The 65,626-nt window shown below is 40.7% G+C and overlaps 3 protein-coding genes across 3 annotated transcripts; all 3 read right to left on the bottom strand.

Moving 5' to 3' along the window:
* Window positions 1–23,542: 23,542 nt before the first annotated feature.
* LOC106915390 (nucleoporin NUP42-like) lies at window positions 23,543–28,445 on the bottom strand. The gene is made up of 7 exons (XM_014982965.2): window positions 28,213–28,445; window positions 25,680–25,983; window positions 25,511–25,599; window positions 25,353–25,429; window positions 25,166–25,252; window positions 24,931–25,033; window positions 23,543–24,494 (listed from the first exon to the last, which is right to left on the bottom strand). Exons 1-7 carry the CDS (start codon window positions 28,361–28,363, stop codon window positions 24,025–24,027), a joined length of 1,281 nt encoding a protein of 426 aa, XP_014838451.2. The 5' UTR covers window positions 28,364–28,445; the 3' UTR covers window positions 23,543–24,024.
* A 562-nt stretch (window positions 28,446–29,007) lies between these two features.
* Window positions 29,008–36,715, bottom strand: LOC106915392 (gasdermin-E-like). The gene is made up of 10 exons (XM_014982968.2): window positions 36,073–36,715; window positions 34,612–34,851; window positions 33,919–34,111; window positions 33,640–33,817; window positions 33,374–33,494; window positions 32,335–32,472; window positions 31,976–32,097; window positions 31,611–31,761; window positions 31,441–31,511; window positions 29,008–30,427 (listed from the first exon to the last, which is right to left on the bottom strand). Exons 2-10 carry the CDS (start codon window positions 34,820–34,822, stop codon window positions 30,194–30,196), a joined length of 1,419 nt encoding a protein of 472 aa, XP_014838454.1. The 5' UTR covers window positions 34,823–34,851; window positions 36,073–36,715; the 3' UTR covers window positions 29,008–30,193.
* Window positions 36,716–37,538: 823 nt separating this feature from the next.
* LOC106915391 (oxysterol-binding protein-related protein 3-like) lies at window positions 37,539–60,714 on the bottom strand. Its single transcript, XM_014982967.2, has 22 exons — window positions 60,569–60,714; window positions 51,263–51,425; window positions 50,360–50,476; window positions 49,196–49,249; window positions 48,760–48,873; window positions 48,464–48,616; window positions 48,283–48,373; window positions 48,023–48,126; window positions 46,286–46,372; window positions 46,015–46,174; window positions 45,740–45,864; window positions 45,514–45,645; window positions 44,472–44,559; window positions 43,735–43,970; window positions 42,252–42,389; window positions 41,131–41,194; window positions 40,689–40,767; window positions 40,392–40,536; window positions 39,379–39,523; window positions 39,169–39,295; window positions 38,803–38,925; window positions 37,539–38,625 (listed from the first exon to the last, which is right to left on the bottom strand). The coding sequence occupies exons 2-22, from the start codon at window positions 51,344–51,346 to the stop codon at window positions 38,529–38,531; spliced, it is 2,463 nt and encodes an 820-aa protein (XP_014838453.2). The 5' UTR covers window positions 51,347–51,425; window positions 60,569–60,714; the 3' UTR covers window positions 37,539–38,528.
* Between the last annotated feature and the right edge of the window lie 4,912 nt (window positions 60,715–65,626).

The raw sequence follows: 65,626 nt of genomic DNA on the forward strand, positions 1-65,626 counted from the left end.
ACAATATAGCTTGTTCATAAAGGACTATGAGCTTTATATAAGTGTGTCTCGATACACGAATGTACTAAAACCTGAAGTGGAAGCTATTATGAAAGATAATCTTGATGCTATAGTCAGAGAATAAAGAGCCTGAGTGTCAGGTGAGTAATTGATTCCAATGTTGCATAAGATACCTGAAGTAACATTTTATGTGGTACAAACGAGTGTGACTAATGCAAGTTGGCAGGATTTGGATGTAGCTCTTGAGTCTCTTCAGTATTGTAAAGTTCTGTCATAGATCCACTGCTTAGAGTGGATTCTTTTTGGAAATCATAAACACTGAACATTTTGTCATATCGCTGCACACAACAGATAGAAAAACAAGTTACATTCAGTTTAAAGCACTATAGGCACAACATACGTCTAGCTAGCAAGAGAGTGACTAGCATGCCACTCACATGCAGAGAAAACTTTAAAAACATTACCACTTTGAAAAATAGATACATAAAAAGGTATAGGACACGACCTAACCATGTCCTTGAAGACTTTTAGCTGGAGTGAGCTTGAGTCAGAACATCTGACTAACGTATAAATGCAACTGCCTCAGTTCGCTGCTATTGGGACTACTGACTAAAATTAGGATTTTAGTCAGCAGAGCAATAAAGAGAAACATCCGTTGAAAGTTCATTTTATTCAGAATATTTACCATGTTTTAAAACAGGAAAAGAAAAATGACCTTAAAAGGATTTCTGTTTGGTTTTTCTACAAGCATATATATATATATAAACTAACAGCAGGACACAAGCAGCATCAGTTAATCTGCGTATCAATATGTTGCTACAATATTAGCTGTCGTAATTAAGACGAATAATTCGTCCTTTTCTGTTTATGCTATTCATCTGTTTTACATTTTGGCACAAATACCATGACGCCGTAACAGAAACTGATCTGAAGGTTCTTGCAGCCTTGACATGGACATATTTGCAACCTGGCCAGTTCACAGCAAAGCAGTGCATGTCTGAAAGGAGCGTTGGACCCGCTAACGTTTGGAGACAAGCAGCAGAGAACGCAGACAGACGCACACTGCTCTGTTCAGGTTGCTGGCCACTGCACTCGCAGCAGAAACACAACACGCTAGGAAGGAGCGCAAGAGGAACAGCTTTTTTTTTCTTTTCTTTTTTATTAACACGTTGGAAGAAAAAAAAAACACACACACACAGCATGTTACACCACAGGATACCCTCCCCCTACTGGCCCAGCTTCTCCAACTGTGTGACATGTTATCCCTCCGTACAGCAGGAACAAATGGTCTTGTTTCCACCACACCCGCGCAAAACCGACAAGCACGTTTGTCGCAGCTTCACAGGATCTGTAATTACACGCTATAGGGGACATATTAGAGCGTAGAGCCACGGTCGCAATGCATGCTCACTGCCACCAATGCAAACCCACTGCAGAGATCAGAGCACAGCGGTGCACACAGTAGACCTGCAGTCTCTTACAAAGCCACAGAAAGCTTGTTGAGTCAGATATGTACTCTTATTACAACAGTGAACCAACAAATATACTTCATAGTGCATTAGGCCTCTATTGGGGTGTTCCTAAAGCACCAGTTTTACTACAATAAAGAAAATAAACTACGGTGATATATCCAGCTTTATCCAGAGGATTAACCTCTGTAGAGGTAGATTCATATCTAAATCTACCTTAATTCCAATATGATAAATAGAGAAATCAAGCAAAGCCCAATTTCAAAAGATGACAAAGAGGAGCGCATTGGAAATTTTGCCTTTAAAACCCAAAGTGTGACCTTCAGACCCCCTAGTTTATATAAATAGTCCACCAGCAAACTGACCTTGCTGGTTAAGTTGCTGTGTGCTTCTGCTCCACTGTGACAACCCCACGATGGCCACCATCTTGGCGCCCAGGCTGGAGCGCCGCTTCTTGTTGCCAGTCAACGACGCCGAGTCCGGACCCCCGTTGCTGGGGCTCTTCTCCAGGCTGTACATGGTCCCCGAGATGCTCGAGGAGCGCACCACGTTCCGTGCCGCCGCGCTCAGCCCGCCTAGGCCGCTTATCCCGCCCGGGCTGGGCACCTCCACGGAGCTGCTGAGCATCATGATCCCCGTTGAACCGGAGAGTCCGACGGGAGGGGAAAGGGATCCGGGGAAGGGGACCGGAGAGCTGGAACAGGGGCTAAAGAAAGAGAGCAACAACAACAACAAGGTGAGGGTGGGAGTTTAGCCGTGACACAGAAGGTGGACAGAGTGTGAGTCTTTGTGGTATTCAGAAGTTTGGGAGACTAAGAACACAAAGGTCAGTAGGAGAGGACAGTACAGATGGATGCAGGCTGTTTTCTTGCTAAACACCAAGCCGCTCCTACAAACACACAAACACACAAACACACACAGACTCTAAATGTCAAGGCTGGCCTGCTGTGAAGGGGTGACCCTGTCAGATGGTATTCGTCTAGTTGTTGTTTTTTTTCTTCCTTTTTTAAATCTTATTTTTCAGACTCTAAACATTCACATGGTAAACTTGAGTCATCACTGCAGCAGATGGACACTGTGACCATGTGCAAACAGATGTGTGAAACTTTTAACTAGTTGAAACAGCATGCGATCTAAGTTTTCGAGACACTCGTCTTATGACTTATTTTGGCAGAAAAACAAGCCTGCCAAAACTCCCACAGTGTCGCAGGGATTAGGCTAAACTGACAGCCATTGGGCAAATTAAATATGTAGACGCTGTGAGCCTTTTAAATATTATGTCTTTGTCGTTGCTGCTCTTCTTCCACATGACAAACTGTAAATAATAATAACAATTGTATGATTTTCAGTTTGACACGCCTGTCAATAACTCAAAAATCTTTCTTTTTTTTTTTTAGCTAATCTTTGAAAGCACCATACCTAAGCATTCCCAGGTCACATTAACAATAACACTCTTCGGTGTGGAGGTTGGTAAGGAGGGAAGACGACTGTTTTCCAGTGACAATGCCCAAAAGCTGTAGGGAGCTACTTAAATGAAGCTGTGTTTTCCAATTTCTTAGCAATTTTTGAGCCTTCAACTTGTATCTGTCTGGATTTGAAAATGACGGGAGCCATTTGAAAATATTGCTTACAGTTAATACTGCATAATATGTACATTGTTAAATGACTAAAAAATGCCATATAACATATTTTCACTAGGGTCAATAATAACAATCACTATTGGCAGGATAGGCTTTACAAAACTCAGATCAGTGCATCTGTACAACGTCTTGCCCTTGTTTTGTTTTTTTGTTGTTTTTTTTTTTTTTACCATGACCCTAATAGTCTAATCGCTCTATTAAATTCAATCATGGTTCACTTGTGAGTTCCCCAAAAGGAAATTAAAACATCTTCGGTGATAAAAAGCCCTTTATCTCTGAGCAATGCCGCTAAACCTTCTTGATTTATCTTGCCTTCAAACTCATCTGTTATCTGTTTTCTTCTCTCTCCCACAGTATCGCAGGGATTAGGCTAAACTGACAGCCATTGGGCAAATTAAATATGTAGACGCTGTGAGCCTTTTAATATTATGTCTTTGTCGTCGCTGCTCTTCTTCCACACGACAATTTATTGTCGCTCCTCAAGCCCAGATTTGTCTCCCCTTTGTTATTTTAAACAGCAAGTAGCAGCAGCTGCAGTTTCATCGCCCTATTAATAGAAGCCCTGCAAAATTTATCTACCTCAACACACTGACACACTTAAATATGTAAGAGCATGTAGCTATAGCAAAAGAACGGAGAGACTTTGCTTGGGCACAAGCAAATACCTGCAGGTGAATGCTAATGCTAGCATTCTAACATGATGACATGGGCACGAAACGAAGATGTCTGCAAAACTATCCTTAAAAATATATATATATAATTTAATGATTAGTTTTATGTTTTCTTTACAATTTTTTGATGGTCTTGCTATAAAGCGACTTGACCTCCCCCCATATCTTCTGCTTCTTGTCAGATTAAAAAACACTCAGTGGCGTGAAACCTTATCACATATTACACCCAGTAGAAAACCGCTGTTTTATTCTCAAGTGTTTAATTGTTAGATATTTTCCTAATCAACTAAAGTTAACTCACAATAGATGGCAATTGCTAAGGTGGGGGGGAAAAAATGCAGCATGTACAGCAGTTAGCTAGAAAGAACTGTATTTTTTTTTTTTCTAAGAATGTGCCATAGTTCTTACAAAAAGCATCATCCGTACCTCGAGGTTTTGTTTCGGTTCATAACTGTGTACTCTCTTTAGTGTTTGGCGGATAAAAAAATGGGAACATTTTCTTATTCTGGCTGATTTTCATAAATGTTTCAAGCCATGAGCAACAAATTCTAACAATTTTCTTTTTAAATACTTCACTATTTATGCCCTTCCTTTCAGATCCTTAACCTGATTACAATGTTTTTTAAGAAAACTACAAGATAAAACAACGCTTGTTGAATTTATATTGAAATCCCTGGTAAATATGTGCAAAAATCCTTAAAATAAGTTGATATTTGACTCTTCAAGCAAAAGGAAAAAAAACCTCACATTTTGAAATCTGCTATGGTAAGCTTTGGAGTTTTATTTTTATGTATTTTCTTCTGTATGTTAAAATATAAGCTTGTGCCTTATTTGCCACTGTTCCAACCTTTTCATCTGTCCTCTGGCTGTACATTTGGAAAAGTCTAGGTGTGCAGCTGCTCTCTTTTGTCAAGTCAACTGATCAATATATTTAAAAAAAAAACACATAAATGTCTTTTGGAGCATATTATTGCTTAACCCTGGATATTTTCCCCCAACTGAACAAATCCTCTTAAAAAAAAACACTTGGGATTCGTTCACATTTTCCAACTTCATTTTTTTTATCGCAGGTCAAAATAATTAGTGCTGATTCCCCAATGATCACAATCAACGTGAGCCAATTTAATTCAGCACCTTTAAATGCGATGGCCTTTCAGGAGGCTCACTAAAAGCAATAACTGTAAACCCTCACGGTGGCGCTGAAAGAAAAGTCTGCGGCCCGCGCCAACATCTGCAGGATTCATTATCCCAGTGCTTTGAGTGTCAGAACACGACTTCGTGGTAATCTATCAAATTTCTGTGGCCAAAAAAAAAAAAAACGCACATGTGATATTCTCATTTCCAGACTTTTTGGACGTCTGAAAGACATTCGTTTTTTTGTTTTTTGTTTTTTGCTCACCCAGTCGGTGATGGAGAGGTGCGTGCAGAAATACAACAAACTTCAAAAGAAATAAAAAATAAAGAAGAGAGAGAGAGAGAGAGACTTACAAGGCATCAGCACAAAATGAAAATCATAAATAATGCAAATTGTGTATACAGTGTGGTGATTTTACTTTTAAATCTCTGGCAGAGAGACCCAAAATGCAAATGTGGTGCATTTCAAGTGTCTCCCTAAATCACCTCCTCTGCTCTGCTGACCAACAGCGTTGCCATTACTGTTCACAGAATACCTGAAATGGGCGCATCAGAGGAGTAATCATCTTCTTTAGAAAAGGCTCAAGAAGCATTGTGAGATTCTTTTTTTTTTTTGTGAAACTCATAATCAGGAGGAAGAATGTGAGTCTTTTAAAGTGTAAATTTAGGTAAGTATACAAGCCCTAAGTCTCTCCCTTCTTCCTCCTTCTAGCCAACGTGGGCTGTTCTTTGGCTCCCTGGGTAGCGGGGTTGGGGGCTGGGGGGGCAACTCTGCTTTTGAACACACAGTGAGCAAAGCAAGGGGAGAAAAATAAACAGATGAGAGGGATAGAGAGGGCTGCAAACAGGATACATGGAATAATTTTGGTTTCGGAGAAGAGCAGGAGGACGGGACGGGGAGGAGAGAGAAAAAAAAACGAGTGAAGGGAGAAGAATAACAGGGGGAGAGAAACGTGGTAGGAGGACATGCATGATAATAAATGGTCGGGGAGAGAGACACTGCAGGAAGCAGTGGCCAGATCTGTGGGAAACAGAGCTGGAGGCAAGAGCAGGAGACTAAGAACGATATGACATGCTGACTATACGGCTCTGGCTGACAAATTCTAGCGTATATTTATCTATGCAACAGCTCTAGAAAAAAAAAAAGCAACAGAGAACTGCAACAAACCCCACTGAAAACTTAATGGTTATTCCACCAAATATTGATTTCTGAACTCTTCCTGAGTTAAAACATTAGAATTGTCATTTCTAAATGAGTGTGAACTTGTTTTCTTTGTGTTATTTGAGGTCTGACAGCTCTGCATCTTTTTCTTTATTTTGACTATTTCTTATTTTCTGCCAATAAATGCAGAATTTCAGATGCATGTTGTCAGTAGTTTATAGAATAAAAGAACAATGTTCATTTTACTCAAACATAAACCTATGAAAAGTAAAATCAGATAAATTATGTATTATTTTCCAGTGGTCTCTTAATTTTTACATATAAGTATATATCAATTTTTAATATGTAAATTTTTTGATAATTTGTTCAGATAGGTTTTCTGGAGAGTAATTTTACTTACATAAATCAAACATTAATTTCAAATTTGTATCCAGGTTTTCTTTGTTATTAAAATTAGTTTGACAATCTGAAATATTTATGTTGGACAAAAAAGTTAAATCATAAGATCTTTACTTTCTGGTTTGGCTACTCTTTAAAAATTGCAATCATGTGCCGATAAAGAGTTTCTGCAGATCTGTTCTTTTGACTCTACAAGCACAGCTTTCATATTTAAATTGCCTTTCGAGTCCCGTTTTTTTCTTTTCTCTACATACAGAGTTGAGTGCTACATTAACTCCACACCTCATGAATTAAGCAACAAAAAGCTTCCTTCTAAAGTGGGGCAAGCAGTTGCTGCATCAGTTTAAAAGGAAACTTTTTTTTCATCAATTCATTCCATATTTATGCAGAAACACATTACAAGAGAAAAGAAAAAAAAAATCTCTGCTCTCGCCGTCATCAACACAGTGGCCCCGTCGACACATGCCAACATGCACCTGTCTTTATACTGGACCTTAAGGCGGACCATAAGGCAGACCTTAAGGCGGACCTTAAGGCGGACCCGCCACCCATCCGTCTTCATTCCTGCGCCAGACAGGCCACCCTCATCAAACGTCTCTGCTTTTAAGCTTCTCATCCAAGAGCTCATCTATTTCTCCCTCTGTCAGCAAACAGCCCAACTCCCACCGGTGCTTCTCTCGACACGGTGTGCGTCCGCTATCCACTATTCATGTGCCTAGCCTTTACCCTTACTTGAAAATATAAAAATGACACTATTTTTACAGCTTATATTATGTTTCCTCCATCCAAAATATCAGTTCCTATATTCAGGTTGAAGTGTTCTCAAAGTTAAATTCCTCCACGGTGCTTTTCAACTGCAAAGCAAAGCTAAAAATCTGAAGTGTTTCGTCCATCTGTAAGTGAGCCCCCTCCCCTTTACTGTAACACCCCTAAATGGAATCCAGTGCCACCTAATTAGTACATCAGAGTCCATCTTTGTGTAACTGAATTTCAGGATGCGGACAGCTTTTCTGTGAAGGCCTGAGAAGAAAGGTGTCAAACTCAGGCCATGTCAAGACCGTGAACGCTCTTAAAGGGCCGGTTTATGGATTGATAAAACTGCCTGTTGATTAACTTTTAAAATAAAAATAAACAGTGTTCTCTGGGTTTGATGAATACTTCTTAAAGTTAAATAAAATTGAACGTCTTTTGTTGTTTATGTAGTTCGGCATTATCCAGATAAAACCTGCTTTTATTTGACTGATAAAATATTTAAGCAAACAACTTTTATCTTTAAAGTTCTATTTGTGTGGCCCTCTAAGCTCTAGAGGGACACATAAAATGTTACGACAGGCTAGATTTGGCCCTCAGGCTTTAAGTCTGACACGCGTCTTAGAGATTTGTTAAAGAACGGCAGAAAGCAAAGTACAAATCGGTCAAAACGACGGCATCCACCAGAGCTGACAGAACGGGCAGGGAGAGCTTTGACCAGAGCAGGAGCCGTGAGAGACATGGGGCACGGTGGTGGCATCATCATGCTGTGGGCATGAATTTCATTAGTGGTCTCGGAGAACAGGGTCACGGTCAAAAGGAACATGGGTGAGCTAAATAAAGATTAGTCACTGTGATACGGTGCAAGAGACAAAACAAAAAGGAGAGGCTCAAGAACGAACCAAAACATGCAGTCAGAGTTATGAGTGGGGAAAATGAACTTGGTACTTTTATCATATTTTTTGTCAATGTCACAATAGCAAAACAAAATATCACGACAAAAATTCAATTTATTGCTTCGTTTTTGGGTAACTGCATGTCTGTGATTGGCTTTTACAGGCCTTTTTGCTTTCTTAAAGAAATGCGATTTATATCACTAAAGCTCAACACAGTAACTGCATTTAATGCTATTTTCAAATTTACTGATATTTATTGACATTCAATCAGCAAGGGAAAAAATTGTCAATTCACAATTTACAACAATGCTGTCAGGTTTTTTGTTTAACATTATTAACTGAAATGAATCGAGGCACGTCAAGCCACAGGTGGAGCTGCAGCGGGATGGTTTTAGAATAAAACATGTATTAGAATGTCCCAGTCAAAGTCTAAAGCTCATTCAAAATAAGAATGATGAAGAAACACACCCCAGAAGAGTTGGAGCTTTAATTGCAACACAAGGTAGTTCTACAAAGTGTTTCCTTAGAAAGGCTGATACAAATGAATACCACCTTTTTTTTCTTTTTTTTTTTTAGATTTTCATTTGTGAAGAAAAAAAAAAGTCAACTTTCTATCATTTTCCATAAGTTCGTGTTGGTCCATCACATCAGACTCCAACAACAAAACCCACCGACGTTGTAAAGGGAGGATGTGTTGAAAAGCATGAGAGGTGCGGACAGTTTAGCAGAGCAGCGTATCCTGAACATCTGAAATCAGCACCGCTCGAAACTGAAACCGACCTCCCACAACACTGTAAAAAAAAAAAAAAAGAACTACATGAATGAACGATGGTGTGAATCAACCACACATGCGAACACAAGTACCACAGCCTTGTAATTACAAGAGGCTGACTGATCCATTAAATATCACTCTGAGATCGCTCTGTTTCACAAACCGCTGGACGTTTAATTAACCTGCGACGCCGTAATTGATATAATTGTGAAGGAGGCACTGTAGTTCTAACCGTCTTTGTCATTTCAGAGTCTTCTTATGTGCATTGAGTTTCTTTGGGGGGGAGGTTCAAGCTGTTTTTCTCTGTGACGGCACAGAAAAGGGTAAAGTGTACCAAATCAAATGAGGTATGTCACTAAAGGAAGCTCAACAGGTCATCTGATATCAATTAAAAGTCATCGACCGCCTCAGTTCCAGTCGATCCAAAAGCCTTGTGCTATTGATGTTTGTAAGGGAGGTGTTAACCACAAACAGCTCGCGTGTGACTCAGAATTTAATAAAAGATCTCTCGGCTGAATGAATCTCTTAATTACTGGTGTTGGATCAGAGCTACACACTCAATGCAATAACTGGTATTAAGCTTTAACGTCAGGAATATGTACATGTGACCTCCTGTTTAAGATGCACAGACAGAAAATCCTCTAAAAATCACATCAACAGGGCACGCAGGAGGTGTAATGCACTTCCTGTTAAGGCTACCATGGAAACGTCCCCCGGCTGTGCCATTCGGTCCGGCGCCTGCTGCCTTGGTGCTTGGCCTGGTGATGTGTGTGTGTGTGTGCGCGCGCGCGTGTGTGTGTGTGTGTGTGTGTGTGCGTGTGTGTGTGTGTGTGTGTGTGTGTGTGGCTGGTGTATCTCTCTGATCATAAGGGCTCTATAAGGCGAGAAGGCAGAAGGATGGGTTTACAGTTACACACACACGCAAACACACACTCAGAGTCAGAGTGCCAGGTTGCGGGAAAACCAGGAGCCAAGTGGATCCTGCACAAAATCCCACACTGAGAAACCCGGAGTGGTGCAAATACACATATGCTGTAATGAATAATAATAGGTGCCAGAGCGGCAGGAGACGGAGCCAAGATATCGGATGACAGAGGGCGTTGATGCCTTGGCCGATGGACCCAAATTAACATCCAAGTCTCCTCCAAAATATTTATCTAAGAAACACAGAGTGGAAGAAAAGTCCAACTGGATGATGTCCGCTAGCATCCAGTCACTACAAACCCGAAACCAAAGCGGACCTGGGAAATGAACACACAAAAGAGTCGATAAGAAGCATGCACCCCCTAGGGGCCCTGTCAAGTTTTTTGCTTTTTTTTTTTTTTTTTTTTAATCCAATAAAATCTTTAATAAGGTAAGTCGCTGAGTCGCTCCCTCAGCATCGCCTCATGACAGCGCGCATAAATATGATCCGTCACACTTTGTTTTCCCATAAACAGCCCGAATCACATCAAATCGCCCGTGACAAGGAAGCGAATGTTCAGATTTTCCCCAATTAGAGTCGCGCTCACAGGTCAGATTGACCCGTCTGAGGCTGTTCAGAATTCTAATGGAATCGTTGGACGACAGTAAACAAACGCAATGCGCTGCGCGATTTCTAATTTCAGGACAGACGTGCAGATTCAAAAATCACGGTTTAAGAACAATGTGCTCCCCGTCATACGACGTCCTAATGTGAGAGATGTGTTTTGCTTAATCGCTTAGAAAAAGTGCTGGGAGTTTGCAGGGGTGAAAAGGTAAAAAAAAAACAAAAAAAAAAAAACGCTGGTGCTGTATGACAGCCATAAAAAAAATGTCTCTATTAATTCAATCGCGACAGCCCTCACCTGAGGCAGCTGGCTGCCGAGCGTCTTCTGCGCTTCGGCACCCAGAGACGCCGCTCAGCACAGCTCTGTTTCCGTGCGTTGACAAAGATGTTTACAAGTCATTTTCAGATGAAGTCTTAAGTCTCTAATGAGCGAAATGAACATTTTCGCATCTACATTGACATTTATTCTCTAGTATTTTTAACCAATTGACTTAAAAATTCAAGATGCAAAAAAACAACAACTATTTAACCAGTAATATTTACTCAATAAGAAATGTGTACAAATGCACTCATATTTAAATGTTTTAACCAATGAGTAGTGTTTATTTACATAATAAGAAATATAGAAAGGTATTTTTAAATAAACAAAGTACTTTGTACGACGTTTTTCATTTTCTCAACACAAGAATTTGGAAAATAGTCAGTAAAGCATGATGTGGCGAGTAAATAAGATTATTTTTTCTAACTTAGCTTCTATTCTGAAGAACTGGACATCCCTTTGTAATAAAGCAGCTAGCTTAACGACAAAAGGAGAGATCAGAAGGAAGGCGGCAATATTTTGTTTGCCGCCTTCCTGTGAACAACCCGATCACAGCTAATAAAGCGTTCGACTGGAGAGACATCCGTGTAGTCATAATTCTGAGTCAATCTGAAGTCTTTCATTTTGTGAATTATGAGTGATCCAAGTCAAAGTCAAATCGGCATTTTTGTACACTGATGCGTCTGGAAAAAAAACTACCAAAGGCTGAAGTCCAACAGGAAAATGTCTTTGTGCACATCATTAAGGTGGTTTGTGTTTTAGCAGTGGACAAATGCCCACACACTACATGTCAATCAAACATGTAGTATCTGGAAATACTCACAGCCTTTTGGAAATGTGTCATTTACTGGCAATGCTAATCGAGCTAATTGCTGCTAAAAGATAAAATGCTCCAATTGTGCATTTCTATCTGAAGAAAATCCAGACCAGTGTTAATTATTGTAGTACTTTCAATTCAAACTACTATTTCTCTTGTATTTATTTATGTATCCTTTTGCAATGTGAAACTTTGACGCTTTGTGGCTACATAATATGCTTCATAAAAGCGCCCGTGTTTATCCCAGCATTGATAGCTGCGTTGCTTTCCGGAAAAATGTTTCCTTTGTAGCAGTGACAAGCCTGAAATCACTACACCGTATTCCTAGAAACGTTCATCCGCTTCTCCCAAGTTCCTCCCATTTTTCAGGCTAATCCGACCAACGCTGAGCAGGCAATGTCATGTTTTCATTGCAGCAGTAAGTCAGCTATGCCCCGTTACCAGGAACTGAGCCAGCGGCCTTTTGGAGACGTGAGACCGCTCATAAAATACAACCCAAGTCTCAGACGCTCATGAGGTCCCTTTCTCCACATCACTCACGATGATATTTTCTTTATCTCACGACGACTAACTAAACAAACTCCCTTTAATTGCTGTATTTACTCATAATGCGGCTCGTTGGCGGATGTTCCCCGCTGCTTGATGAATGCCTTCTCGGCTTCAACCTGCAATCTGCACAGCACTGTGGAGCGTTTTCTTTTTCATCTTCTGCCATGAAAAGTAGGATAGCAAAGTTCCTCCGTCAGCAGCGAAGGGGCGGGGCGGTGATGGTGGTGGTGGAGAGCCGGCAGAAAATAGACAAAAAGTCGGAGCGACTCGGCTGGAAGGAAAGTGGGTTAAGAGGGGCATGATGGATGAGACTGGGAGCTTTCCTGACTCATGGCCTGCTTTCTTTGGTGACTAATGTGGTCAGTGACATCCCTCTCTCTGTAGCCCCCTACCTCTCACTCCACCATAACTCCACCCCTACTGGGACACTGGTGGCCGGCTCGTGTAATCCTGGATCTAAACAGGATCTCACCCCACTTACAACGTCAGTGCTCCCGTTCGAGCAAAATTCTTCAGAACCCTGCAGGAATTCGGGAGAAAAAGACGCATGTTTATCTCTTCTCTCAAAAGACTTCTGTTGGAGGTTTTCTACCGCACTCTGCACTCCTTTTAAAGCGTGACCTATTTTTTTTTTCATGCCACTTCTTTTACTTACAGATCTGACTAATACCGTCTTTCGACTAATAAAGTCCAGTGTTACTGAATCCTACAGTCGATTCGCAGCTCTTTTAAGAGTCAGACCTGTCTGTTTTAGTTTTCATCAACAATTATTTGTATAGATGCTGTTAAGACTTAACCAAAGTAAAAGTGACTCCTCAAATACATTGAATTTTGAATTACAAATCAATTTAAGGGAGTGCTTCTGGCGCCTGCAGGCTCTTTGAGTAGAGAGCCCTGCTTTACACGAAAACTAGTTTTTAATTTAACCAGGATTACACTAAGCAGCGAGGAGAAAAGAAAAGAGAACTTTTGTTTGTTGTTTTCTTAGCTTCATTCTTGGTTCCTTCACTACTTTCTTCTCCACTTCTTCCTGACATCCTTTTAGTCATTTCTCCATTCAGCTGTTTCTGTATTGTATCTTTTCCTTATTTTCTTCCTCCCATTTTTCCTCCCTTTCTTTCTTTATATCTGTTTTTTTTTTTTTTTTTGCAGGATCAATATTTAAAGACTTATCTGCTACAAATCCATTGTGAATTTTGTATTTCTTTAAAAGCGGGATAAAAGGAGAGAGAAGTTTGGAAACGCAAGTCTGGAAAAGCAAATGAACGATGTACAGGAATCCTGGTTGGCAATACATGATCTTTGAATTGTTGATATGCTTTGAAACGAATCCCCCCCCAACGCTTCGCTGATGATCTAGAAGTCAGAACAAATTGCGAGTCTTGTGTCCTCCTCGCCCCATTCTTACCTCCCGTGTCACCGTGCGCACGACACCAATCATCCGGGGGAACCAACCAAAGCATGTAAAATTTGACCAGCAGGGAATCAGACATATCCAAAACGGAAACAGTCGGTCAGCAGTCTCAGCCAATTAGGCTCAAAAGGGGCCCAGCTCCATAACTGGACGAGGCGTGGGCCACTATGAAATTCTCACGATACGATAACCTTGGGTGAAAATACCACAGCTTCACAGAAACATGCGAAACATTTCAACAAATATGACTAACACGAATGTATTGCTTTGATTTTAAAAAAAGAAAAAACATATTTATGCTCTATAGATTTGTTATGCTTAATAATTATTTTCGATTTGAAGCAATCTATTTTTAACTGCATCAAAAGGCAAACAAACACTTTTTTCCCCCCTCTGACATTTAATGCAAAGTAAACCTTTCTTGTGGAAACTTGCTGTTTGAGAAATCAGCACTGAATCCTTATGCAATTAAAGCTGAAGTGTTTAGTTTTATCCGTGAAAGATATGAGGAGGATAAACGGATCTCTAAAGCCAATCAGGCGATGCTCAGATCTATTTATTTGGCGTAGCTGCCACTCACTTTCATCTTCATTTTTTGGAAGCTGCTGTATGTCTCATCTTAGGCGTTACACTCCACTCGGAGTCTCTTGTTAATGTTTTTTCTTTCTAAATGATTTTTCCCAAATTATTTGTCGCAAATGTCCCTGAGAAGTAATTATCTTTGCACATGGCCGCATTAGCAGGAAATCTGGCGTGCAATTATCTCAGAGTAGCCAAAGCCCTGGCAGCACTGGTCTCATCACAGCTGAGGGGAAATTGATAACAAGTCGAGGAGTGTGTTCACGGGAACATGGTTTGTCATTACTGTATATTTAGATGGCCAGGTTATGATAAAACGCACTTTAGTCCTACAGTATTCAGTGACAGCAAGACAATAGGAAACTTGAAACATGCAGAATTATTTAATTCAATTTGACACTTAGTGCCAGATTCTCCTGTCAATGCTTACTGTGTAAAGATTTTATTTTTAAATAGACAATATGAGTTATGGTACAAAAACAAAAAAGAAAAAAAAAAGAAAAAAAGAGAAAGAGTCTTTACTTGAACGGCACAAATCGGTAATATTAAGTTAGAAACTGAAAAGTCAATCTTCACCTGAGAAGTGAGTGGAAACTAACAGGCACCGGGTCGTATACTCACAACACCCTTCAATGTGGATGTTGTTACTGCGTGAAGAAAACTCAAAGTGAGCATCAAGTGCAAGACTTTCCGCAGGTAATAGGAAGGTTAAAAAGGGGAAAGCAAATCTGTTATTTTACTTTCTTCCATTGATGTTTTTTGTTCTCTTTTTTTAAGATTTCACACCCAGTTCTCACAAAGACTAATCGATTTGAAAATGGCTGCCTCTTGGCAATATAAGGTAAGGATCTACAGTCTCTGGAGAATAAACAAGGATATGGCTATTTTAGCAACGCTCCTTCCTACATATTTAAAAAATCAGTTTAATTTATTTTATAGGAATTGCTACGGATGGTAATAAATAGTTGTTTCATGTTTTTTTTTTTATTATTATTATTATTGAAGCTGCTTCAGGCCATGTTTCCTAAGAGTATTCAGGGTGCTGGATGGTTCACTGTGAGGCTACTATTGCCTATATTTAAATTGCGATCACTACCGTATTTTCTAACAGATTTCACAGTCCCGCTCATTCATGTTAAAACGGTTTTAGTCCCAGCATGCGAAGCAAGCTAACGGCGAGTCATTGAAAACCCCAGTCCAGTCCGGTGTTCTGTCAGATAGCCATACGCTGTCAGAATATCATACATGCAGTCAGTACGCATGCCCACGCATGCACATTAAGAAGTCAGACCGTCAGCACAGTCGTCAGTTCAGCATACGCAACAAGTTATGACGAAAATAAGTCATTAAATTGTCTATAATATCACATAATATGATAACTAGATAAATATACATGCGTTGTCGTGGTTTCAAAGTGTATTTAAAGCAGGTCTGGCTGCAGCTGCAGTCAACTACAACACACGCCTGTGTAAGACTTAACCGCTAAGTCAGGATGCCATACAGCTGTTAATAACAAAGTGTATGATGATCTACGTCATGATTCTATGTTGATGATTAAATAAAATCATATGGTAATGACAGCGTATACATGTATGAGCTAAGCGTATGACTATCTGACAACGTATGCTGATCTGACAGAACACCGGCCTCACTCTGCGACGATACACACATCCCCCTTGGCCAGCGAATTATGCCTTACAGATGGTCGTCCAACGGCGCACACGTGCGGCACGCTGTGCAACAACACGCGCATTGAGATGCAAGCAGGTACACGAGCAGAGGCGCTCTCATTATTATGATAAGTGTCCGCTCAGCCCCTCGGTTTGTTTTCATTTGATTTTCATTTCAAAGAGCACAAGGACCAGCAATGGGCAGAAACGGATCTGAAGGGCGGTCAGATGTGCCACTGCATTTATCAGTAATGTGACTGAATGAGAGTGTGCTAACCTTTCCAACTACATTTTCGTTTTTGTTTTTTTTAAGAGTTCATTTGTATGCGTGTTTTGATGGAGGATGAGAGAGTGCACAGCCGTCAGCCTGGCCTTTTGAGGAGCTAGATTATCTGATAGCACGCAACGCAACTCTGCCTCAAAACGGCACGCACGTTCAACAGTTCACTCCGGTAAATCTAAACTCCACTTGCGCAGGAACGCGTGTGAAATTTTGCCGCCTGTTTCAGCTCGGCGCCTGCATTATGGGGTATAAAAAAAAAGAAAAGACAAGAAAAAAAGGTCCAGCCTCAATTATGTCTCGCTGGATTACTCAGCAGATCAAGAGTGAGTCAGGCGAGATTTCAGAACTCAGACACATGAGTAATTTATTCATATTCTACTTGAAACGTGCCAAGAGTGCGGCGCTCTTTTCATGCAAGTCAAAGCACTTGTCATTTACTTGCTTTACACGCTTTGGAAAGAAACAATCACACATGGCATCAATGTCTAAGAGGCCTTATATTTATTTCCTCCTGACTTGAAGCTCATTAGCTTCGATCTCTTGATTCCTCCCCAGATCAGTACAACGTTATTGCGCTAACGTTCATGAGTGTCTTGAGAAGGTATCGCTACGTCATACACATTTTTAGAAAGATTTTTAGAAATAAAAATATGAAAACTTGTGCCGTGCATTTCCATTTTCCCTCCCAACTTTGCTCAGACACCCCTAAATAAAGTCCAATCCAACGGCAGTCTTCATAAATCACCTCATTACTAATAGAAACATTAGTGCAATTGACTTTGAACTTGCTTCAGCAGTATTGAGGTCTTATTGTCTGTAGGTTACAAAAATAACGAAAATCCAAAATGTTGAAATTGGGCTCAAATTTTTTAGATCAACGTTTTCAATCCTCTCATAGTGTCTGGACCTAGTTAAAAACACCTTAACTGCTCTATATGCTAATTTTATTACTTTTTCTTATCAATTTGGATTTATTTATTTGTTTGTTTTTATTATTGGAGGCCTGCAACAAAATTTCGCTCATACATTTTAAAAGTCCAGTTGAATGATAATAATAAAGTCCATGTCCAATACAGATTCTTTAAAGCTTGGTTTATGAACTCTGGTGATATTATTTTCAGTTTAAGAAGCACAACTCTAATCCAAACTGAATTTAAAGTTATCGAGAAGTGGTGAGTGAAATGACCATTATTTCAGATGAACGACACAGAATATAAGGCTGATATAAATAATAAATATAGACTTTTGTCTTTTTGAAAATGGAAGAAGAGTGTGTAGCAACCCAGTTAGGTAGTGAACAAGCAGCATCTTGACAGCAGTCAGGTCAGGGAGGACGTTGTGGAGCATTTTTATGAAATAATATCCCCAAATTTAAACATCTCCTATAAGGCATGCAATATTTGCGAAGCTAATATATTTCATGTGCTATGCAACATGTTAAAGCTGAGGAAGAGAGCAGCCTGGGCGCCAGGATGTTGAAAAAGAAGGAGAGCGTCAATAAAATGCGAGTTCACTGCAATCAATCCCATCACTGCAACACTCAACAATGTTAACGCAATGTCGTGTTTTGCTTCTGCTACGCAGCCAGAGCTAGACATGCTAGGCATGGAGGGAATTAATCAGAGAAGCAGCCAAAAACACCATGATAGTTTTGGAGGAGCTGCAGAAAACCACAGCTCAGGTGAGAGAGAGAAAAAAAAAAACTGTCAACAGGACGAGAATTAATCAGATAAGACAAAAGCTAGTTAGACTTGGCCGAGAGGCAAAAACTCTATACGTGCGATCAAAAATGAACACAGCGGGGGTCATCCAGAACACACCATCTCCACTGCAAAAACTTGCCAGCTGAGACACTTTTCTGCAGAAGGCGCAAGGAAGCTTTTTTTTAAAGTTGATGTGATGAAAGGTCGGGCTAACCTCACAGAGAAACCTGCACAAGACACAAGTCCGATCTCACGGCAAGACTTGAAAATTGTCCTTCGCGGACCGTTTTCCGACCAGAGCGCCAACGCTGTGACCTGCGTTATTGCAACAATGAAACGGGAGATTCTGAAAAGCATAAAATAACATGCATGCCGCACTTTTCAGATTTTCATTCGTCTATTTTGTGCTCCCGGGGAGTGAAGTACGTTTCACGAGCCAGTCTACTACGTGTGTGCGCGCGCGCGTGTGTGTGTGTGTGTGTGTGTGTGTGTGTGCCGCCATCTGATACTATCTCACACCTCAGCGTGCATGCTCTTGGCCCAGGGCTGAATGCTTGCAGAAGCATCTTTAAAATGAGCTGGTGCTGCCCTCCCCCACCCACCTGTCACACCGAGAGTCACATGCATTAAAATGCGCGCAAACAACAAGAGGTGGTGGCGATGCTTGGATGATTTATCCTTCCTGAGGTGGATTTATGGCTTTGACCCCCCCGCACCCCCTCCAATGCAAGGCATCTCCTGAGAATCAGAGGGGCACGACTGACCTAATCAAGACCCCTGCTTCTTCCTCTGCTGATTTGATAATCAGTTCCATATGCATTAGGGTAGCATTCTGAGCGAAAGTAAATAAAACAGCACCGCTATCTCTGCTGCAGCTTTAATAACGTGCATAATCCAATCATCTCCGTCTAGTATGACTGTATGACTCTAATAACCCCTTTAAGCAGTTTATGTGACTGAATAACAAAAGGTACATGCAACAGTAGAAGGAAGGTGACACAAGATAATACATTTTATGAAAGCAAACCCAAATGTTTCAATAGCAGAAAAAAAAAAAAAAAACAGATTCTGCAGATTAAAAAAGGGACTCACCGCTTAACAACAAGGAGCGGCGGAGGCAAGGTGTGGGGAGGGAAGTTGTCAAATAAATGTTAGCCCCTGTCGCTGCTGTAAGAATGTCATCGTTCGGGTTTTATGGTGGCTGTGCTGGTTTGCGGGACGGGCGGCGCTCTGCCGGACGGCTGTTATCCGCTCAGGGCTGCTGGTCACACGGAATCCGAGGAGGTGAGGGACGCACTGCTGAGCTGAGCGGAGCGGAGCTGGGAGGAGAGGAGAGCAGAGCAGAAAGGAGGGGAGGGAGGGAGAGAGAGATGCGTTGCGATGAAGCTGCCTGGAAGTGTTTTGGACAAACAGCGACCACTTGGGGCCGTCTTTGGGAACTGCCTGCAAATAGCTGTAAAGAAAGATCTTTTTTGTTAGCTCAAAGCGATTAATTCAATTCACTTTAAACTACACACAATATCTTTCAATATGCAGCTACACCTTTACAGCTTTAAATACAGATGTAAACATCGTCAGGTTGAACACAACATTGGTTCAATATTTAAATCGGCTACGTGTTCGTTGCAGTATTTACCAGTGTAGTCAATGCAGTCAAGATGTGTTACTCATAATCATATTATGATGGCTACACCAGGAACTTTTGTCTTAATTTCATCGTGACTTTGTCACTATTTCGTGTTTATTTTTCTAATTTAATTTTTGTATGCACTTTATTTTAACAGATGAAAAACAGGACATAGACAAATCTTTTCTTGTTATTTCATTATGCTATGGGAAAACTGATTTGAAAACTCAGAAGTTAATGAAAGTTTGGAAAATTATTGATTTAATGACTGAAAAAAAAAACATTCCCACAGCATGACTAAGCCACCATCATGTTTCACACAGTGTTTTACAAGTTGCTAAAAACAGAAACTGTTTTGAACTTTTCTGACAAAAGCAATTTTTTAAAGATATTTTCTGACTCTTCTGCAACTTTTTTGAGTATCATAAGCAATTCGCTTTTGGTGCCATTATTTGTGGCACTTGTGAACACTGGTGATTTTGTTCAAATTAAATCTTTATGTGACTTAATGAAAATATCATTAGTGGTATGTATACAAGGTATTTTACCTCTGGAATGTTGGAGAATCCATTAACAGGAGCTTAAAAAGGATTATTTGAAGTCCACCTGCTTCTCAGCACCATATTTGTATGTCTTTTGCACAGCATTATATTGCACAGGTTATATGAAAAAAACAAAACAGATTTGGACAGAGAACTGCATAGATAGAGACTGGCTGGCATACACTGAGAGGAAGAGAGGTACTCCATGATCTCTAAACTGAGGAGAAAATAATCCAAAACGTATTGATTTAATGACTGAACAGCCCTCCTGAATAAACCTTGGAACAAGAAACCTTGCGAACTGTGCCAAGGGAGTCGAAGCGGATGTGGAGAGCTTTGCAGAAATATTGACACATCCTGAGCCTTTGCACATTTTGTCACCTGAGAGGCCACAGAATTTTAAATGTCCTATTTGTATTTTTATCAACACCACATAGGCCGTGTCTGTAACAACTGAGCATCCAGACACAAAAGTGACAAAAGTGAACATGTTATAATCTAATCCATACCAAAATATTAAGGAATTGTTGACTTAAAAAAAAGCTCCAATATCTCACTGAAAACTTATTTTTTATGCTAGTTTTATTTTTATTTCAATTGTACTAAGATATTTACACTAGAATCTAGACAAAAAAAAATTGGTGAGATTTTGCATTTTCGCAGTTTATTTAAGAAATGGATGAACAGAGCATGATCAAAATCTACTTTAATTTCACTTGACTTGTGAAAACTGTTCCACATGTTGGCTGTGACAAACTGCACATTAGTTGAACTGGATTTTGTATAAAGGTATAACAGCTCAGGGTGTGTGCATACTTTTTCTTCTGATTCTCAGTTTCACATTACTGTTTGTCTATAGCAAAAACAGTTTTTGCTAAAACTGTTTTGGACGTTTCTGATATTTTTTTTCAGATATTTTCTGAAAAAATATCAGTAAAAAATATCGGTAAAGTTACAAACTTTACCGTTTGTAACGGTAAAGTGAAAGAATATGTGAAAATCGGTGGATCTGTATACATCTGCAGGACACTGCACCGAATTCAAAATGGCCGAAGAGCAGAGTCAGGTGAGGAGAAGAAAGCCGCGCAGCTCTTGAAGTCGTGAGAAGAAGACCGCGTCAAAGCCAACCCAAACAGAGTGAGGCGCCCTGGAAACGTATGCCCCCAAAATTTAGGTCAACAAACACGTTTGGTCTTCTGTTAGTCCTTAAGCAGCTGAAGGTGCCAGCACTCAGTCCGAACTGGCCCAGATCCACATGCCCAAAGCACTGACAAATTTTGACAACAATTTATGGGCCAGAGCTGGCTCAGAGAAGATGATCCGGTGCCAGAACACAGCTGAGCATACAGATACTTTGCCTGAACCGGCCCAAGAAACTGTGCCACACCTGGGAGGGATGGAGCACTATAAGAGCCAGATATTTGTCCTTCAAAGTTGATTAACAGAAAAAGACTTGGAAAAACCATTGTTTGCTTTTCTCTATAATCACAGGTTACGCTTTATATTTCATTTAAAAGGTGTCCTGGAGTCTTTTATTCAATAGTAGCTTGACTAGATGAAGGGCAGTAAGGGAAGGAGGCCGGGAATCGAACCAGGGACGATTCTGCTCAACCTCTGAGCCATGAGGCGCCCTAGGTTGTGCTTAACAAATAAAGACAATTTGACCAAAAAGAATCATAAAAGTTGCTCATAGGTGTTACAATAGTCCGGATGACGAGAATCCGTTTGAGAAAAGGAGACGACCGTTACTCTCTGTGATCTGGTAACTACATCCTTAACACGCATTACACAGACTCCTCTAATCCAACGTCTGCAGGTGAATTATGTGCCGCTCAGTCACCCGTGAGGGAGGCCGCTCAAATCGGCATGAATCACAGCGCCGGGAATCAATGCAACCGTTTCCCGTAGACAAACTGCCCTGGCTGAACCCAATCAATTCCACCGCGGGATTCATTGTTCCAATTAGTAACCCTTGTTCTGCGCTGTAAAGGCAAGAAGGTTCGACCGGGATCAGCTCCCAACGAACATCAACAAGGCGAGCTCTGCGTCCAAATCACTTGGTTAGCATGTCAGAGGGGGCTGAGGCAGCCTCCAGGGGTTTCATCCTCAATTCAGCTGGTTCAGTCATCACACTGGATAAGTAACGGTGAACATTTACAGATGAAACACATATGCAGTAGGTAGACGAAGAAGGTGTGATCTGCTTTAGGGAGTATGAACTTGCCAGAAGTATTTGCTCATCTGTATTCACAGAGCAATATCTTATTTCTAATCCATAGGGTTTGATTTGATGTTGACCCAACATTTGCGGCTGTAACAACTTCAGCCAGAACAACATTTCTAACATCAGACAATGATGTTGGACACACAATGTCTGTGGTTGTCTATTGGGTTGAGGCTCAGGAACCTTCCTGATCCGTGTATTTATTGACCTTGGAACTCAAAGAGCCATCACCAAATAGTTCCCACAAAGTTGAGAGCATCACACTTTTCCAAAATGTTTTCATATGGTGAGTATTGGATTATCAGTTTAATTAAATTAATACTACCATAATAAAAAAATGTTCATTTTGAAAGCTTTAAACTTCAGGTGTATCAATATTAATGGAATTGTGCTAAAACGGGCTCAAAAGGCATCTGGCTCACTTGAATGGCATGTACTGTATTTTTGCGTTTTAAATTTTGAAGTGTGGCAAAGAGAAATGAGGCCTTTCAGTCTTTTCTATTTAAAGAAGAAAAGTAGCGCCAGGTACATTTTTTTCTTTTTACAAAATAACCATTTCCCAATGTAGGACTCTGTCCCGATGAAACAAACCTGCACTCAAAATAAACAAAACAGTTATTGTGAGATGATGCCACTGCAATATAAGATGACAGATTTTTTTAATGCTTTTATACATCGTTCCCAGGTGTGCAAATAAACGTGAAGGCTGCTGCAGAGGGGCAACAAAAGAAGGAAAAATAAACTACATCTGGCTGCGTGTGTGTCCGTGTGCGTGTGTACGCAAACATCCATGACCTCATTCATTGCATGCAATATACAGCTGATCTGCTTTTCACTCGCGCGCACACACATCACCCGTCATCGCGAGCAGACTGGCAATTTGATGGAGCCGCGTTGCAAATTAAATGAGTTCCAGTGAAATGAGAGTGCCTTTTTCATGAGATAGCCCCTTTTTAATCTGTTGAATTATTTATGTATTATCTGCTGGCAGAAGGAGACGGGCGGACGAGGAGGGGTGGACTACTGCTGACAGTCTGAGAGGTAGGAGAGAAAACGGCACTCCGATTTGCTTGCGCTTCGTGTTCTACGACTATTTGCAGGGATGCTTCTAATTGCATTAGTCTTATCTACCTTTTGACCTGGCAAAACACTTCACTCGGCTCCCTTTCACCTCTCTGCTGACAACACGAGGAGGTCCTCGTCAGCTGAAAATATGCACCAGTCAGCAGCGCAGTGGCCTCTGTAGTAAAACTGCTTATTGCTGTGGTCTGTATTACTCCGCTTGCGGTCCCGCTGGTGCTCGGCGTCTAATAAACACTGACTGCATTCACGCGTCGCTTATCTGTGTTCCCCCGTTCTGTGGCGTGCAGAAGAGAAAGCTGTGGGCTAATAGCTTTGCACTCACTGATTTTCATTTATTGTTTTAATGTTGGACAAAAATTACAATCTGAAAGCGACTGCTCATATTAAACCAGTTGGTCACCAGAGACACGAAAGCAGAGAAAGTGAGAAACACTCCAGCTTTTATTATGGCACCCTCTTACGACTAACAGCAGTAAGTGCAGCTTATTGTGACCTATATAGAAGTGCAATTGGTCGTCAATGATTTGTTGTAGTTGCTACTCTTCATCATTTACAGATAAATACTCGCCATAACAAACAGAATAACAAAAACAATTTTAAAGAATAAAATCAGCCAAATTTAAAAATCTAAAGTCAGCATTTTATGGTGCAAAAGATGTCATTCACAGCGAGTCCCAAGTAGAAATCTGTGCATATTGTTTGCTGTGCACCTAAATATTAGTGAAAAATTCTTCGTTGGCTGGACTGAATCAATACACGACCCAAAGGGAAAGCACTAGCTTCTCCCACAGTGTCAGACCACTAGCATGTTCGCAGGTGGTGGTTTTAGTGGAATCTGTCCCAAAGTGAACCTTTTGGCTTTAAACTGATTCAGTTCTTCCTGGGTGAGTTTGCTCTCGGGTGAGAACAGAACGTCTGCGACATCTCCCACCGGTCCGGCTCCAGGTGAAGCTGCCGCCGCCCCAAAGGCGCTCCCAAACCCTCCTCCGGCGGTTGCTGTCGTGGAGGAGAAGCTGAACCCCGAGGCCGATCCGAAGCCTGAAGAGGCCGTTGGCAGCGGCGGCGGCTTGTCTGCGCTCGGGGCGGCGAATGAGAAGGACGAAGCGGAAGGCGCGGCGGAAGAGCCGAACCCAGACGGAGATTGTGTTGGAGCTGTTATAAGGCTACCAAACCCAGTTGAAGGTGAAGATGTAGAAGAAGAGCCGAATCCAGAACTCAGGGCTGAGAAACCGAAGGTGGAGGACTGGGCTGGTGCACCGAAGCCTGCGTGGTCGGAATGATCAGAATTAGCAAAGGAGTGATGGAGAATGAAAAGTTGAAGACATCTGGTTTAAGATGGACAAATAGGAACTTCTACTGTTCAACAAACAAGCTAATGGTGAACATTTTGTAGCTCTTCTTTTATAGCAAAGCTTATTCATATCACAGAATGGCCTAGTCGAGTTGAGAATCTGTCTGGAGTATTGCTATCCATTTCATCGGGCTAAGCTTCAGTTATTTTGCAAAGAAAAATGAGCAAAAAATGTCAACATTTCAAAAACTGCATATCCTTTTCTTTCCACTTACATATAGATATGCTCTAATTGCTGTTGGTACATTAAATCTCAATATAAACGCCATTAATCAGCTTGCAGTGTTTCCTATTGTAACAGTCAATCCTTCCATTGTCTACTCTTGCAATGCAGTAATACTTATTGACCTTTGTTGCCAAAGCCAGATGTGGAGGATCCAAATCCTGTCGTCGTTGTCGAACCAAAGCCACTCGAAGACGACTGCGGAGCTGTTCCTTTTAACTCGGCGAGCTGTGTGCACAGAAAACATGCAGTCATCTAAACCTGCTCACTGAACTTTCAAAAAGTTCCTCAAGTGGACGGAGGAAAACTTTCTGACATTGACCGTATTTGCGTGTCTGTGTGTGTATATCTGTGTCTTACCAGTGCCATACGTGTGGACGGATTCATAATCTTCAGCTCCTGGACTCTGCTTTTCCACTGACTGAGCAGCTGGTTTACGCCATTTAGCTAAAAAAAAACAACACAGAACTGGGAGTCATTATGACTGCCGCATGACACAAAATAAAAACGAACGCAGACGAATATTAGGAACGAGGCGAGCGCCTACGTAGCCCTGCAGATCCCCTGATGCTCTGCTGGAGTAGTACTCCAGCCTGAGCTCTTCTGGAGACAGATCAGTGAAACCTGCGGGCAAAATAATCCAGTTTCATTTTCAAGTTTTAAAACTGCCAATTCACAAACAAACAGAATAAAACAGACACAAACCTGATATGGGCGTCTTAAAGGTAGAGTAGCACGAGAAGCCCCACTGTCCTGAACTCTCCCAGGCATCCACGTCCGCCTGAATGACTTCACTGATAAAGTGTCGGATATAAACATTAATGAATCCCTTACAATAAGCCTAAAAGGTTTATTCAAAAACAAGCAGGCTCACAGTTTCTTGTCGTCATCTTCGTCCCCAGCAGTTCCAAAACCTGCCGCTGCTCCTCTTCCTCCCTTGTCAAAGGCATTGGAAGCATCGAGAGCAGAAAATCGATTCGAAGATGAGAAGCTGAAATCAGAGCTCTTCAGGTTTTCTCTTCTCCCGCCGCCTTCACCACCCCCACCTCCGCCACCTCCTCCTCCTCCACCACCACGTCCTGAACCCCAGTCACTGCTTCCCTGTGAGGAGAAGGATGACGGCTGAATATATCCTCCTCTTTGCTGGGAGGGATTCACCCAAACTCTGTTCCCATAACCTGGAAGCAAAACAAAGAAAACGGAGGAAAGGTTAAACGTCATCGAAGGACAACCAATTAACCCAACATGTCGAGGGAACCGTGACCTGTAGAAAACCCAAACATGCACAGGGAGAACATGAAAACTATTCAAATGTAAATCTAAATTACATTATTATTGTTAAGCAGAGCTTTGTAATAACAAAACCTAACACAGGACTTTTTGTATTCCAAAAGCTAGTCTACATTTTCTTAATTTATAAGCCCTGTTCTTTTAAAGCTTTGTGTGTGTGTGTGTGTGTGTGTGTGTGTGTGTGTGTGTATATATATATATATATATATATATATATATATATATATATATATATATATATATATATATATATATATATATATATATATATATATATATATAGCTTCTTTGTGTGCTTTGGAGTTTCTGTGCCGATTAATTTTTTTGCGAAGCAATAAAAGCTGGGTAGCTCTTATATTGTTACAGAATGGAGCTGTATTTCTCTCAGCCCACTGGCTGCAATGTCGACACCTTGAGATGCCATGAGACCTAAATTCTGAACATCATGGCATGTATGGAGTGCGCCAGTTTTCCATGTCTGGCATATAACCATTCATTTTAGCTTTTAAACTGGTTATATTGATCCTGTGTCCAGACAGAGGGATAATCAGTAGCCTAGCATCATGACATGTTTGTTCTGAAGATCCTGCAGCTTCCATTTCATCTTCCTGACATGGCGCCTCCTCACCCTGACTCTCATACTGATAGGAGGAACCACAGACCTCTGTTAAGTTAAAAGCACATCTTCTGAAGTTGGGATATTTTTCCTCCAACAGGCTCCAGACGAATCACCTCAAACCAGATGTTGGACTGGATTTTATTTAACTGTCATTTGTGAATGTTAGCTCCGCATTTTCAACAGTTTAGCTATAAAGGTTGAAAAAGGTTATCATTTTGGAGAAAATCTCAACATTAATATTTCCACTAAATAAGAGGCAAAAAAAATTGTTTGACAAAGGAAAAGTCTCTCAGACTCTGAGCCTGACAGCATCAAACTATTTTTTATATTAGACAATTAATTTAATTTCACATAATTATCGTGGTAGAAGCCATTTGTTTGTTAAATACTTAATGAAACATATTTACCGTGTTTGATTGTTGTAAATGACGTATACTCACAAAGAACGAGCTAATTAGTCCACGTTTGTCGTTTATTGAATGTTCAGAAACTACAGCGGCTGTGACGCGCCACAGCAAAGGTAAACAAAGGTAAAACAACCTGAACATGTGATCAACTCTATTCGCACCTTTTTACTCTCCGTCTCTCTGTCATGTAAGCACACCCGTTGCCATGGCAACCCCCTGCGCTTCACAAGCCGACCAGAGATTACGTTAAAAACATAACATTCAGTCCGTTACGATATTAGGTTTTCAGGTTTGATATTTATTTTGCGATTATTAATAAGCCTCCCTGAACACAGCGGTGATTGATTAGTTAATTTTAAACTCCTGCTCTGCTACTTATTTAGGTAATGGATCCAAAACGCACAGAATTGCGCAACAACACCTTGTTGAAACAATAATTACTGAGATTATTATTGTTGTTGGGTCATTAATTTGAACCCGTTTTGTTGATTTTTGTTGTTGTTGTTCTTTAATAAAGTTACGAACGTTTTAAGCGAACCAGAGGAGGACGTGCTGGTCTCAGCGTCCTGGCGGCGTTCAGTTTGTCACCTAATTCCGAGATCGACGTATTGCACCCTGCTCTAGCAAAGCACTAAGAGTTCAGAAACAATATGAAATGGGGAAAAAAGCTATTTCTTAACTGATTAAGTCGTGTTTTAGATTGTTCTTGAAAAACTAATCAGTCACGGCTGATTAGTGGGTGCACTCACGGCTGCACAGTGAACCCATTGATTTTTTACAGTCGCTCTCCTCTCTTGCAGGTACTGCGTACCCCCGCTAAATCTTTTAGGGGTACGCAGTACCCTACCGTATCCCCCTACTTTCACCCCTGTTTATCACACATCCAAATGATTTCAAATAGCAGGGAGATATTTATTAAAGAAACCCCCTTCTGATTGCAAGCAAGACAACATAGACTGAAAAACTAAAAAACGCGGCTTCTAATGAACAAGAGGCCACCTTATGCTATGATAATTCCACGCGAAATTTCTCTAGAGGCGTTTTATAGGACAGCAAATGGAGATAATTTGGCAGGTGAAGAATCCTGTTACCTCCTCCACCTCTGGGCTGCTGCGGACCACCGGAGCGGCTGTAGCTGTCATTATAACCTCCCCCTCCTCTGCTTCCGCCTCTCGGGTGCTCATTCCAACATTTGTCTCCGTACCGACAGCGGCCCTGGAGGAAAAAGTTACACACGACCATTTTAACGCGCTGTGACGGGGCGGCAAAGCAGTTTCGGTCTATTTACGAAAAACAGGTCGCGCGAGATCTACGTCATCATTTCGCGTCGGAAAGCGCTCACTCACAGCGACCTCGTGTGGCAGCTTTATCTTAAGACATCTGCTCAGGTTGTTACTGAGTGAAAAGGGCAAGAAAAGTTGGAGAGCTGTTTCGTTCAAAATGAAACAAATAAATATCGCTATTAATGAATAGGCTATGAATATTTCATCTAATAAATAAAGGTCACCATAAAATTAAAATATTTATTTTTAATGGGGAGCTTATGTTGTCAGTCACAGTTTCATTTATTGATTTGACATATATATATATGGCTTTTCATCATTGCTTTTCATCAGAATAAATGTCTTTAGAAAAGTAGCACATATATCAATGTCTGACTCAGTCTCTTATGTGTCTGCTGTTAGCCCTCCTTTTTTCAACATTTAAGGGGCTAAACTAAACCTTTGCAGACTGTCCAACATTTTAAGGGAAAAAAAAGACAAATTTGAATGTAGCAATATATATTATATAATGCGTATTAACAGATCCTGGCTAAAGTTTAAATTGGAATTGCTGTACAAAAAATTTACCTTTGGATTATTAATGATTTGTCAACACAGATGATGTACCTGAACAAGCTTTATTCAATACAGGTTACACAATGAACAGCGTATAGTATTAATAATATGATTATTGCGTGCTTTGGTCAACAAAGAAGTAAAGAGCTACCACTTCCTTCCAACAAAGTTCCTTCTCACTACACCACACAATCCTTTTCAATACATCACCCTTGGTCTATTACTGTGACAGCTTCAACACATGATCACGGCACGATTTGGTGCATCACAACAGCTGCAAGAATTTTTAGACTCTTGGAATAAAAACAAATTCACTAAACACTTTCAACGCACAAATTTTGTAAGGTAAGGTAATTTTATCTATATAGCACATTTTCAGCAACAAGGCAATTCAAAGTGCTTTACATGAGTTGAAAGGAAATACAAACAAAACAACAAACCACAAAACACAAAAATTAAAAATAAATAACCAGCATCCAAAAAAGAAAACAAGTCTTTCACATTTTAAAAAATAATATATGTTTTGTACTAGAAACATTGAAAACAGGGTTACATTTGCAATAAAAGGAAACTTTTAGAAAGTCTTCAGGCGATGTAGTTATATTTCATTAAACATTAAAGCATGACCTTGCTTCAAGCTTATGGCAAAGGAAATAACAAAAATAGACTGTGTAGCTTTTTATGGTCTAATACCAGTAATCCAGGGAATGTGTAAAAAAATATGCCTGTGCTGATTAATATAAAAATATATTTTTCTTTTTAAAAAGAGAAGAGCTTACAAATGACAGCATCTTTTGTTCCTGACAAGACCAAACGAACTGCTTAAAGCTTCTTCATCTTGTGTTTTGTCAGAAAGCAATCAGTTCTCAAATTCTGTTCAAACTATGACAAATCCCACATTAACTTTTAGTCAAGCTTTCCAGGATTTACCAATAACTGGGGATAATAGTTATGGCGAGCTAAAACTGGACACAGAAACAACTGGATTGACGGTAAATTGTGACTGATGCTCAGAGCTCAGAACCTCCATCCAGATTCATCAACTTTTCACTTCTTGTACAAAAATATAAACAGTTTATTTAAATAATAATATGTGGGATTAATAACACAGATTGTAAAACTGAGTAAAAGAGCGAAGATAATATGACTAAGTCAAACACTGGAATATGACAAGCTTACGCAAGATAAATGTGCTCAATAAAGAAAGTAACAACAAAGACTCAGATGCCGTAAACTAATGCACGTCGGTGCAGAGCAAGGCCAGGCCGTGTACGCTGAGGCCGAGGAGCAGAGCCGGAGCCCCGTCCGCGTTTTCCATCTCCACCCGGAGCCGATCGGCGTCCCTCCTCAGCATCACTCTGATGGAACCCAGCAGCTGCTCTGCCCGCTGGAAGACCTGGTTGTCCTGCAGCGGTGCAGGAAGGGACAGGACGGACACATTCCCACCGCTCTCCTTCAACCCGCGCATCTGTTGAGACGCGAGCAGAAAACAGACGGGATCGTTTTGATATAGTGTTGTAAGATGTGAATCCTGGAAGTTGGAACCTGAGTTGAACAGGAGGACTACAGGAAGCCGCACGTGTTTCAGTGAGCTGTAAATTCTGCAATGGGGAGATCTTATTACCTTTAGACAAAAGGACAACACCCACTTCCCTCTGATCTAACGGACTGATGGACGTGTTGATATTTTTATTGCAGCAGAATTATTTCACATTAAAAATATCTTAATTCAGTGAATAAGACAGAAAAAAAAATATGTTTTTACCAAAGCACACAGAGTTTGTAGCATAGCAGTGAGCAGAACATCACTGTAGTTAACAGAGATAAAGGCTTGAAATCAGTATCTATGTATTTAACTCGTGTAATGTGTTTAAAGTGAATTGAGTCACTGAAATAAATGAACTTTTCAATAACAAAGAATGGGTCTGTAGAAATCCTTTACAGTACTTACGTTCCCTAAGGAATACATTCAGTTTGACGGCCATTTGTCTTATTGCAATCGTTCTGAGACTTTTTCCTAACAAGTACCACCTGAGGAAATACTCGACTTCCCAAGTGCCGTCACCCTGACCGGCAAATTGAAAAAAGCGTTGCAACTGGACTTAAACGTCCTACGTTTTGCTCTGCCATGACATAAACACCACGACAGCAAAACTCTCCATTTCAGCAGGATTGTTTGACCGGCTGAGAGATTTGGCTGTGTTTCATTTTTCATTAGAAAGGTCGGAAAATAAACACAAAGTTTCCTAGATGTGGAAATCTGAATGGGAAAGTTGGTTCTTTCTCAGCGGCCTCGATATCCAACATGGCTGCCTTGCATAACCGATAGTCATAATAAAAACAGACGTATGACTCTCTGAACGAGTTGTATCTCATTAAGTCTTCCAGGTAAACAGTGCTGCTCTTTGTATTTAAACGAACCGAAACGCATATGCATGTTTCAGCAAGTATATGCATTTAAGGCAAGTGAAATTGACCAACCAGCACGTCAAACGCTGACAGAAAATCAGGTCGACTGTTGCTCAAAATGTTCAGCGTCTCATCAGGCAGCTCTGAAAGCAAAGACATGCAACAAGATTAAAAATCGAGACATTAATCGAGGCTGCATTGATTTATCGCCTAGTTCAAAATACTGTCAAGGTTTCTCTTACCTTCCATGGCGCTGACCAGCAGGTAAGCTGAGGGTAGGTGTGAAGAGAAGCCGGTCGGGACGCATTCAGGGACACGTGAACTCGTAGGACTTGTCTCCTTCTCACCAATAATGGGAGTCTCCGCTTTTTCACAATCGCACAATTTCTCCAGCTAATGAAAAGGAAGGTTTAGAGCTCATTAACAGATGAGATTTTTTGATTTTTTCCCCCTCAAATGTACTTAATTTACAAAAGAAAAAAAAAGTTTGGAAATATGTTGGCAAGTCACTTGTGTTGTGCAATTCCTCTCGATTAGGCAATAATCAGAAGTCATCGGTCAGATGCTAGCTTTACCAGCATCCACGTCAAGTTAGCGTGACCCTCACCTCACTCTGTAGGTAGGACAGAGCAAATCTGTCCCGAAGAGCCTCTTGGAGCTTCTCCATCAACTCACACCGAGTCGACCTGGGGAGGTCTGCCAGAGGAGAAAGGTCCATATCCGACCATCCTGCAAGATACCCGACAACTTTATATCGTCATCACTACAACTTATTTAAAAACACAACTTTTTTTTTTAGGTTTAAAGCTGATGTAGCAGATTCTGCAGTAATGTCTAGTAGGAAGTAGATGTGTTGGCTTGTTTGTCACTCTAAAGCTTTGCTTAAGAAAAGGGAACCTTCATCTTGTTTCACTTCCTCGTGTCAACTGCATTACTGTTTTACATGGAAGATAAATTGTGAATTACCACTGTGTGAAACGGTGAGAGGAGCATCTTCCCGAGCCCCGTGCCCGTTGGAACTGCCGTCCACCGTGTCCAAGGAACCATTGAACGGGATGGAGTCGCTCTCGAAGCCTCCCATGGCGCTGGGTCGCAGGCATATGCCTGGAAATAATCCCAACAGCAGCAAAGATATAAACACACCAAGCACTCCTGGTGAAACATTTAGAAATGTTGGTGAGTACAATGATGTCCGGGAACTCACTTTCCTATTCACGCTTCTGTTTTAAGCTTATCAGTATGATAAAATAGTTACTGGATAATTAGTTCTTAAAGATCCGTGTTGAGGATTTTTTTAATTATTTTTTTTTAAATTACTAATCCGTGGAGAAAAGGCTTGTTTTAATTAGCCTGTCTTCAAAGACGGGAGAACGTGCCATCCAAGAAAAGAAAGACGTGCGGTGGTCGTAATAGGTCAGTAAAACAATTACAGAGAAATCAGCCATTCATCAAACATTTTTATTTTAATTAAAAGACTGAATGACGAATTCAAGTTTATGACTTTGAGGAGGATCTTGAGGAAAAAACCCCCCAGAAAGACAACGATGCTCGAAGCCAACATTTGTGTCCCTGTTGGAAACCTGTAGTGACTAAAGTTTCTGTTTTATCTTTTGTTTACTTCTTTGACTCAAAAATCCAAAGGTTTCTGAAACTTTTTAGCATTTCAAATGCTTCTTCACAAATTCCCCCCCAACTGTTGTTGAAGAAATTAACAATAAGTGTAAAAATTACTCATACCCTGGATGCAGTTGCACTTCTGCAAAGATAAGAGATTTGTGCTCCAGTCATACTTACAAAAGTCTTTGTTCTGAGGCTATCACCCATAAAAGATAACTTTGAAAACTCTCGGGGTATTTGTCATCGAAGAAAATGCTAAGACGGCAGAAAGACAAGGAAAACCTGCGAAACATCTAATATGAAAACTGAAAGCAAAGCAGCAAGAACAGAAGGGATGAAGGATTGATCTCCTTCCCGGTTTGAGCTCTTTTTCTGGACACATTCTCACCGTAGTGTCCGTTCTTTTTGATCTCCAGCTCCATAATGCTGTATGCGATCACGGTGCCGGAGGGGATCTCCAAGGAAACGTCGCTGTCCACCTCAATATTGTTCGCGTCCTTTCCAACCACCTAAAAAAAAACACATTTAACACACATGTAGTCACATTCCTAAAATAATGGCCTTTTTTTATAGCAAAAACTGACTTAGTCCGCTATTTTATGGAGGTAACGGTATACAAAGCGTCACATAATTGTGAAAAGCTGCAGGGCCGACCTTCACGGAGCCCCCCAGAAGGCCCATCAGCCCCAGCACACCCTGAAAGGCGCACTGCTGCTTCTTCGTCATGGTGACGGAGCACCAGTCGGTGGTGAGGATGCGCTCCTTCACCACCGTCAGAACCTCGGCGCGCTTCTCCAGCTGCTGCACCAGGACGTGCTGCATGTCCACTAACCTGAGGCAGACAAAATCTGTCACAACAAAAAAAAAGCCCTTTTCTCAGTTTCACATCCTGACACCTCCCTTCCTTCCTTGGATAGGAAGACTGGCCGAAACCTGCTGTGAGAGTCCTTCAACAGCTTCTTCACATCCAGCTTCTCTTTCTTCAGCTTCCCGAAACACGACTCCAGCTTGGACGAGCCCAGTCCCTCCAGGCCGACGTTGACAGGACCGGCCTCGGTGTCCAGCTTCCCGGAGTGATCGTCCCGGTACGTCCCCTTGTAGGCCAGGAATTCTGTCTCAGAAACTTCTGCAAAAGAAAAAAAAAAGTGATACTTCATGCACTAAAGTCTCTACTTAAAAATAAAACAATTGGGACATTTAAAAAGCGTGCTTCTTAGCCTATTGAGGAGATAAGTCTTTAGTTTTTGTAAGTTTGCCTTGGTTTCTACCCATCCCTTTGAACGAGAAGCCAAGAGGCAGTGCCTTCGGAATCGATGGGAAGACAGATGGCGATAAATACACGGCAATCCTGAAAGGAAAACTGATAGAGGCTGCAAAAGACTACAATCTTGGGTAGTGAGGTTAACCTTTGACCCTTTGAACTCAGCGGTTTTAACTTGACAAATATAAAAATTTCAAAGGCTTGTAAATCTTCTTGCAAAGCAGTGACTGCAGCATCCATCAGAAAAGCGGTAAAAGCCTTATCTGCCCTAACGTGGAACAAGCGTTTTCCTCTTTTTTTTGTGTGTGTGTGTGTGTGTGTGTGTGTGTGACTTTAAAATCCTTTGTAAAAACACGCACACCTACCGGGCCGGAGCACCTCGTCGCCCTGCAACAGATCGCCCAGGGTGAAATCAGTTGGCTGGTACTTGGGCCTCTGCCACGCCCACAGGCGGTTGCGCTTGACGACAATTGCCATGGGGAGCAGTTTGTGGGAGTCGTTAACTCGGGACATGTGGATGAGGCTTCCCTCCGGATCAACCTGACGGACGAAGTTGGCAGTGGCCTTGGAAAACATGGCCTCAGCGAGAGAGGATTCTAGAAAAGCTGAAAGAGATTTTATTTATTTATTTGGGCTTCCTTTTTGAAATAAAGAGCACATTGTTTTTATTAACTTAATTCTGCCTGTTAGTGTTGGGTAACCACCTCACATCTTTTTTTTTTTTTTTTTTTGAAGTGTATTTCAGAAAAGTGTTGGTGTTTACAACCGAGCCCTTTAGGAAGGAAGTCCCCTGAGTACTACTGCACAAATGCAGGACTGATCTCACACTCGCTACTTCTGTGGGGCTCTGACATCGTGGCTTTAGTTTCGAAAGCGCTCAGGAGCAAACAGAAGAAAGTGATTAGCATCATTTAGGACTGTGTTTGGACAGAAGAAATGCTTGAACTAAACAACAGATGCGACGTCTGGCTGGAAGTCATCAGGCGCGGGGCCCCATTTAAAACTTCAAGTGGAAGAACCAACTCCTCTGGGTTTCACATGAGTTGAGTCATCCAGGGCTGAATTTTTAAAGAGTTTTAGTCGTAGTGTCACTGCCAAACCTTTCCCTCTCCTCCAACTCCAGAATCCACAGGCTCAGATGTACCCTTTGTGAATATTTCATGTTGCCTTTGTTTACTGTGATCTGAACCGAGGAGAACAAGTAGGAAACAGCTTTTATTTTTTTCTTTTATCCAACACGTGGTTAAAGAATGTTGATGATGGAAATTCAAAGAAGATTTGAAGAAATCTGTTCATTTTACCAAAAGTCTTTCTTCTGAAAAGAAGTCATGTTAATGTTTTTTTTTTTTTTGGGTGTGGGGGTGCGGCCATGCCAGAGTTCTATCTTGTGTTTGTGAAGGGAGATAAAGATCAGGGTGATGGCAAAGAGGTCTTCCGCCTGGCACCCTCAAAATGCTTACATGAAAGGCCAGTGGGTTCATGAACACACCGGTGATTTTAATCAATAATAAAGTGGGTTAAACTGCGGTGATGCCAACAAAGCCTGCCACTAATAACTTTTGAATGGGAGAAAAAAAAACTATTGCTCCTCTCTTGTAATTTACAGTAAGTATAAACCCCCAAACACCCCCCTATTTTCCCCTTCTACCAGCCAGACCCCGCAGCTGCAAGCTGCGCCTGGAGCCTCATGACTCATATTATAAAATTAAATCAAGGAATCTGGAGTATTTGGAGTGCCTGGAAACGGTTGGACAGGAAAAAAACCCCCAAAAAACAAGTCTTCCCAAAAACGTATTAATAGTTCAGACCTAAACAGAGTTGCTTACCTTAAACGCAGAGTGTTAGAGCGCGTTTCCCGGATGTCACTCTACGAAGAAAGCCGCGGACTCGACTATAAATATCCAGAAGAAAACGGACCGACAGAGACTCTTGTCCGAACTGATCTGAGCTGGAAAAGATCTGGGGTTAAACGACGAGGGAAGGATGGCGTGCAACGACGAGCGGCCGCCCCACTCCACTCCACTCCACCCGGTGGAGTCATATGTACCCAATGGGATGTTTCTGTGTGGTCCATCGGGGCATGAGCAGACTTGCCTTTCCGATTTTTTTACTTTTACTATTTTTTTTAACTTCTGATCTGTCAAAATCAGAGGAGAGAATATTTAATGACTCTTGCACTGACCGTGCCTGTCTGCGGTCATGCTTTACATCCTGATAGTGAGAAGTAGGTAGAGAGAGAGAGAGATTTCAATGCACCACATTCTGTCATTTACAGAGAACCACCTGTGCAGAATGGTTGGCTCCCCCCGACCCCCATCCCGACCCTCTGCTCTTAAAGCTGGTGTCGTCTCATTGGCATGTGACATTTTATGCTCCATACCATCTGTTATGTGGCCTCATTTTGTATTTGCGGTTTAACACTTCTGTGTAAGCTTTGAAGTTTTGAAACGACTTTGGACCTAAAACTGGCTTTGCATCACTGCAGCTCCTCCAGAGTTGCTGTCGGGCTCCTTGAAATGGATGGTCACGTCTTGGATGGTTTGACGTTGCGTCAGTCTCTACTTTCTGTTGTTAGCTGTTCAAAACGTGACATGTCATCTGATAACATAACTCTCTCCAACTTTATGCATATCTGAGCTGTTTGTTCACAGATAAAGAAATTAAATTACACACAAGTTGACTGAGTTTACGACTTAGGCGACTACAACTGATTTCAGATGGCCACCAAAACCGAGTGAATGCTGCGTCTGAGCTCAAGTTTTACAAAATATTCTTTAGGGGTGTGCAGATTTATGCAACTATTCAATTAACATGATTTACCCCGCAGGAGAATTAAATGTTGTAATTCATATATCGTCCAAGTACCTTCAAAGAGTTATTGTGGAGGGTCGTGCTGTCTGCAGAAAGGATTTCCAGTAGCAGTCAGACTTCCAATGTACTTGAAGAGGACTCTGACTGAAGACTGTTGCTGGAAAACAATCTTATGACTGCCAAGACATGCCAATAGCTCAATTTCTGGGCCACAGAGAGAATATTCCACATTAATGCAATAGATTACGCCATCAATTATCAGCAATTTCTGAAACAATCTACAAAATAGCCCTATGAAAGTGCTTCTAGAAAAGATTTTAAATAATTGGTCCTTTCCCCAAACAGCTAAACACGTGCGTCTTCTTGCGGTTTTAATAGATTTTTAACTTAAATCTTGCATCAAAAGGTTTCCACAAGATTTTCCAATATCTTCAAAGACACGCACTTCATAAAATCCAAATAAAAAACACTGGAAGACGGGTTTTCAGAAATATTGTAGTAAAAGTTAAATGTTTTAGTAGCAGCAGCCGAAAGTGGCAACATGTGTGATCTAAATAACGCCCTGGCAAATACAGGGCATGGAAGTCAGTAAATAAAACACCACAAACCCACTTCATGAGGTAAACCACAGTGAGGCATCACAACACTCAAGAGAAAGTTTGTCCCATATATACCCAGTTATTTGCAAGGTAAATATGGAAAATATAAGGAAAATTCACCCTAGAACACTTAAAAGCAGACAGAAATACATTAAAGAGTGGAGTACAATCATTTCCACCTGGAATTAAGTGAAATAAACCGCCACATGTATTATTAACAATAAATAAACAATGCTTATTTCTTCCACCCATTGTAATATTTTATTATATACTTCCAAGGGGAAGATTTGTGCTGTTTCCTTAAGTGAAAACGGCATCCACAGTCCTGCTACAGACATGAATGATGTGAACAAGGCAGCTTACTGGAAAAGGCAGTACTTTCTTTTTTTAGATATAGAAAAACTGATCCGCTTAATGCTGAGGTCAGCAGAAAGTCATTGTGTCACTAAAGTGGCACAGCAGAAGAACACAGAAGTGGGATGTGACCTCCAGTCCTCGGTCTTTCTGTCCACCCGTCATCCAGATGGCCGTCAGTCTCTGGATAAAGGTACTTTTGCATAACTGCTCCAGCACTTCTGAGTACAGCATTACAGTGAAAAGGCACTTGGAATAAACGGTGAAAAGCAGTAAAACACACACTGATCTGCACCTTTAGTCTACACACGGGCTCTGCGTATATTACAGTAGGTAGCAGAAAATGTACACAAACGAGAACAATATATACATAACAGGCTCTGTGCACACTTGGTCCTAAAGAGGAAGCAGGAGGTCCATGTGTGGGGTACTGTGACACAGAGCAGTTCATGTTAACCAGGTCGGGGTTCCTGATTGCTAAACTTCATCTGGTTTTATTATGTTTTCTGACTGGCAGGTCACCACAACACGGGGAAGTCCACCTTGCTGAAGCCGGGGTCTCTGCGCTGCTCCCAGTACGTGTTGTTGGTCACCCATGTGTCGTCCTTGGACTTCCTGCACAAACAAAACAACGCATATTTAAAATCAGAGGATGGCTTCTGATTTATTTCTTCAGTAGCTGCGTGAGGAATGGTGCCTCGCTGTGACGAATGCCAAACCAAGCAGGTCAGACTTTTTACATTAACTCATCCCTTGTTGTGCATCAGATCGAGCAGGTAGGAAGTCGCATACTTGAAAAATCGCGGCTGATGGATCATGCTGTTGTCCTGCAGCACTCTCCTCCTCTCCCTCTGGAGCTGCTCTATCCTCTGTTTCTGCTCTTCAGCTCCGTCTATGTTCCCCTCCTCCAGCAGCCTGATGGAAGCGTAAAGACAAGGAGTTGAGTGGTGAAAATGTCTACATAGAGGAGAGTCTCACTTTGATGGAGGGACGGATGGGAAACTTTAGAAAAAGGAACAACTAAAAGTCTAGAAATTAAATGATTTTTCTGTCTTTTATTCTCTTTTGACATTGTCATTTGAATCTGTTTAAACATATTGGAAGAAAAAAATGTTAAAAACAATCAACAAATAGTGATCATGTTCTGATTCTGCGTACCTCTGGTCCGGCCTGAAACGCGTGTCTGTGGGGGGCAGCAGTGGTCTTAAGGAGGAGTCCAGTTCATTCAGCTCCACTGCAAACTGGGTGAAACCGTAGTACTGCTCCTGCTCCACTGGCATGGGATCTGCATGAACAAACAGGATTTGCCATCATGTCGTTAAAAGAACCACGGCGGCTGAGATTTCCCGGCTCCCGTTTCTGACTCACTCGCTCTCCAAATACAAGTGGCAGAAGGAGGGTCTCCTTGAAACACCGATTCATGCCATTTTCCAAAAATGGTGTGCACCACTTTCCCATTTGAATCTGTAACCACGCCCTCTATCTCGTTCACTGTGGAGCTCCACGACTTGGCCTGAGGAGAAAAATATGTTTTTCTTTAGAAAGAGCAGGAGAACGATTCAAGGTTTTGCTTCACGCTAAAGTCAAACATGTATGAATAGGGTTCAAATGGCAACAGAAGCCATGCAGCCAAACTGCTGATAAATTTGTCCTTACCCATGGACAGAGGCAAAAAAAAAAAAAAATAATCCTAGTTAGCTAGCAAAAGCATGTTTGCAGCTAGTTAGCGGTAGCTTCAACTGCCTTGAGACACACAATAAAAATGTCTGCACACGACTCAAACGTTTGCCTGACAGAAAAGTTCCGTGAAAAAAACAAAATAAAAACTACACAGACTATACTAGGTATGAGAACAAAATTTAACGTATTTAAGGACAACTTACTTTCTTAATTGAATTTGAGACACTTCATGGCCTTAATTTTGAATACACAAATTTAAGACATTTTAAGGATGCGCGGACACCCGCACATCCTTTAAAAAAAAAAAAAGTCAAACTCATGCAGTCACAATCATGAAACCCAACAAATAGGAATACTTGAAATAGTTTACCATTTTTGTAATGAAACTATACAACATGCAAGAGTCACTATTTGAACTGAAACAAGTAATTGTTCAGAAATATGCTCTAATTTACTGAGATACACTTGCATAGTTTGTCTGTTGGGCAGAAAAGTTTTCTGAGCTCATCTTTTTTTTTTTCAATATTTCCATATTCCCTCCACTAGATGGCAGTGTTTGCATTGGCAGCACAACGCTCCTTACTTCAACGCAGTACTCTGATAAAACATCACAGAAGAATTTCTTCTCCACCAGATTCAGCCATTTGAAGCGAGAAACAAACACTCAGTACAGAACACATCACCATATATATTTTTTTCACCTTGACAAATGTTACTTTGCACTGGCAGACATTACTGTTCATGTTCTTGATGGCCATCTCTCCGTAGTGTTCAATCCAGCGCTGGCCGCTGATGATGTTGTGGATGCAGGACGTCACTTTGTTCCATTCGTAGTGATCCCCGAAGCTGCAGGGAAAACACGCGCGCAATTGTCCTATTATTGTTTCACAATAACATGCTTTGTTGAGCACAATTACCCAGACACTCTGATTAAACATACACACATACACACCCACAGGATTTGGAAAAAAAAAAGAAAAAAAAAGGAGAGGACCTACGCAGGTAGTGTGACATGTGTGGTTCCCATGGGAACTATTTCCATGGACTTTCCCCAGAATTTATTTTTCCATCGCACATCTAAACACAAAAACAACAGGTGAGAGGCTGTGACTGTAGAAAGAGCGTTATTCTCATTTAAATCATCAAAGCGTTAATCTGACCAATTTTTACAATTGGTTTCTGGCTCATTAATGGAAACAAACAAAGCATCTCTTTCTTTTACTGCTTTTGGATTATCGGTTTGAAATGGGCGTTACGCTTAACCTAACATGCATCTGTTATGTTTCAGGAATATCAACTAAGATCGAGGGGCCAAATGAGCTTCATTTAAATCACAAACAAGTTTTCATCCGAAACGTGAAGATGCTGAAGCATGAAACCGACAGTATGGCGGCACTGATCTGCCAGGAGGAAATGAGGTAGTTCCAAACATGCGCTCACCTTGCCAAAAGCAGAAGTTCTTTGAATCGGAGTGACATGCTGAGACAGGTGGATGATGACTCACCTGGGAATCGGAGAGAAGAAACGACAAGGCCCCTTTCTTTAAAGTTTCTTTTGTGTTTGAAAATGTATTGAATCTACAGGGTTGCAATGTGACAACTGCAACTTTTTAATCAGGTATGAACATATTAAAAACAACTGAAACACGAGGAATGGTGTTATTTTGGCAGAAATAAGCAAGGCGACAAAATGGAATCACTTGCTTTGTCTCTGAATTATTTAGAAAGGGAAAGCCGCCTGTCGGCCCTGATTTCCTAAATTTTTGTTCACTGGCGATCAACCGATACTTAAATGTGAAACTGATCTTTATCCACTTATTTTATTTAAATCTAAATAGCCACAAAGCTGCTGCATTCGGCTATTCTCTTGCTGCAATACAGGGAGATCTAAAACACAGGACACTTTATCTGTGGTTTTTGTTTTTTTCTTAGTTTGTTCTCAACTGACCTTGTGAATTTGTAAAATCAAAACACTGACTGCTGTGCACTTTAGCTTTAGTAAGAGGCTCAAAACAGACCTGTCGTCTAACCAGTTGTGCAAGTTGTGTTTGTTTTTAAAAATGTTAAAAGTGACTGACGAATGGCGCAGATTTTCTTTTTCTTCAGCGAAGGTAATATTAATAGTTTGGACAGAAATACTCTAAACTTTTCATATACATTTGAGAACACTACAAAAAGTTTGTATTGCTTCACTGGTTTTTTTCTGAACATTGAGGCTGTATTGTGACCGTACAACAACCTGACAGTGTCGGTTATAAAAAAATAAATTAAAAAAAATCTCCACTGGTCAAAATCTGAATCAGCAGACGAGGCCTTTTAAATATCAGTGATCAGTCAGAAAACTGCAATCGGTGCTTCTTCAGTGACAAAGTTTGAAATGTATCCTTCTAACACAAAACTACTAAATTAAGATACAGTACAATTTACAGATAAAACTCAAAATTTGGATTCCTTTTCTGACTCCACCGATTCAGAAGAAGTAGAGATTAAACCAAAATTCCAGTCATCCTTATTGGGAGAGAACACTTTAGTGAGTGGAATAAGAAGGCTGTGTGACAGTACCTGTTCAGCTATAAACCTGAAGCCCTTATCGGGCCGGTCACACTCGTACGTCTCTCCCAGAACGGGGTTGAAGGGCTTGCTTCCGGCTCTGTAGTAGGACGACGCGTAGGCAGATATCGCAAAAGTTGCCACATACACCTGTAGAAACAAAAGATAACATACAGCTTACTTAGATTTTCAACATTTACAAAAAAAATAAATAAATAACCAATTTACCAGCCCTATTTATTCTGACAGGTTGTGGAATGTAAACCTTTATGCCATCTGAAGTTTAAATGAGTAAATTATCAGTCGTCTGACTGCAAGTGAATGCAGCGGATAATGATCTGCAAGCTGCGTCGTGTTGCCCATTCATGATGCGTTTGACCAGTGGTGAGGAGAGAGCAGCTCTGCAATTGTAAAACCACAAAGAACGTGAGTGGGGGAAGAAAAAAAATAAAAAAAAGAGAGAGAGAGACATCCTGATGGGGTGGTGTAAAATAAATCACTGAAATATGCCAGTGTTGCTATGGCAGCATGCTTTCAACCCCAAATGGTTTTTCGTTTTTACTTTATTTACCTTTGGTTAATAATCCAGCATTCAGCCTGGGGGTTGAGGCATCGAGAGAAATATATTTTATTTGGACGATTTAAAAACCACACAATAAACACTAGAAAGAAGGTGCTTTGGTCGCCTTCTTGCTTGGTTGTTCAATCCAAATTGAACATCCCACTGTGAAACGTGGCAACAACTAGCTATAGGAAGAATTTTTTCGGCAGTGAAAATAAGACGATGGTCGATGGATGGAGCTAAAAACAGCAGTTATGGAGGTAAACGCTGCTGGACGTTACAAAAGACTTAAAACTGGGGTGAGATTCAACTTATAGTTCAGCCAAATAAACCTCGTTTAGAGCCACAAATGTCACATGACTTTATCTACGCCAGAAAATGTATTGTCATTTTTAAAGAATCTCTATTTTAGGATTTAACATAGAGATAAACATAAAAGACAATGAATATTTAATTAAAAAAAAAAAGCACAGATTCCAACGTATTGACAAAGGAAAACAACTCTAAATGCATTACTAGGACTTTTAGTGTCATTCTTTGTGGAAATTCGTTGCTAATATTTCAGGGGAAAATTGAAGGAAAAAAAACAGTTAAAAGCCAGCATTTCTTATTATATCTGTATTTAAAAAAATATTAACTGCTTCCTGTTATAAAGAGCCATTGTGGAACGTCCAAAGGCTCTGGGGCCTTTGGACGTTCCTTTCCAGAGCAGAAGATCTTTATTCTTCTGCTCTGGAAAAATAAAGACCAAAGAGCCGGACCTAAGATGGCACAGTTAAGAACCAAACATTTTCACGTATTAGAAAGACCCAGTCTGAGCAATCAAGTTCAAGTTTGGTACGTATGGCAAGAAAATAAGATAAAATTCACTTTGTGTGCCAACAACTGTGTTGGTAGAACCAATTTGTTCTCATTGTTATTTTTTTTATGTACCATGCGTTGGTAAGGGTCTTCGGTCTGGTTTGCGATGTCCAGGAGCTCGCTGTACTCCAGCTCCTCACACAGCCTCTGCAGGGTGTTGATTGGCTCGTTGAGCTGCACGGGCATGGCCACTTTGGACAGGTCTTTGCCGATGTTGTTCCTCAGGATGTTCCACAGGCTCACAGTGCTGGAGGGGCAGGGCGACGGCAGCGTGGAGCGACGGCGAGTCAAGGTCATTACGCTGCTGACTGCAGGAGGAAACGGAGATCTGAGTCAGCTGAGACATTCTCGAATCTAGATCCTAAAAAAAATCAGAAATTGGTTAAATATGTATCCAGAGAAGAAGAAGCCAAAAGGCGATTCTTAAAGCAGATGCGGTGAAATTGATGGGAAATACATGCAGAAGTGACTGAATGATCTCTGCTAACAGATGCTTTGGGATAAACTGCAACAAATCGCCACATTTAGTTTGCAAACATGTCCGGACGCTAAGATTGCTCATGTTTAACACCTTCTCTGCACCGATTTTAAACATGCAGAATTTATGTAGTGCCGACAGTCGGTAAAAAAAAAAAAAACACCAAGTTTTACACCAAGACTTAGTCAGAACCAACAGCCCGATGCTGAGCAAAAAGAAAAAAAAAACAAACAAAAAAAAAAAACATCTATTCAAGCTGTGGCGGCTTTCCATCTGTTACAGAGATTAGTCCGACTTAACACATAAGCAGGCAAACAACTTCGTCGTGTACCGGAGTTGTGTCTCGCGCTGCCTCCGTCGAAGGTATCCATGGAGACGGTGTCGCTGACATCGCTGATATAAGAGTCGTCGTCTGACACCTGGACAAAGGGAATCGATGAGGAAAGATTAAAGATGCTCCCAAATACAGGATCGACGGACAAAACCGCTGGATGTCTGTAAAGTCCTCAAGCTTTTGAGGATTTGTTTTCTGGTCGTCTCTGGTTTTATGGAAAATGCTGGAGATGTTGGTACTGCATTTAAATGAGACTATCCGCAGGATGGCTATGGAGACTGTTAATAGGATGTAAACAGTTTGGAAGCATTTATATTGAGATCCTACTCAGTTTTCTTTTCAAAATTATAGATTTTTCTTCAGATTGAAATACTTCCTGAACTTTCTGTCCGTGTTAGGAAACCCAAATATATAACAGACAGATAGAGACAAGGAAAGAAAGATAAACTGGATGGACAACTAGAGAAACAGATTGAAAAACAGATGGATGGCAGTAGACAAATGGTCGAATGGATGATAATGGGTAAACAGATGGATAACTAGATTGGCAGATGGAAGAAATGAAAGAGTATTTTGAGGCTGGAAGTTTGAGGAAAAAAATTAATTTAAAACAATTTGGAATAAGGCTGTAATGTAACAAATTGTGGAAAAAATGAAACGCTGTGAATACTTTCCTGATGCACTTTTTGCTTTACTATAGACAACACAAGAAAGACTGCAAACTATCCCTCATTCTGAATATTTTTGTACTAACAATGTGTCAATTCGATGAATCTGAAGTGTTTTCCAACTACATGTCTGTTCATGTCTTCTTAGCTTTTAAGTGTCTGAGAACAATCAATGTTTTCCTCATAAGATTGTTGTCCTGATTATTACCAACACAACTTTATGCTCAAAGAAATCTTCAAAAACCTTTAATGTCGCAGTACAGACAACATAGCCAACGTTAAATTATAGTGTGCTTTTTAATCATTTTTTCCACCCGTTTGGTTTTGAACACAAAGAAGAAAACATCAGTTGAGATGACGAGAATATTGACCTCATTCTCAGATGAAGACGAAGACAGAAGGTACTCCTGTGCATCAAAGAACTCTGAAATGGACTCTGGGATAGATACTCTGCTCTCACCGGACGCCTGGTGGACCAAGGAGTGCGGGGAACTTGTACCCTCCTGGTTTCAGGTATTATGTGAGATAAATTAGACAAAAATAATGCAAATAACCAAAATGTAACCATGCAAAAGTCGGAAGGGTTTATTCTTTTACTGGAGCATAGAGGTTCTTGAGGCCGACGACTTCAGGCGGCTGAGGCGCTTGCAGGTCGATGGTGAGCTTCAGCCGCTCCCGCTCTGCTACCAGGGAGCCGTACGCCGATTTCAGTGAAACATGAACTGGAGAGAGGCAAAAGCCAGACACAGGAAAGAGTTGTCATGGCAACTATGCTCCCATACAGAAGAAAACATACAGAAGCTCTCTCCCCCCCCCCATCTGTCTCTCTTTCTCTCTCTCTCTACTATACATGCCATGCACTTCCAACTCACTGTTGTTGGCCAGTCGGTAGAAGTCCTGCTGCAGACGTGACACTTCTGTCGGCGAGTCGGGCGACTGGGGACAGGCTTCCTGTGAGGCGGACTCTGTGGTGGGGAGGTTGGGGTTGGAGGCATGGAGACGGGGGGACTGGGTGGAAATGCAGCTTGGAACCTAGCAATCAAAGGGAGGAGCCATGATTTCCCCCTTTATTCGCTCACTGATGTCGGTGTATGACTGACTGGCAATAACATAAAAAAAAAGAGAGAGAGAGCAGAGGTGTACTTGTAGTGTGGATTTGGGTTCCTTGCTGTTTTTAGATCGCCATCTCCGGGGCCTCTTCTCCTTTTTGGGGATGTCATAAGTAGATGCCTGTGGTGCCAAAGAAGAATGACAAGTAAGATTTAATGAACTTAAAATGTTCACGGTACATTTTAGAAAAAAAAACAAAACAAAAAAACACTGGTGCCTACTCCATGTCTGTCACGGTGTTCAATCTGTATTTGATGAGAGAAAATCTTAATTTTAAAGAGAAGATTTTGATAGATTTGCAGAAGGTGGGAGCGTGTTGCAGCACTGTTACGTTAGCTCTGATTTGCTAGACGCTTAATCAGATTTTTTTTGTTTTTTTGTTGCACAATTATTGGACAATTATTGCCTCTGCTTTTGAGTATTTTTACGTCTACGTTTTTATGACCAGACAGTTGTTATAATGCGTAGCCGAGGCGGCGAGGTTTTTTTTGTTGTTGTTGTTGTTTACAACTGGGAGCAGTTGATTAGCATCTCAAAAGCTCAAGTAATGCCTGAACTTTGACCCCAAACCCACAAAGGAGTTGAAAAGGAGGCCTCATGGATGCAGAGCAGGACCAAAGAGCAGAGGGAAGAGGAGGAAGTTCAAATCCTCTCTTCTGCTCATCACAATGGGTAATGGTCATATCCCAGAGTGCCTATTCATTCGGCCACACGGAGATTTAAAGGGGAGCGGCAAAAGCAAATGAGGCGGATTAGCAGTGTTTGATGATGTCATCCAGGAATAGGGCTGAAATGACTGATTGGATTAATCATGATAAAAGAGTACACAAAAAAATATATACATTTTGCATGCGAGATAAAAAAAACAAACTTTTGTCTGTAATTATGTTATACCCACAACTCTTCAGGTTGTAGAGTTTTAGCTTCAATCAGTTCAAATCCTGTAAAAAATAAACCTATTATGCGTCTTTTGGTTTCCATTTATTAGTCAAAAAATTGTCAACAAATCAGCTCTGCACTGTAATGACGTTAAGTTAAGCAAAAAGGGTTGAGTGTTTCACATTTTGACAAATGACCATGTGTACGTTAAAGGAATTCTATGTCATTGCATTTTATGCAATAAGATGATTTTAAAAATGAATTTAATTGTTTTATTTGCATTTTCAAGTATTGTTAATATTGTACAAGAGAGCTGAAATGCTTAAACAAAAAAATAAAATCAGCAGAATGTGCCAAAATCATTCATCCAATTAATCGTCATAATAATTGACAGAATTTATATCGATTGCTAAAATAATCATTAGTTTCAGCACTATCCAGGACATGTTACTATGAAATATTGTCTCTGTTGCCTGGAAATTGAGTCGGAAAGGTAATAATATTTAATATTATAAAATATTTTTGAACTGAATTGAATAACTTCACGTATGAAACAAAAAGACTTCAAGGGCAGTGATGTGTGATGATTTTCAGTCGGCAACAAGGCCAATAAATTCACTAAAATAGCTTTCATATTCAGAAATATCAATATCCATAGAACAACTTCCTGTTGCGATTCCCTTCCTGGGTGTCCAAATACACGCAACGTGCACAAGCCAAGTTTTGCGCTGGCAGATCAAACACGGTGATAGTGATGCACAGCGTCCTGAATGTGCCGACGATCGCAAAGGCGAGCGCCGTTTCGGGGACTGCCAACACTTTAACACGCCGCTGACGGCATTTCTCCGCCCAGGCTTAAAGCGAACGTAATCCCCGTGCGGCTGCGCTCACTTGTAGTGCGGTGATGGCTGGAGCCGAGTACGTGCGGTGGATGACCTCCATGCTCTTCAGCAGCTGGTTGAGCTCCAGCAGATAAGACTCGCATTCTTCCAGCTCTGAGCGAACAGCAGATTATTATTAGATCAAAGTGAAGGTGTGTGCAGACACAGTGCTGAGGAGTAAAGACTGTGCTAACAGAAAAAAAAAGAACAAGATGAAAATGCAGTGATTGTTACTTTGTAAAGACAAGAAGAGAAGGAAACAAACTGCACCTTTGGAGCACTTGCTCATCTCCTCTGACGAGTGGAGCCAGGAGCTGACCTTAGACTGGTGGAACGACGCCTGCTTAGTAAGAGTCGCTCTCTGTTGAAAGACACAAAGAGAGATGAAAAAAATGTGATGTAATCTCAAAAAAAAAAAAAAAAAAAAAAAAAAAGCCCTGAGACAACTTACTTTTCTAAGTGAGTCATTAAGCGAAGGTGAGCTTGCGGCATGGGGGTGGAAGAGGTAGGTCTCGTGGGGATACAACGTAATTTCGTTCTGCCGAAACATACGATGGTGACGCAGCTTTGACACCCACTCATCAAACAGCTCCGGAGCCTTCACCTGCGTGCCGCAAGATCGAGTTAGGAAGCGGAATAAAGCGTCTGAGAATGTTTTTTTTTTTTGTATGAAACAGGCACACAGGAAATGAAAAAAAAAAAAACACCCGGAGGCGATGAGCCACGACTCTGTGTTTCTAGAGTTACCTTTAGGTGATAAATGTTGTCCTCGGTGTCCAGGTCGACGCACATGGCTTTCTTCTTGATGGACATAACTGAGAGGCCGACATCTATCAGCCCGTGGACCTTACCCTTCTGCAGCTGTGGTAAAAATAATAATAGCAGTGAAGTTGGTTTCTATTGTCTTGTTGTTTTTTTTTATTTTTTTTATTGTCACATTAAACCACAAACTTCAATGTTTTATTACACAGCAGATTCAAATTATGAAGCAGAGTAACAATGATGGTTTCAGATTGTTTTTCACAAGTGAAAATCTTTTTGTACACAATCCTCTGGTGTCAGTGATTTGTTAACCAACTTTTGCAGCGTGTTTGTGGTTGTAATATGACAAGAATAAAAAAATATATATATACACAGCAAAGAACTGATGACAGACAGATGGCGCTGTTGAGGTTACACCTACATCAACTGGTCGCTTTGCATATTTCAAGATGCCTCTCTCCAAGACGAAGTATCTCTAAAGGAGAAAAGCGGAAAAAAAAAACATGTAGCATTAAATCTAAATAGTGACAATGTTCTTACAGCTGCTCTTTACAATTAAATTAAAAGCACATGCTTTCCCGTATAACCTTGACATTTAAATTTTATGACTGCAGCAGTTAAACAGGTGACCAGCAGCAAAGAGAATGATCACAACTGATATAATCATAGTTTACGAGGACATTTTAACTTTATAATACTGGATGTGTGCTGACACGGCACTCCAGGAGAACTTAGGGAATGAGTACAATCGTGGTGCTGCAAGGCAGACCTTTACAGATAAGCCTGAGCAGAAAAAGCAGAACGTTATTTGAGTCAGGTTGGCATTGTGGCTGTTTGGGATAAAGGAATGAAAAGGCTGAGAAAAAAAGGAAAGGTAATAGTGCATGAAATGAGGACCTAGCTGGAGATTTAAGAGCTATAGTCAAAGATTAAGATGTGAATGAAAGGATCTATTACGTAAAATTGAAACCACACACGCCATGAAAACACACATAACCTTTTCCCCTCTGGATATCTTTTCTTGCAATAATTTTGCTCCATTCTTCTGGCTAGAACTGGTGTAACTGGGAAAGGTTTGCTTACACATACACACTTTTTCAGCTCTGGTTTGAATATTTGTGGGAGTAACTGGATATGTTTGGAAAAAAATAAAAAAATGTCACCTTCAGGTATCTGGAGTTAAACCAGACATGTGGAGGTCCACCAACATTTGACGGTGTTGTGTGCGAATGAATGTTTTAAATGGAAGGATGTAACATGTATTATTATATGTTTTTATAATAACAATAAAGATTATTATTGTAATTACTGTTATTATTATATTGAGATGTCCGTCATTTTCCATGACATCACAGAAGGAAGCAGTGTGTTTGAGGTGTGCCTCCAATTGGATCATAGTCTGGGCTTTCTAAAATTATTTAAAGACACAGTAATTTTTGTGAACGTAAAATTTTGAAAGTAATAAAAGAAATTTCAAAAAATAAATAAATAAATTACAACGAGCGCATAAACAAATAAAAGAAAAAAGCTCTACAAAACATTTTAAAGTTTTGCAGAGCTTTAAAACGACAGGTGAGTTGCTCACCTTATGCCATCCCTTCATGGGCCACTTCCTCCTCTTGAGCAGGAAGCCCTCCTGTCTGTCAGGCTCCTGGATGCTGGCAGGAGCCCCCCTGAGTCCCTCCACGATCTCCCAGCTATCCTGAAGGAAAACACAGGAGACATGCCGAGACTCAGACAGGCAAGCCACATTCCTTCCCTTCAGATAACAGATGTTGTGTACACAACTGCGCATATCAGCGTAATCACATGTAAACGTCTGATTTCAACTAGAGCAGAGGCGCTGTTCGGATCCTGGAACATCGGGAGCTTACAGGAGTAGTTTCATTTTAATACGATAGTATACTTTTGAAGTAATTTGACAGCAATAATACAGAATAATATGATGCAGAAGTTCTCGGCGTACACACTGGGCTTTTTACGGTACTGTGAAGCAAACAAGAAATGCAGACATTTAATTTATTTGATCTTCAATGATTATTTTGTCCTTTTAGGGTTTATTAAATAGCAATTTTTGGTTTTTTAGTCTTCACTCAGTTCCCTGACTGAGGCAAAAAAACCTGTTAACCACATGAGCAATGAGCCGAGACACCTTCACAACAATCGTCCGCCGCATGTTCGCATAATTGTGCTGCTGTGGTGAGAGTCGATAGTGACAGTTTTTGTGCGTTGGACGTATTGTGTTAGGAACAGAAACAATCCTAAGACATTTTCAACAAACCTTTAATGGAATTTATTTAAAAAAGCTGATGTCTAAAGTGTGAAATGATTGCAAAATTTGCTACAAGAGCATGAATTGTTACTTCCTTCATAATCTGTGAGCAGGTTTTCATTGTTTTTAAATCCACGCAGCCTGTTTTGCAGGCTCAGTGACATAAGAGGACATTGACACAGCCAAATTGAGCATGCGAGCGTCACGCCTACATACCTGGTTGTTGCCATGCTTGGACGAGCCGCTGCTGTCGCTGTGTGTGGGCGACGGTGTTGTCATCTTCTCGCGACTTGACGTCATGCTTCTGTGGAAACCGCGATCACAGGAAAGCCTCCAGGAGCATCCCTCTGACCTTTGGAGGCCTCGCCGACAGTCAGCACTGCAGAGAAAGGTCACGCGACAAAGGTCAAACTTACTCAAAACAGAACCGCGGCTGCGAGAAGAACCTGAAATACAGCTTTTAGCAGCGGAATCGTTTACTCACCGTCTTTCTGACTAATTTTTGAAATCCCCAGAGGTCCAAAGCGCATGATCTTTGAGGAAGCTCAACAGCCGTCTTTCCAGACAAGTGGAAAGACGGTTATTGAGCTAAATGTGCATTTGGATGTGCTTTGACTTATCCCCTGCTCTTACTGGACTGTTTGTATAAATGTGGACTGGGAACATAAGTAACAAATGCTTACAAGTCAATATTTATTGCCATGGCAGAGCCATAGAAGAGCAGCCATCAAAGGACAGCCTTTGATCACCGTTTCTCTGTGATGATGGTAGTACGTTGGCAACAGATATATAGAATCTACATAATGAAACTACATAATGAATGAAAACAGCATCACACAAATTGAAAACAAAAGGGTCATTTTATTTTAGCATATTAGTTTAGTCATTTTATTTTGTAATTTTTTTTGTGGTAGTTTTTTGTTTTGAAAAAACGAAATCTTACATTTTTATTTTAAGTCTTTGTATTAGAACTGTTACTTTAGTATGATTACTCAAGCTTACGATATTGTGAGTTGCGCATAGAAGCCCTTGCATGATCTTAAACCCTGCCTTTCATTATCACCATTCTATAAAAATTTCTTCATTATATATTAGATTTTCTTGAAATATGTTGCTGATTTATCAAAAACTAAAATTATCCCCACACCATGATACTCTCTTCACCACCCTTGACAATGTGAATGGTACTGCTTGTTTTGGTACAGACATAGGTTGTTGGTGATATGTGACCATCTGGTCAGATGTTTAGCTTATTATTAATTAAGATATTCAAGTGTCCTTTAGGCACTTTTTTCCCACTAGGTGGTCATATGAGTTTTACTAAGAAGCAAACAAGGTTTTCTGTCTGGCTTTCTGACCTATTATAAGATTAACTTTACAATCACCACACAGGGGAAAAAAATAACTAACACCTTAGGTTGTTAAGGCATCCTGTTTATGAATTGCTAAGTCATTGCAGTAAAATGGAATGCTTAATAAACCTAGAGGGGACAACAGTCAAAACTAAGAAGCAGAATATTTATGTAAATGTGACATTCTGCTATTCATTACATAATTGACCAGGATGAACAGAAAATATTAAAAACACATTGTGATGCAACACAAATTCCTCTCCTTTCCACACAACAGCCTGACCTAAGAATGTTTTGCCTCTATGGAGGTTTGGAAGCCTTCTGCTGGTGGACACTTCTGAAGGAATGTGTTTCCAAGAAAGGTGGCTGGGCCACATGAAAAGGAGGACATCCCTGGCTGGTGGGAAGGCCTCCAGGCATTGCGTGTGCTAGCATGCCTGGACATCAACATAAACACCTGGATTCAAATTAGAGTTGCATCCTCTGTCCTCTGTAAGTCCCCTGTTTGGTTCGAATGAATACGTGTGTGTTCGTGTGTGTGTTTGCGGATTCTGAAGTTCCCCCAAGCCCTCACTTGCAGCCTGCACCGAGCTCAGGACGTGAGTCATCGACAGGAAAGAATCCGTGCTTCGCTACCTCCAACACAACCACAACGCCAGGGTGGTTACAGTCAACACTCGACTAAAAGCAGACTGGAGCACACAGGCGGCCCGTTGGCCTCACAGCTTTGGAGCACAGGCAACATATTTGCGTGCGTTTCAGATGACAATCTTGGGTATGTTGATTTAGCCAGTCGAGCTGTTCACACTGCATTTTTCAGGTTGTGACTTGCTAGGTGTTTTCAGCTCCGCTTGAAGTTTTCTTGGAATAATCAAGTCAGGAATCTACTAACACACACCCTCAACACACACAGCTCTTGCTTCATCTATGGAAAGTTTACAGTATGTGATCTGGAAATGCTAAAACTAGGGTCTCTCTTGCAATGTGACGTCATACGCTGGGGTCTCAAGAGAGTACTAGTACAAAAGGTTAGTCAGTATTTTCTTTATATCAAAAAACATGTTTTAAGGAATATAGAAACCGTGAACCTGAGGGAAGAGTCATTCTTCAATTTCTCTCTCTGGAAGATGAAACCTGTTGCAGATAAGCCAGAAATTGAGCCAAAACAATAAATAAACGAGAGGGACTACTAAAGGCTCGAAATTGGCTTTCACTGACATGGTCGCATAACAAAAATGATCTCTTTTTACTTGCAGGGAGGCGTCGTCCTCCCATTCCCAACACCAGGTCCTTGTTGAATTATTCTGACAGAGCTCTGTCCGATGTGTTGTGTGATCAGAAGTTTGTGACAGTGTTCTCTGCAGAAATGTGCTCATACAGCAATATATGTTCAATTAGTTTGTTTCCTCTATCCAGTTTTTGCATGAATACTTTTGAGGAGCGCTTATCAGATGCCTTGAGAAGTTATGTGTATTTGTATGACTCTTCACAAAATATCTACAATTCCTATCATCCCATTCCTATTTTTGTAGCGTCAAAGAGGAATCAAATTTCTTGAAATAGTTTCCGAATAACAAAGTGTCCAGAAACATGAATAGAAATCATTTTTAAAATTGTTTTATGAAGAACTACAGTTATCAAACTATGATTTGTGTAAAACACCTGTAAAAACTTGCCCATAATAAGAACTACTAATAACAGTACCGTTGCAGTCTCTACGGCCTTGTATTCAGTCTTGTAGAAGTGAAAAGTTGCATCTAGTATTTGTCAGGAAGGTGACAGTCATTATGATTGGAGGAGAGATGACTGTCAAACACCCAAATGTGGTCCCTTCAAAAATAAGGGAGAATTTGAGCTGTGACAGATGTGTTAAAGACACTGACAGAACTGGAGACAACCTGTGTGGCAGATCTGGGCCGTTCACTTGTTTATACCATATGCAAATATGAGGTTATAAGCTTGTTTTAGAATATGTAAAGGAAGTGTCTGTCATTTTGTCAGCCCTTGCTGCAAAACCTTTTAGGAAAAAATTGCATCTGCACAAAGGCTCATCCCTTGAGTTAGAAGAATTTTGAAATGCTTTTGTCTGTGCTACTTGTCTTAACCACCGATTAATTTTGCTGAGAATGGTCCGGCATAAGTAGAGGAAAAAAAAGTAGCTGGAGGCAAACAAAATTCTTACCTTCAAAAACACCTTGCCTCGAGACGTTATTACACCTTGTGATAAATTTAATAACTGAGAACAAGCCAGTCTTTATCAAAAGTAAAATACAAGAAAATGACATGCTGGGAGCAAGTTGTAGTGGTACCAGAAACGTCTCTTAAAAGTCAACAAGATAAAGTCCACCAAAGCCAGCCCAACAGACACAGTACTGGTGATAAACTCCTGCCAAGGCTCAATGGACTTTTTAAACTTTGCAATTTGACTAAAAAAAGACCAGGTGCAAGTAATAATACAAGCAGAATAACGTTAACAGCAAAGAAAACATAATGAGCATCTACTGTTAAGCGTCGCTTCTCAGAATTACCAGAATGTGAGAACTAGTGGCCACATTTCAACTCTTCTAAACACTGCTGCTTAAAACGATTCATCAACTTATTTCTTATCCACACTTCAACACCTGCGACCCATTTACTGAAGCTCGGTAACCACATTTGCAACAACATTTCTTTAAAGCCCCTCAACCGTGTTTTTTTTTGTGTGGTGACAGTCAAGGGGTTCAAGCAAAACCTCAGAAATCACCACAGTGCATCAGTGCAAGGCTTGGGTTTCAACTCTCACTACCTCATGGCACATCCACTCCTTGCTGGGATGTAATAAATCTGCTGTGTAAAAGAAGTACTCGGGACTCTGAGCCACGTAGATAAACTGTGAATGAAGCTGGGCCACGATTCCCCAAACATCCCACTGTGTAACTGTGTGGCCTACTTACAGCACATCCTCTGGGCACTTACCGCAGGCCTGTTTATCACAGTCTTCTGCGGTGTAAGCATAGAAAAGGTTGGGATTCTTCCCCCCCCCCCGTCTGTCTTGCATAATGCGAGTCAATCATTAACAGCACAACACCTTGTAAATTCCTTGTTATGCTAAAATAGTATGGCAGCGTGTGGTGGTAGACCAACAAATGGAAGTTGTTGAAATGGAATTAAAAACAAGAGATGATTTAATGTTTTTTTTACACTTTTGATTCTGAAAATCCGCTGTGCATTTGTATTTCCCGCCAGTCGATAGTTTGTACACCAACTACAACTGAAAATCTTTAAGGTATGTGTCTGCAACCACTGTTGCGAATAGAAAAAGTGAAATTCCTGCCCATCTTCTTTGTAACAGGTCAGTGAGATTAGATAAGGAGCATCTGAGTACAGTGACTTCCAGTTCTGGATCTTCATTCTCTCAAAGTCTGGACTTAATGCCTGGACTTTGACTGGGTAAGTTAGGATCAGCCTCTTGGCTACCTCTTTAATTAATACCCCATTGGCCAGTCTGTCAGGTCACTTGATAGGTTTCCAATTGTGCCACTGCATTTCTATTTTATTTTCCTTCATAAGAGATAAAATAGTGCTTTATAGAGACATTGCCTTATATCTTAACTCTTATGTTTCTGTGGTCTTCGTGAGGCTGTTTGTTCAACCATGTGAGAATTTTGCACAAGTGTATTTTTACTGAGATTAAGTACATTACACAGACATTCTTAATTGGTTGCACTAGACTTTATTTTGTTGTATCAGAAAAAAAGGGGTCTTAATACAAATGCAAGCCATATTTCTTATCTGTAGAGAATGTTGAATCCCAAAATTCTGCCCTACTTCTGTCAGTCTGTCGGGTAAAATCCCAGGTACAGTACATACATGTACTGCAAGGAACTGCAAAACTTTAACTATTTGGTCTGTCGAACAGCATTTATTAAAGAAAGTCCTAGTAGGCCAGGCAAAAAAAAAAAAAAGTGAGGACACTCTGAGATTAGGTGAAGATTACATTTTCTTTCTGTGCATGACAATGTCCTACAGTCTATAAGGAGTCATGACATCATCACAAGACAGCCCACTTGTGTTCAGGATTGTTGGACCAAGCTCCTCTGTGCAAGAAACTCTTACAATATCCAGGAACTGGAGGAATACTGCAAACGAAGAAAGTCTTTGTCCTTTTCTGGGTTGAAGGTGACACCAGGCAACACACATCCTGCCTATTTATAGAAAAACCCTGCGATCTCCATACAGCCAAGCTGAGCCTCATTGTTCCTGACTTTCAGGCTGACACCTGAGGGATAGTCGGGACTGGAAACTCTAATCCTGCCATAAGAAAAAAAAAAACTTTAAAAGATACACACACTAACGCAGACGGAGCAGCAACTTTCTCCTACGCATTCCTAAACCTTGAGGGCCGTCGACCCGACAAATATCCTCCACCTTGTTGTTACTACCACACAGCGAGAGCAACAGAAGAAAAAAAAAAAGCTTCTCTCACAGATTACAGAATTATCAGGTTACAGCTGAGGATGATCCTCTGATGATCAGAGAGCAGCATTTAGATGCTTTTAATAGACTAACATCAGGCAATATCTACTATTTTTAGATCTAAATTTTAGAAAAAGGCAGCACATGGCATTTCAAATGGTTGATGGTGACAGCACTTGTCTGACCTTTGACATCAGGTTTGACAGGACGCATGATATAACAGACCGGTTTGAAGCTATTTTAAAGTATTTCTGTCTGAAAATAGAGCCTATTGTGAGAAATACCAGTGCAGTGATCAAAAACAGATGCACAGCCACTCCAATATGCCAAACAGCATCATGCCCTCAGATCTAAGAGCAGATTTTCCAGCAGAGCTGCATCACAAAAGACGTCTTTCGGCCTCCTTCCTGCTGAGACAAGAGACACTTTGTGTTGCTGCTCAATCACAAGTTGCTATGGAGACGACAAAACAAAGCAATATTATATCCAGCTTGATGTTTGTGAAAAAAAATAATAATTGGAGTTAAGGAGGGGTTATTTATAGAAGATGAACTATGATTTATATGGAGTCGCTGTGGTGACCAGTGGTTTGAGTGGAAGAGGAACGGCGTCCTCCAACCTCTACACCAGCAGAGGATGGCTTTCATCAGAGCTAGTGCTTGAGGAATTAGTCGAGTAGGAGTGCTCGGTGTTTACCAGCTTTGCGGTGGGTGTTGTGCAAAGGAGAAAGTGACACAGAGATAACTCAGCGAATCACAATAGCCACGCTGGATGCTGACGCCCAGGAATGCTGGACTGAACGGTGATCAGCTGACTGGCATACTTGGACGCGCTTATTGTGGAGGAACTGTCCTTTATTGTGAGATGGATGAACTTTGTATTTACAAGAAACACACCTGAGAGCCTTTGGCTCTGCCTATGGCCACGCTGTTACTCCTGTGACACCACTGATAATAATAATATTAATAAATAATAAATTACGATGACGGATCACGCGAGATGATGTTTCCGCTTAAGTCCGGTTTCCGTTCAAAGCCGCTGGGGTCAAACTTGCCGTATAAATAAAGTTCAGCTGAGTCACACAGAGCTTTGTGGTGCTTAAATGATCAAACATATTACTCACTGAGCCATTAACTCCAAGGCAACGTAGGCCCAGTTACGGTTCATCTCTTTAAACAGCTACAGTGTTTTTCCTACAACTCTTTCTGAATTTCCTCCTTCTTGCTTTACACTCACACCACTGAGTGCAAGTCATGCATAAACTTTAAACAAAAAAGTAGGAAGAAATATAGAAACCTGTCAAGCTAAAAGAAGCCATTCTGTTCAGCAGATGGCAGATGGTCTGATTTATTACCCAGCTTGTTATACATTTGATGTAACTCTATTAAAACCAAAACAAAGAAAACTTTCTGAGCAATAGGCACATTAGTTTATTCTATAGTTCTGCTTAAGTGCAATAAGAAAATGTTGACTGATAAATATCACCTTACTAAAATAATGGTCTAATTTTTTTTTTTTTTTTGACAAAAGTGATTTTTTTTTTAAATCATCTTTTGAATAAAATATGATATAGGCTATTATTTTAGGATGGTGACAATATAATAGCAGAAATAAAACAGCTATAATGAGTGTGTAGCTGCAGTTTTTTTCTGGTTTACTTTTCAAATTAACAGTATTTTTAATTAAGGTCAATCTAGATGTGGGCATTTATCATATCGCTCATCGTTGATCACAACACATTTATTATTACTGTAAGATATATTGTGGAGACGATAAATTCCAATTCATTGTGTTTAACTTCCCCAAAATTGTCTGTCGTTTTGGAATTGTTAGTTTTACTATTTTCTCCACTGCTTGTTCAAAATATTCAAAAATATGATTAAATGCAGTTACAGTAAGTGCCTTTTGACACAAATCACACATCTCTGTGTGGCTGGTGTCCTAAAGAAGCGCATTAGAGAGAGGTATGTTTTTCAAGAGTAGTATTTGTGTTTATGGAACTATGATTTCTCTGAGTCATGCAGCAACAGCCACACAGTTAGATAAAAAAAAAAAAGTGGTTACTTTTTATGTAACTTTTTATTGTTGTCAGAAAAGTATCACAAAATATTGTGATAAAAATTTCCATATTGCCCACCCTTAGGTCAATCCCTACAGTGGACATGCTGGTCACTCAATGGCAATAAACTCAATGTCTTTTTTTTATTTAAGGACAAGAAAAACCAAAGCTTGACGTGCGAAGCCTAAAGATCATGAAGGCGTCTTAACTTTTCTATTTTTAAGATGTCGGGAAAACAAAGATCCGCACGGACAGCAAGGTCAGCTTTCGAGAACAGCAGTGTGAAAGGTGGGTATTTCCAGTATGTGACTAAAAATGAAATGAGAGGAAGAGCAAAAAGGTGTAAAAAGCTATTTAAAAGGAAGCCGTGTTTCTACAGAAGCAGACTGGCTGTTAATTTTGGTATCAACTTATATAGAGCGGTTGAAGGTACTCTTGAATTGAGTACAACAGCAACACTGCCAAACTTTAGGAAATCTCACCAATAAGCTAAGGGTGTACAATCTCCTTGGAAGGCAAGCAGTAACCACTGTTTACTGATGAAAAAGCAATCTTACAATGTCTCCTGTATAATTATTTTTGTTTGCTTGAAATAACTGTTTCACAATAACTCCCCCCCCCCTCTCTCTCTCTCTCTCTCACACACACCATGTGACATCACCTCAGCTCCTGCAACAAATGATTAACAAACTGCTCGTGGCAGGAAGTGCACATTTTCAATGCTGTTATTTTGAAAAATCAAAAACATCTCAACTCTGAATCAAAGCTTTACAAACACTGGAGACGTAAAAAAGAAAAAAAAAGATTTAAAAAAACACTGTTGCTTTTCAAAAGATAACGAATAACTGTTTACTGAAATGAATCATAACAATATAATATAGCAGTATTATCAGATGAAGATCACTTTACTGTTTGTTTCTGCTTTTTCTGATGTTGTTTGTAATAAAGTCAAACAGCCTTAAATGGAAATATTGGTATATTGACCTGACAGTGATACCATCACTTCTCATGCATTAAGAAATCTTATCTGGTCTAGGAGTTAATAACAGTTAATCAGAATAACACACTTTCGCTTTACCCACACACAAACACACACAAGGGAAGAGTACTATACGCACCACTAATTTACAAGTCTGATTAAACAGACCACGCTAACAAGATCAAACGGAGGCATGCAACATAAAACATGCTGAAAATCCCTGGCTGGTTTTACTGATGATGATGTCAGAAAGGCAGTCGAGGCGGACTGGTTTAATGAAATATTCATTAATGGGGCGAAACTCCACAGGGAGAAACCACAGGTGGCCACGCACAAGACAGCTTCTGTTGCCCAACAGCAGCCAGCACAGCAAAACCAAACTTGTTAACAAAATGTCTAATATATTCCCCGGAAGATTACACAGCCTCATTAGGTCCCGCTATTAAAATCCCTAAACGGACTCTGCAACAGACTGGCTGTATTAGGTTCCCAGATATCAAGAGGGGTCTATTAATAATTCTATCGAAAGCGATATTTCACTTGAGACAGACTGAGCACAGTCAGCGCTGACAAGTCTGTCGCTTCATTCAAACGGAAGCAGCCAAAAAAAACAAACAAAAAAACAGCTAAAGACAAACGCCCATTTCGCACAAGTTTCAGTAAATAAAGAAACTTACGATAGGTAGGCGAAAGCTACAGCATCGTGTCCCCCTTCACCAAGCGGTACAGTACCGGGTTTTGGACTGGACGGCTCCTCGTTCCACAGCAGCGGCGAGTTGAACGGTGTTAATGGGGGAGGAGCCTGATGAGTAGCAGGTTAGAGTGACGTGCTTCTGATCCAATCAAAATTGAGAATGAGTGGAGGGTTTGGGAACAGAAAAATAGAGCGGGCACGTTCTTCTAACTGACCGGAATTGTGACGTAGAAGCTAGAATGAGAGGCACTGAAAATCAAACGAGGTGAAAATTAAAAAGGCAGACATTTAATGCAACTTCCTCCTATTACTTTGTAAGAAATTAATCACATGATTTATTCTAGTCAAAAAAAAAATTCGTACTAATCAGAATCTGAATACTGTAGGTATGAATACTCAGCGTTTATTTCAAACTAGTAAGACGAATATTTCAAGAATGTATCCATAAAAGACGAATTTGAGGTTTCCAAATGTGCATTAAAAAGTGAATAACTCAGAAAATTTGGATTTATCTGTATCATCTTTTTCAGGAAGTTGTTCTTTTTATCTCAAAACATGTCTTTGTTTCAGTCAAGTTATATTTTTAGAAATTGTCTTGCTATAAGACAAGTCTTGAACACAAACAGGTTTTGCTCCTTTTTAGCCCTATATTTGGCACCATTTATCGCCCCACTCAGCAAATTAGTTTGCCAACACTTTAGATTTCAATTAGAAAGTAACATTTTGATCTACTTAAAAAAATTACTGCACGAAATTACGCTCTGCTTTGTGTTGGTCTATTAAACTAAATCTCCATACAGCGTACTTGGATCCTAAATCCTAATTCCTAAATCCTAATTTCAGTGTTTATTTCAGATCAGAGGAATAAGAAATGTGTGAAATCATTTCTGGGAAAAAGTCAAATAAGATGATATAAGACAAGAAATATTAATTGTTGATAGGAAAAAAAAAAAGCCATCTGGACATTAAACGCTTAACAACATCATGTCAAACAAACCAACTTGCTATGAGTTTTAGTTGTCAGTGAAAAGAGAATAAAGTGTCCCAACACAAGTTTCAGTTTGTTCAATGAGCGTTCTTGATTGGAAGATGACTGTGTCATCTTGATGCTTTGCATTCCTGAAGTTCTGCCTCATGGCAAAGAATTATTACAGACTTGGTGGGAAAAATAACATGTTTATCTCCACCAATATTGGAGTGTACAAAGATTATTGTGTTGTAAACAGAGTTACTGTAGCTTAGACAACAGTTCCAAACCGCTTTATGTGAAGATGCATTATTAATCTGCTTCCTTTCATTGCCTAACATCCGATGACTGGTGGTTTTTCTGAGAGCTTCTATTGCAAAAGTTGGCTTTGCGCATGACTTCTGAGTTTATACCTAAGTAATGACTGATGGAGAGACGTGTTGTGATTGGTTGAGGAAAAAATGATTAATCTTTATCTGTCTCTATCTAATCTGGCATGGTTTTTTTTTTCTGTCTCTTTCTCTCTTTCTGAAAGCTCTGCTCCTCTGCTGTCCTTGTGGCTCGGTGCACCACCTTCATGCTTTGGATTTGTTTACCCAACAAAACAAATTCCCTCCTTTGCATGGGCATGAGGCTGACTTCCTGTCCAGGGCTTATTTCTATGGCAACCGAATGAAGTAAAAACATGGAAAAAGTAGACGGTGGGGGGATGGGGAGAAGGTTCGCTCTTTCGGAGAAGATAGCTGGGTGTGTCGGGACACTCAAAGCCCAACAAAATCCTAACAGCGTTTGACTTGTGAAAGGAATGTAGGCCTCTTGTGTCAAGACCTGACAGACAGTGTGGCAGCCGCCTGCATTTCGGGTGGTGTTTGGAGTGGAAGGGGTATAAAAAGAGATTGTTCTCTGGGTTTATGTTTCAGGTATTTCCATTGTTAAACAAGGTGGATTCCTGTGCACTCACTTAAGGAGTGTGCACTTACATAGCCACAAGGGAACACACCCTGACCTGGCTTGCAACAAAGACACTCAAATTGTGGCTAATGTTTTTTCAAATTTTCAAAGATTTCGACAGCTGGACAAGGTCTCAGTTAAGCAGAGCAAGCATACATAAATAAAGCTTTAAAACGAAACCTGTGGTTATTTATGTCATAGGCCCTCTCTGTCACTTAGGAACCCATGGAAACATACCTGCTACAGATTGGGTGTTACAGTGACATCTGCAGGTTCTCTTTGGTTATTGCAAAGCTGGGAGGACTTGCAGGAAACCCAACCACTTAGAAGCAAAACGTTCTTAGTGCGCATGACTTTTGAGTTTATACTCAGAAGTCATGAGTATAAACTCAGAAGTTTATACTCTTATAAACTTCTGAGTTTATAACTTCTGAGATTATCTGAGTATAAACTCAGAGTTTAAACTCAGAGTTTATACTCTGAGTTTATACTCAGAGTATAAACTCGCTTTATGTCATCCCCAATGCAATTGTGTTGCGTTTTTGATTTCTTTTTTCCACAAATAGTTCTCATTAAAAGAAAAAAGTTAATCTAATGAAATGTCTGTGATGGTGCCTGATAGTTGAGATTTTGTTTCTTGGAAATGGTCCATTACTGTCCATACCGTTTCACGTCACAGATGTGAAAAAAGCCAGATGTGTTTCATGAGCATTTGATGCTCAAAAGACGTAATGTAGTCTCACGCCACAATAGCAGTCTACTGGGAACAACGTAGCTGTAATCTTCTGCTCATCTAGCGAACCCCTGGTAGGACTCTCGCTAGCGGCATTCTCCACCTCATTCTTGGGCATCCCAAGGTATTCCCAAGCCAGGAGGTATAATATACCTTGCCCTCAACCATCTGGTAAGTCTGTGTCTACTCTGGGGTCCCCCATCAACCTAAGAAGGAGGCCTCTCAACTCCTTGCTTGATTTTTCTGTAGTGGTTTCAGAATGAGCTCCTTTTGATGGCAGGGTATAGAATGAGAGATTAGACCCTTGTCAAATCTAGGATGTTTTTTTTTTTTTTACCACAACCATAGTTGATGGTCAGAATCATGAAGAACAATCTATTTGGGTGAAATTCACAAAATTTAAGCCATGATGAGAACAAGTATCAAACACATGGGCGACTACTGTCACATTCTTGTCATTAAGTCCCAACTGAAGCAGCAACATCTTACCTACACAAAAGAGAAAAATACTGGGATGTTGTTCATGGTTCAAAGTACTTTTTCGTATTAAAGTAAATGATTTAATTAATTGGAAAACCCAGGTGTCACAGTCTGGCTGAAGAGTAAAGAGATGTATGAGCCCAATTGAGGAGACGCTACATCCAGTCAGTTACAAACTTAGCAAGTCAGTTTACCGGGAAATTTTAGACCACTTCCTTTTTCCTTCTGCCGACATGCTTCACGGAGATGCTGATTCAATTTTCCAGCAGGATGTGATATCTACCAACACTGCCAAAAATATTAGCACCTGCTTTAAAGGTTATGGAATTACTGCTCTTCCAGGGCCAGAAACATTGCGTGACCTGAACCCCGTAGGGAATTAATGGAGTATTGTCCAGAGGCACATAGGCACATAGAGGCACCCAAAGGCATAACCTGAGCTTAACACCTCACCAGAACCACATGTTGATTGCCTTAGTGTCATGCAGAATTGATACTGTCCCAACTAAACAGTCCCACAGTCCAAAAAGTTGACAGCACAAAGGATAAGCTGGTGCAAATAATGCTGGTAGTCCTTAGTGTGCCACGTTTTCCGATTATCCAGTTTTTCCTTGCAAACTAATGTGCAAAGTAAAGCGCAACTACGTTTGACGCAAGAAACAATCTGGAGATCAACGGTAAACTGCCTGACACATGACATTAGTCTTACCTGTAAAGAGAAAAGAGAAATCTTCAAGTGGCAGAACTGAAAGGATGATCCCTTCATGTGTCTGCAGAGGGCGACACAGCACACCTTCATACTCAGACAGCTGCTGCTCAGATGTCTCAACCTAAATTACCCACTGACGACTGTGCTTTAATGAGTCATAAAGGCCACATTTTTTTCTGCGCTCTTGTTTGTTGCTTGTACCACACCGACTTAGGCCGAGCGACGCTAATCCCGAGATCATGTCCATATGGGCGCTTTTGGGATCGCTTTTATCCCGCTGTGTGTGCATGCATATCTGGCGCTGCTCTGAGTGTTTAAGATCCTGAGGGTTATCTTGTGAGCGGCTCAGCGGGCTTAACATGTCAGTGCAATCTGCCATGCCAGTGTCATTAAGTGATTGAGACTGATTATGGCTATTCATACACTTTCTATCAGGGCTCTGAGTTCAAAGCGTCTTGCCTTTCAATCCACACACACGATCCACTATACTACACTACTTTTTCCTTTATCTCCCCCTCCGCTCTCTCCTTTCAACGAGGCCTTTGCATGCTCTGTAATTTATTCCAGATGTGGACTACCTCCCGTCTTCCCTGCTCCGTTCCCTCCATTCTTTGCTCTGCCCGCGCTGACCGAAGCTGTAAAGGTTTGCCCTCCCCTCATCTGGTCGTTCAACACGTTGGCCTCTGTAACCAAACGCGACCCCAGGAGGTCAGGCAGCAGACACTGGAGATTTTCCTAAATAGAAATCCCAATTCCCATGTTGCATGGTGCAGTGCATTCAGCATCTTTAAAAAATCTTCACTGACCTTGGTGAAGATACTTTCGTTGTTTTGATAAGGGCAAGATCATTGTCATTTTGTCCTTTTCCGTCTGTGCTGGCCTCTTTTCCTCCTGTCTGTGATGGGAACCAGCTGGGGGTGGGAAGTGGGGGGGGGGATAGCAGAGCAGGGGGAGCAATGGGAATGTAGATGGCCGCAGGCATGGGGCCCAGGTGTTCCTCTCACTCTCAGTCCATCATTTATCCAACATTTTGGCATGCGCGTGATACATCCTGATGGTTGTGTTATCTTCTCTGAGGAAAATCTCTTTCACCATCCATAAACACACATATCTGTCCAACAACAAACACTTGCACACACAGTAATACTCCATCTCAGCTTTGGAAGCCTTAGCTTCAGCCCAGCTAAGGCAGAAGCACTTA

The sequence above is a fragment of the Poecilia mexicana genome, unplaced genomic scaffold (genome assembly GCF_051168715.1).
Source record: "Poecilia mexicana isolate PSO_F unplaced genomic scaffold, ASM5116871v1 scaffold_11, whole genome shotgun sequence".
Taxonomy (NCBI): domain Eukaryota; kingdom Metazoa; phylum Chordata; class Actinopteri; order Cyprinodontiformes; family Poeciliidae; genus Poecilia; species Poecilia mexicana.

Coding starts and splice junctions, on each gene's coding strand:
- LOC106915391 (XM_014982967.2), bottom strand. CDS start 51,346: ATGACGTCAAGTCGCGAGAAGATGACAACACCGTCGCCCACACACAGC. Junction 40,768..41,130: donor GAACTTCTGCTTTTGGCAAG/GTGAGCGCATGT, acceptor TTTTGTGTTTAG/ATGTGCGATGGAAAAATAAA. Junction 39,524..40,391: donor GCAAAGTAACATTTGTCAAG/GTGAAAAAAATA, acceptor TTTTCTCCTCAG/GCCAAGTCGTGGAGCTCCAC.
- LOC106915390 (XM_014982965.2), bottom strand. CDS start 28,363: ATGGTCGTGTGTAACTTTTTCCTCCAGGGCCGCTGTCGGTACGGAGAC. Junction 25,984..28,212: donor GCAGCCCAGAGGTGGAGGAG/GTAACAGGATTC, acceptor TTTTGCTTCCAG/GTTATGGGAACAGAGTTTGG. Junction 24,495..24,930: donor ATCTGGCTTTGGCAACAAAG/GTCAATAAGTAT, acceptor CCGACCACGCAG/GCTTCGGTGCACCAGCCCAG.
- LOC106915392 (XM_014982968.2), bottom strand. CDS start 34,822: ATGTTTTCCAAGGCCACTGCCAACTTCGTCCGTCAGGTTGATCCGGAG. Junction 34,112..34,611: donor CGACGAGGTGCTCCGGCCCG/GTAGGTGTGCGT, acceptor TTTCTTTTGCAG/AAGTTTCTGAGACAGAATTC. Junction 31,512..31,610: donor GCTGGTCAGCGCCATGGAAG/GTAAGAGAAACC, acceptor CTTTGCTTTCAG/AGCTGCCTGATGAGACGCTG.